Source organism: Microtus oregoni, unplaced genomic scaffold (genome assembly GCF_018167655.1).
Source record: "Microtus oregoni isolate MIOR12 unplaced genomic scaffold, Mior012 000046F_ref0000063, whole genome shotgun sequence".
Lineage (NCBI taxonomy): Eukaryota > Metazoa > Chordata > Mammalia > Rodentia > Cricetidae > Microtus > Microtus oregoni.
Window position 1 is genome coordinate 8,542,612 of NW_024543220.1, and position 72,089 is coordinate 8,614,700.

Below are 72,089 nucleotides of genomic sequence, written 5' to 3' on the forward strand. Positions count from 1 at the left end.
CACATGGCATTTACGGGTTTCCATTGCATCCTGTAGCATCAGCTTTATCCAAATGTACAGGGTTGTGTCCATTGTGAGAACTTTAACAAACAATGAGAGAAAATGCAATACAGGATGACAAATGTTTAAAACAAAACAAAAAGCCCTAAAGCCAGAGGACAGACAATGAGGACATGAATATCTTTTTGAGACTGACCTTACCCAGGCTTTACATTTGTAAATATAGCATTAAAAAGTTTTAACATGCCGGGCGGTGGTGGCGCACGCCTTTAATCCCAGCACTCGGGAGGCAGAGGCAGGCGGATCTTTGTGAGTTCGAGACCAGCCTGGTCTACAGAGCTAGTTCCAGGACAGGCTCCAAAGCCACAGAGAAACCCTGTCTCGAAAAACCAAAAAAAAAAAAAAAAAAAAAAAAGTTTTAACATCCCATTGAAAAACAAAACCTGTCAAGAGGTAAGGAAGCATTTTATCTGCACAAAATGGACTGATCCGGAAAAATCTCAAAATGTACAAAATAATTCCTGTCAATAGGTCCCAGACACACAGTGGAGGAACAGAACAGAATTGCCTTTTGCTTCTGCTGTCTGATATTGTGCTTCAAAAGACACTAAAAAATGAGCAGAGCCCTGTGGGTTTCTGACTCTAGGAAAGAAGAGACTTAAAGGTGATGTAAGCCCACCTTATAGCAGATGTGCCTGCCCGGTGTAAGCCTTGAGCTCAGGATTTCATCATCAGGGTCAGCCACTGTCAGCAGATACATGAGCAGCAGCTAACTAGCCAGGCAACAGAACTAGTGGCAGCGATTGCCGGGGTGTTTTGAACCCAGAACAGGACAGGAGGGAGGGAGGTCTGTCCAGTCATTTTTGCTGGTCTCCAGGGCCAATTACGTCAATTTGTTCTTTTAGAATCTTATTTATCCTATCTATCTGACCTGAGCTTTGGGGTTGGTAAGCTTAATTTCCAATTGATCCCCAATATCTTGGCCACACCCTAACTTACCTGGGCAACAAAGGCAGGTCTATTATGGGACATGATTATCTTGGGCATCCCAAACCTCAGGATGATTTTTATGATCTTCTTAGCCATTACATTGGGTGTCTCAATCTTGGTCAATGTATGATGGCTATCTTCTTTGGCAAATGTGTGGCCCCCTGGAGGCTCAAAATTTCCGCAGATGTCAACAGTCCTTTTTGTCTGTATATTGCTTTGAAGCATACCTGCTATTATTCTAGACGTTCCCTCTGCCATCTGTAGAGCTTGTATCAAAGCCACAAGTTCAGCATTCTCGTCGGGCCGCCATCCCTGAAGGGAGGCTACTGGCCCAGATCATTTGCTTCCTGTCCACCAATGTTGCCCCTGCCTTCCTCTTACCTTCAGTCTTGTGTACCTGCTTAGCTCGGACCGCCAGCCTTGTGCCCCTGGCAAGCTTCGCCCTCATTTTTGGCTCTGCCTGGCACAGCTTAGCCAGCCATTTTGGCATTCGCCTGTCCTTTATGCAGATGCTAGTAGGATCCATAGTCCATCGACGTCAGCCCAGCACAGGAGCAGTAGTCTGGCACAGGAGGGCACCTGTGGTAGCATGGTGACTGCTGTATTGCAGTCTGACATGGGTGAGGGGAGCAAGACTGTAGAGTGAGCAGTCAGGGCTCATGCAGGCTTTAGAGCAAGCACAGCACCAAGGCAGTTGCTAGGAGGTGAGGATTTCTTCAACAGTGAAGGCAGGGAGAGGTGGTCATCCTGGTGAGGAGGGCGTGGTAGAGGCAGAGGCAGACAAGCAGCCTGCGTCTCCTGCAGAACTGAAAACAGCAGCGAAAGCAAAAGTCCCTCTTTTGATCAACAAAAGGCTTTGGTCATACATTCAGAAGTGACCAGGGAGGAACGAGTCATTTATTTGTCTTTTCCCCAAATTTATAGTTCGTAAGGTGTCCAGTTTGTATTCTTTACTCAGTTCCAGTGTCCCTCTTCATTTGTCTTTGATCTTCTGTTGCCCAGGCTCCTAATCTGTCTGAGTCCTATCTTTCTTTCTTTTTTTTTTTTTCTGTGCTTAGGAGTTTATTCATCTTCCCGCCTCTCTCTCTTTAGCTTCCCTTTCTCTGTCCCTCGTTTAGCAATTTTTTTTGGTCTCTCCAAATTTTACTAGGTATAATTTTGTGACCTATCTACTTGCTGTAACTTTTTCTTATATCTGATGTTGCCTGTCCTATGTCGGCCATGGCTACTGCTGTCTGCTGACCTTCAGAGGTTGGGTAAAATGCCTGTAAACTTTTATTAATCATTTAAGGAACACAGATTTTAACTGGCCCCTGGAGAATCTCTCTTACCTTGCCCGAATTAGTGGGGTGCCTTGCAGCCCCCCCCCGAGATTTGCCATGAGCCCAGCATTTTGACTGTCAGTTTCTCCCTTTAAGAATTAATTAGACATTATCATGTAGAAGAATGAAGATAGATCCATATTTATCTCTATGCACAAAACTGAAATCCAAACAAATTAAAGACCTTAACATAAAACCAACATTGAACTTTTTAAAGAAGGAAAAAAAGTTTAAAATTCATTTTCAAACACAGCCTCAGTGGCATAGACATTGAGAGAAACAATCAATAAATAAGATTTTTAGAACTGAGACGCTTTTTGTATAGCAAAGGATATAATCAACGGAACGTAATATCAACCTGTAGAATGGGGAGGTATCATGAAACATATAAGGAACTTAGGAACTTAATCCTCATAAAAACAAATATTTCAGTACAATTACGTCACAGACCAAAACTGTAAATTCTCAACAAGTGAACTTGAAATTGAAAGACCCCAGTGGTGGGCAGTCTTTCAGGCTGAGGAGACCCTCCCAAGGAGCAGCGAGTCACTCTTCGGATGCAAATAGCAAGAGGCTTTATTAAGTACTTAAGTACACAGGTACCTGGGGCGACTTAGTCTTTCGGAAGACAAGCGCGCCTGCAGACTGGGGGAAGGTCTTTTTATAGGAAAGAGGGCAGCAGAAGCAGATTACAGAAGCAAATGCATTGTTAGTGGTCAGTTGGAATGGGGCAAGGGGCACAGGGGGTTTTTCCTTTTCCCAGCACAGATGTATGGGAACAGACATCCTGTTAATTGATGTCCTGTCCGAATCTATGGATATAAATATCCTGTTTTGCCGCCAGGGACCCTGACCTTACTCTGCACTTACAGTCGTTCGTCAAAAGCTTTGTGAAATGACGTTACAGCAGCCAAGCTGGGATCTTTCATAGGGGGAGTTGTCTCTTCTGTGAATTACTGATATTCTAAGTTGGGCACATGTGCTGACTATAGGCATCCTGTTTCCCTAAGCAAACGGGATGTTCTCATGAGAGCCGGCTAGCTGCAGGTCCTGAGAGGGTCCTGAGGGTCTTAAGCGAACAGGATGTTCTCATGGGAGCAGGCCAGCTGCGGGTTCTGGGAGGGGGGGGGTGTCCAGAGGGTCTTTCAGAAATGACTGAAAGATATTTAAAATTTGCTTAAATATAACATCCTTAATCATCAGGGAAATGCAAATTAAACAATTCTGAGACTTTATCTTATTCCTGTAAAACTGACCAAGATTAAAAATATCATTTGACAATTTACACTTACAGCTACTTTGAACATTAGCATGGTGGATTTTCAGAATTAGATAACATATTATCTTAAAACTTAGCGACATACTTTATATTATCATTGACAGAATCTGAAAACAACCCAAAATGCACCTTTTTTATATTAATAATAAATGAGAATCTTCGCCATGTTTTCTTAAAATAGCCATAAACATTATAAAGAGTCAAAATGGCCATTTTAACTCAACCTCATCATTCAACACCCCCTTTGCCATTGTGGTGGAGTGAGAGGCTTTAGCAGATCTTTGCCATGTGGGGCAACTCGGGGTCCCCACCTTATCACAAGCATTGTGAGCAGACAAGTGTTAAATTCAGATCTAAACATGGGCTGGCTTAGAAGCTCAGCTGGGCTGTTCATATGGCTCTGGCCCTGTGCCAGGCCTTTTACAGCAATAGTTCTTGAAGACAGTGTAGTCCTGCATCCATCAAAACAGAGCTGGGAATTTACTTTCCTCTGGACACACTGCATAGTAAGAAATATAGAAACCAATAATCTGTAGCACATTATTTTAAAGTGACTCAATTTAATTTTTCCAATTTTTAAACCAGAGGCTTTTACCCTGGATGCAGCACATGATGACTGGAATAGAGCATCCCCAGAAGACAGATGCTATCAGGGCTGGTAGGCCCTTTTAATGTCAGCTTACTCCACTACCTGTCACTCCTGAATCCACATTCACCATTTACCAACAGCCACATGGATATTTACTTGCAATCTCTTGCCCTACTGCCAAAACGAAAAGGTCCAGGAGGCCTTAGTTCCGTGACCCTGGTGCTAGCACCAGCTACTTCCCCTAGGCAAGGGCTACAGATCTTTGGCACAAGGATGGCATTTGTAGAGGGGAGGCTGCCATTCAGTCCCTAGCACCTTATTTTCCAAGGAAAACAAGCCTTCTCTTTGGAAAGAAGACCCCACAGGGAACCCCACTGGAGATTCTCCCAGGACCTGGCTCCAGCCTCAGCTCCATCCACAGTGAGCTGCTAGCTGTAGAACACAAGCTTCCCACACCCCACCTTGGTACTCACAGCAATCTAGCAGCTTTCTCTGAATGGGGTTCCAGAGTCCCCAGGAGGCATTCCCTCCAGGGAACTTGTGAGATCAGAATTGGTCGGCCATCAGGAAACCTCAACTCAGTTCCTCGAGGATGCCACATCAGCTCCGCTTTAGCCCTCACACTGCCAGTAGCAGCTGGGAAGACCTTTGCACTGGCTGTAGGGGGAGGGAACACCTTGGACTGTCTAAGGCAGTCCTCCTCCCCCAGTCCTCCCGTGCGGTGCTGGTGGACTTCAGGTCAGCAAGGGAGGACGTCACTCTCAGCACAGGGATTTCAGGGGGGCCACGGCTGCCCCCTTCTCTGACTCGGGCCAGGGTTGCTGCCATACCGCGTCCTGCGTCCTGCTGAGAAGTTTGCTCAGAGCTGGAGCTGATTGCCCCGCCTAAGCCTGGCTCTAGGCTGTGCCACAGGAGATCACAGCCCTGCTCCCTTCCCCCTCGCAACAGCAAGCAGGGCAGTTCGGCAGCACAGCCTAGAGAAGTGAAGGAGGGGCAGACTGTCAGCGTTCCTTTTGGATTTTCACAGAGTTAGGGTCAAAGAGATGGTTACTTACTGCCCCATGGTACCAGATTTAGACTCGAGTACAAACAGATATACAAAACAAAGAACATATTAAGCACAAAAATACACAGACAATACAGATGCGCCGGCGCGGTTTTGGCGTAATGCCAAAAGCAAAATTTCAGATGGAGACTGTGGGAGTCTGGACCTCCCTTCTCCAACCAGATCCAAGTATCCTTCCGACAGGGGTTGAGCCCCGAAGGCTCCAGACACCCCTAGAACGTCTTCCAGGGCTGCGAGGGAAAGTCCGGACCTGTCAGCCCCTTTCTTCCTCGCCAGATTCAGAGCACTCAGATCTGAGCGTACAGAGTTTAGCAGAAATGGACACAGACAAACACAAAAACTAACGAATCAGCGCTGGCCAGCTTACCTCCCGGTGGTGGGTCGGTAGTTCCTGGGGGGGGGGGGGTCTTCAATTCCCGGCCCATGCACCAAATGAAAGACCCGCAGAGAGGACCTTTTTCTCCGATGAAGACCCCAAAACCAGGACACTCCGAGACCAGGCCACAGAATGCAATTAGCAAGAGGTTTATTGAGTAAACACAGGTACCTGCGGGTAGCAAGTCTTTCGGAGGACTTGCGCGCCTACAGACTGGGGGGAGGTCTTTTTATAGGGACGAGCAAAAAGCAAGTTTACTGGTTATCGGTCGATCAGAATGAGGCCTACAGACCCCCTCCTCAAAACCCGCAGCTAGCATGCTCCCGGGGGAACGTCCTGTTTGCTTTAAGAAAAACTCTCCAGATCAGCAGCCAGCCTGCTCCTGTAAAAACATCCCATGTGCTTGAGAGAGCAGGATATCTATGAGACAGAGATAGAAAGACTGCAAGGCAAGATGTCAACAAAGCAGGTTAGCTATAAGATAGGAACAGGATGATTGTTGCCAGGCATCCATGCTGAGAGAGGAAACCATTCATGCCCCCCCTCTCCCCCGCATCCCGATAACCACGCTTTTGCTTCTGTAAACTTGCTTTTTGCTCTTCCCTATAAAAAGACCTCCCCCCAGTCTGTAGGTGCGCAAATCTTCCGAGAGATCTTGCTGCCCACAGGTACCTGTGTCTACTCAATAAACCTCTTGCGATTTGCATCCCTGCGGTCTCGGCCTGTTCCTTGGCGTTGGCTAGATCTCCTCCCGAAAAGAGGTCCTCGTCGAGGGTCTTTCAGGGGGAGGTCTTTTTATAGGGAAGAGCAAAAAGCAAGTTTACAGAAGCAAAAGCGTGGTTATTGGTCGATCGGAATGAGGCAGGGGCATGAATGGTTTCCTCTCTCAGCATGGATGTTTGGCAATAGTCATCCTATTCCTATCTTTATAGATATCCTGTTTTGCAGTCAACCTGCTTTGTTGATGTACAATCTTATTGACATCCTGCCTCTCAAGCACAAGGGATGTTCTTACGAGAGCAGGCTGGCTGCTGATCCGGAGAATTTTTTTAAGCTAACAGGACGTTCCCCCTGGAGCATGCTAGCTGCAGGTTTTGAGGAGGGGGTCTGTAGGGTCTTTCATTACACAAAGTTGTTTTTTGGGGAAACAAGTTTGTCATACCAAAGCCCCTAACCTAATATATGTGTTTTTCTTTTCTTTTCTTTTCTTTTTTTTTTTTTTTGGTTTTTCAAGACAGGGTTTCTCTGTGGTTTTGGAGCCTGTCCTGGAACTAGCTCTTGTAGACCAGGCTGGTCTCGAACTCACAGAGATCCGTCTGCCTCTGCCTCCCAAGTGCTGGGATTAAAGGCATGTGCCACCACCGCCTGGCTATATATGTGTTTTTCTATAGCATCATGCCCCTTGTACTTTAGTCCTTAATGTGTATCATTGGCAGTACAAAATAATCCAAGACCTTCAGGTACATCAAAAGCATCAGTGATCACAGGCATGCCGAAACTGTAAAGATGCTTCAGAAAAACAGTCTGTAAACAACAGAAAATAATCACTGATTTCTAACTAGATTTTACTTGAGGTCACAGTTCCTTTTACAAAACAACTGTTCTGTTCTTTTTTTGTTTACCCTGATAAAGTGACTCTGTTTGACCCTACAATGCTCCTTGCCCCACAGTCATGTAAATGTTCTCCAGGCTGTTTCAGTTTCCTTCCCCTGGCTGCCTCAATGCTCCCCACCCCCACTCTTGCCTCAGCACACCCCAGCTGCATCAGTTCCCTCAGGCTTCATGGGTGTCCTGACCTTTGTTGGTGTCCCCCCCAAACTGTCCCTCAATGTTGCTATGGTGCCCCCTACACTGCTTCAATGCCTCCCTCTTGAGTACCTCATTGAACCACCATGTCTTTCCTTATGAGCTTATGGAGGCCAATTATATTCAAATTACCTCACCTCCACGTCCTTAGAAGGTAGAATAAAACAGTTTTATGGTGCGCTAATAGAGGACATTTTTGAAGAGCAGAGAATTTGTATAAAAAGGAGAGTTCTCGAATAAGAGTTATACAAGAAAAGTAGTAAATAGAGGAGGGAAAATACACTTTCCTTCTACCCATCTTCGGTTCCTTGTTATGGACTTTAAAACTAAACTGTGATTAACAAGATAGCAGTATGAAGACTTACTAGTAAAAACTTTCATAGCACCAGAGCCTTTCTAAAGATGGGACCCCCCCCCAACAAGTGCTGAGACCTGAGATTTTACGCTAGAGTTGATGGAAAGTGCAACACTATGGAGTATGTGACTGAATAAAATCAAAATGAGCCAAGCAGGTGAGTGGCAAATAGTGAGGGCTTTTGACTCATGGCCTCTGTGTGTGCCTTCGTCAGTCTTCAGATATATTTGAGGCTGCTCTTTCTTCCATGGAGGAACATGCGCTACAGGAAATGGTCAGGAAGCCCTTTCTATGTTTTATGAGCAGCTTCAGGGGAAGAACAGAGTCATCCTCACATTCAGTTTTCTGCTCAAAATACTCCATATGTCTAGTCACCGTGATTTCAGGTAACATATTCTGAACTCCATCAATTATGAAATAAAGGCAAAGATATGGGTATAATTAATGACTGTGTTCATATTTGATCCTGAAATATGACATTGAGAACAATTACATATTTAAACCATAACTTCAGTATTCCATGTTCTGTGCACATCATTTTGCATCATCTTTTCAGTATTTCTTGCTTGAAAAATATCTAGGGACTGAGATATACAAAGCAATTTAACTAATTAGACTGTTTTTCATGAAGTCTTTGAGAATTTTGTATTCCAAAAAGTGCAGTAATCATGAAGATTATTTAACTTCTGAAGTTCCTTGGAAATTTTGACATGTGTAAGAATGTTATATTTGGGTATGTGTAGACGGCTGTAGCTGGTTAATAAAAAAAAAAAAAAACCTGGACTGTCCACAGGGATGTGCACAGCACTAATGATCAATAGCTTTAGAGCAGATAAGCTCTTGAATCAAAAAGGGCAGCCGCTCAGAGGCACAATGCTAAGAAGGCACATGCCATTTCAATAACTCACCCTGGAAACTTCCCTGGTGCCTGAAAGGACAAAGCATAGCCCCCCTCCATGTGTGGTTCCTGAGATGCAGGAAGCAATTCCCTCCAGGCAATCCAGTGGCAGCTAAATGAGCATGTTACTTGAGGGATAAGGATTTGGCAATGTTACAGATATTGTGGTTATAGTAATTCTACTACTGTACTTGTTCTTTTTTTTTTTTTTTTTTTTTTTTTTTGGTTTTTCGAGACAGGGTTTCTCTGTGGTTTTGGAGCCTGTCCTGGAACTAGCTCTTGTAGACCAGGCTGGTCTCGAACTCACAGAGATCCGCCTGCCTCTGCCTCCCGAGTGCTAGGATTAAGCCCGGCTGTACTTGTTCTTTATGTTCTTTTTCTCCTTCCACACCAGTGGCCTCTGAAAAGATGGATATGCTGGCTGGAAAGCAGGTTAGAGGAAAAAAGCCTGATTAATGAAAAAATTGGATACATTTTGGAAAAATGCAGAAATTGTTCTTTGCCTGATTATAAAACTTGGCAAAAAAAAATTACACTGAAGCAGAAAGGAACTTGGCTATGATAAATAAAGTTTCTGCAGAATCTAGGGCTTAAGGGCTGACTGCCTATGGCCTTATAAATCAAAATTAGAATTGTGAGGAACAACATTAAGAAAGGTACGATAATGAAGTAAAGCCCATTGAACTATGCTTCTGTTATCTGCAATTAGTTAGCCTCTGAGGTGAAAACATCAGAAGTTGTTCTATGATTAAATCAGCCAAGAATTAAGAATATAGTGGTTGACATAGGGCTTGGGAGCTGGGAAAATATGATGATGAATGATGTTCTGATTTCAAAGAATCTTTTTACTTCTTTTTTTTTTTTTTTTTTTTTGGATTTTCGAGACAGTGTTTCTCCATAGCTTTTTTTGGTTCCTGTCCTGGCACTAGCTCTTCTAGACCAGGCTGGCCTTGAACTCACAGAGATCTGCCTGCCTCTGCCTCCTGGGTGCTGAGATTAAAGGCGTGCGCCACCACTGCCCCGCTTCTTTGTACTTCTTATGATTTGTTTTGCCCATGTAATGTTTAACCTGTAACAAGAATAAAGAATCATTTTTTGTGTGTAAAATTTACAATAAAAGACTAAGGTTTGAAGCTCGGGGTAGAAGAAGAACTTGCCTTGCAGCTAATAGCCTGACATCTGGAATCAGAATCCTGAGCTTGTGCACTCATTTTGCCTTCCAGACATCCCACATCTGAGACCCACTTCTCGACTGAGGCTGGTCCCAGGCACCGTGGTACATTTTTATCACTGGTGATTTCTACTGTTCATCACTTACCTACACAGCATTGTTTTCATTCTTCTACATGTTGATATCCAGTTATGCCAGCATCCTTTGTTAAATATGCTTTCTATTTCCCCATTTGATATCTTTTGCTTCTTTGTCAAAAATCAGGTGTTCAAAGGTGTGTGGATTAATATCCGTGTCTTTGATTTGGTTCCATTGTTCCTCCTGTCTATTTTTGTATTAGTACCAGACTGTTTTCAGTACTGTAGCTCTGTAGTAGAGTTTGAAGTCAGGGATTATGATGCCTCCAGAAGCTCTTTTATCATACAAGATTGTTTTGGCTATCCTGGGTTTTTTGCTTTTCCTTGTGAAGATAAGTACTATTCTTTCAAGGTCTGTGAAGAATTTGCTGAGATTTTGATAGGCATTGCATTGAATCTGTAGATTGCTTTTGGTAAGATTGCCATTTTACTATGTTAATTCTACTGACCAAAGAGCAAGGGAGATTGTTGTATCTTCTCATGTCTTATTCAATTTCTTTCTTCAAAGATTTAAAGTTCTTGCCATACAAGTCTTCCACTTGTTTGGTTAGAGTTATTCTGAGCTATTTTATGCTATTTGTGGCTATTGTGAAGGGTAATTTTTCTCTCCTTTTTTTCTAACCCCATTTATCATCTCTGTACAGGAAGGCTGTAGTAAGAGCTGCGGGCCTCTTTTCATAGCCTGACTCCTGGCTGCCTGGCTAGCTTATGCCCCGAAACAACAACACACAAATCATATTCTTTTAAACACTGCCTGGCCCATTATCTCTAGCCCCCACTGGCCAATTCTCACACCTGGACTAGTCCATTTCTAATAATGTGTGTAGCACCCCAAGATGCGCTTACCGGGAAGATTCTACCCTATGTCCATCCTGGGTTGGAGTTTCATCACATCTGCCCAGGAGAGGGGAGCATGGTGTCTGAGGTCACTTCCTCTTCCTCCCAGCATTCTGTTCTGTTTACTCTGCCTATCTAAATTTTAACCTATCAGGGCCAAGGCAGTTTCTTTATTTAACCAATGACCTTTCTCCATCAAAGGGCTACTAATGTTTTTGAGTTTATCTTGTATCCTGCTACATTACTGAAAATGTTTATGATTTGTAGAAGTTCCATGGTAGAATTTTTCAGGTTGCTTATGTAAACTGTCATATCGTCAGCCAATAATGAGAGTTTGACTTCTTTTCTGATTTGTATGGCCTTGATCTCCTTTTGGTGTCTTATTGCTCTAGTTAAGACCTCAAGAACTATATATCATAGATATGGAGAAGGTTATGGACAACCTTGTCTTGTTCTTAGTTTCAGTGGGATAGCTGTGAGTTTCACTTCATTTAGTTTGATTTTGCCTGTTGGCTTGCTGTATATTGCTTTTATTATGGTTAGGTATGCTCCTTGTATCTCTGTTCTCTCCAAGACATTTATCATGAAGGGATGTTGTTTTTTGTTGAAAGCTTTTTTGGCATCTAATGAGATGATAATATGGTTTTGATTTGTCAGCTTGTTTATATGGTGGATTATATCGACAGATCTCTGGGATGAAGCTGTCTTGATCGTGATGGATGATGGTTCTGATGTGTTCTTGGTTTCGATTTGCCAGTATTTTATTGAGTATTTTTACATCAATGTTCATGAGTGAGATTTGTCTGTAATTCTCTTTCTTAGTAATTTCTTTCTGTGGTTTGGATATCAGGGTAATTGTAGCCTCATAAAAAGTATTTGGCAATGTTCGTTCTGTTTCTATTTTGTGGAATAATTTGAGGAGTATTGGTATTAGTTCTTCTTGGAAAATCTTGTAGAATTCTGAGCTAAAACCATCTGGTCCTGGGCTTTTTTTTTTTTGGTTGAGAGACTTTTGATGACTATTTCTATTTCTTCAGCAGTTATATGTCAGTTTAATTTGCTTATCTGGTCTTGATTTAATTTTGTTAAGTAATATTTATCCAGAAAGTTGTCCATTTCCTTTAATTTTTCCAATTTATTGGAGTACAGGTTTTCAAAATATGACCTGATGATTCTCTGTATTTTCTCCATGTCTGTTGTTATGTCCCCCCTTTCATTTCTGATTTTGTTAATTTGGATATTCGCTCTCTGCCTTTTGGTTATTTTGGATAAAAGTTTGTCTATTTTGTTGATTTTCTCAAAGAACCAACTCTTTGTCTCATTGAGTCTTCATATTGTTTTCTTTGTTTCTATTTGGTTGATTTCAGCTCTCAATTAGATTATTTCCTGCCATATAGTTCTCTTGGGTGAATTTGCTTCTTTTTGTTGAAAAGTTTTCAAATGTTCTGTTAATTCACTAGTGTGGGATATTTCCAGCTTCTTTATGTAGGCATTTAGTTTTAGTTAAAACAAGAGAAAGACTTAAAAGGGGTAATTATGAGAAAGGAAAAAAATCAAATTATCCCATTTGTAGATATGATTATGATTTGGTTTTGTTCTTTTGTCTTAATTTTGTTGTTTTGAGACAGGGTCTTACTGTGTAACTCTAACAGGCATTCATTTATACCAACATTCCATTCTCAGAGGAATCATGAAAAATATTCCATTCAAAATAACCTCCCAAAATTAAGTGTCTGAGAATTGATTTAGGCAAAGAAGTGAAAGACCTCTACAAGGAAAACTTTAAGGTAATAAAAAAGGAAAATCCAGAAGATACTAGACAATAGAAACATATGCCATGCTACTAGATTTACAGAATGTGGTGGAAATGGCTATACTACTAAAATTAACTTATAGAATTAATGTAATACCTAACAAATTTTCCATTTTATGTTTCACAGCTTCAGAAAAACACACACACAAGAATTCATATGAAACCAAAAAGAAAAAAAGACCACAAGTAACCAAAGCAATCCTAAGGAGCAAGAACCTTCCTGGCAGTATTACAGCATCGGACCTCAAATTACACTATCTATTTGTAGTAATGAAAATAGCCAGGTACACAACCATATGACACCTCTATTGTGCTCTTGCACATATACCCAAAGAACTCCATACCCTATCATAGAGATTTTTGTAGTCCCAAGTCTATCATTGTTTTATTAATTATAGCAAAAAACTTGAATAAACCTAGTTGTCCATTAGTAGATGATGTTTCTACTTCCGCTCCTTCCCTCGATTCCCTCAGTGATAGACTTTGACCTGGAAGTGAGAGTCAAATAAACCTCTTCCTCCTCTAAGCTGTTTTTGGCGTGGTTTATCATAGACATACTTTCTTGAAGATCATCTTACATCAGAAGCTCCACAAGTTTCCACATACTCCTGCATCGTTGACTGCTTGACTTTTATCATTGGGTCTGTCTGACAGGTATGAGAGGGCCCAGCACGCATCGGCCAGCATGGTCAGTGCCACTGACAAACAGCAGCCACGGAAGGACATTCAGACAGGGAGGAAACCTAGAAAAGAAAAGATGATTAGAAACTAAACAGAAACAAACTGAAATAAGATTAAGACTCTAAAGAAGCCTATCAGGCAGACACTCGGTGAGTTACAGAGTGGTTTACACTTCAAGCATTTGAAGGACATTTTGATCTCTGGCAATGTGGCCAGTACTCAATCAGTTTTCTGAGCTGAGGTAGTCAGAACCCAATGAAAATGATTTCAGGAAGAAAAATGCTATGTATTAATCCTTAAATTAGAATTCTTTGTTACAGTACACACACATAAAGTAAAGGAAGTAAAGGAACTTTCAAAGATACTACAGCGAGAAATTCTGTTACAGAACTCTGTTATCAACAAAAACTGCTATGGTTCTAAGAGTGATATAGAGCTTCCTACTGGCAGTTAGAAATTACCCTATAATAAAACAAAAACTACCAAAAGCATTGTCTCTACAGAAAAATACAATTTCTTTTTTAAAAAAGATTTTATTTATTTATGTGTTATATATACAGTGTTCTGTCTGCATGTATGCCTGCAGACCAGAAGAGGGTGCCACATCTCATTACAGATGGTTATAAACTACCATGTGGTTGCTGGTAATTGAGCTCAGGACCTCTGGAAGAGCAGGCAGTGCTCTTAAACACTAAGCCATCTCTTCAGCCTCCAAACACATTTTCTAACACTCTAAAAATTTTAAACAAAAATCGTCTTTCTATAAACATTAATATTGGTTACTATATTACTTTAAGAGCATTTTGTTTCCTAATGATTTCCAATAAGCAAACAATTGTTTACCTTAGCAAATTTTGGAGGGAGACTCTTCCATTTACAGAGATTAGATAAAGGTCATACTGTGTTCTGAGTCATATTCAAGCAGTTTGCCTTTAAAATAACCTATCAGGGCTGGAGAGATGGCTCAGTGGTTAAGAGCATTGCCTGCTCTTCCAAAGGTCCTGAGTTCAATTCCCAGCAACCACATGGTGGCTCACAACCATCTGTAATGAGGTCTGGCGCCCTCTTCTGGCCTGTAGGCATACAGACAGAACATTGTATACATAATCAATAAATAAATATTTTAAAAAAATAAAATAAGCCGGGCGGTGGTGGCGCACTCCTGTAATCCCAGCACTTGGAGTTCGAGGCCAGCCTGGTCTACCAAGGGAGTTCCAGGACAGGCTCCAAAGCTACAGAGAAACCCTGTCTTGAAAAACAAAAACAAAAACAAATAAATAAATAAATAAATAAATAAAATAAAATAACCTACCAGTATAATGAACCCACAGTAAATTATAAAAGATCCTAATACTCTATAAAGAAAATAATACTCTTGATAAGAGATGTCTTTCTTCTCCAAAATAAATATTCATTCTTTTCTTAAATTATTCATTCTTGAAGAGAAACATTAATTCTAATGCAATATTTCATAATTTCAATAAGAGACATCACCCTAACAAAGTAACAAGAAAATACATGGAATCAAAAGAACACAAGGAAAACACAACATGGCTTCCCAAGGTGTAATACTTCTTATGTATATATTACTCAGAAAGAGATAAGAAACTTACTGCAGAAGATGGGAGAAGATATTGCAGTCTAAGACATAGTCTCTGCACATGGTATTATCTCCAGCAATGCTGCCAAGGGCCCAGACTGCCTGTGAAAGAGCTTTTCATTAATAAAGTTGAATATTTTCATTCCCTCATAATTCTTTCAAAAGAGATGCCAGGCCGGGTGGTGGTGGCGCATGCCTTTAATCCCAGCACTCGGGAGGCAGAGGCAGGCGGATCTCTGTGAGTTCGAGACCAGCCTGGTCTACAAGATCTAGTTCCAGGACAGGCTCCAAAACCACAGAGAAACCCTGTCTCGAAAAAACAAAACAAAACAAAACAAAAAAAAAACAAAAGAGATGCCGGCAGATCACAGTAACACTTTATAAAATCAACATTTTACATAAGGACTATTATTTTCTTAAAATCACTCATAAGGGAATAAAACGAGTTATAGTATCAGTGTTAGAAAATGCAATAACTACACAATAAACAAAGAAAATATTATTTCATCAAAGTAAAAGCTTTACTAGTAAAAGAGAACTTTTTTCCCACTGCTGGGAACTGAACTCAGTACCTCAAAAAGAGTAGACAATTGCTCCACAAATTTCCCTTCAACAGTATGAAGTATGAATCCTTATTAGTCTTAATCAATGAAATCCAGAGTCGTATATTCAGGGTGAAAGCTGAAAGAGCAGAGAAGCAGAGCAGCCAGTTATCAGAGACTTCTTACCTCTATGAAATCTCGGACTGAATAGAGCAGATCCTGTCATCAGATTGAATGGGCAGCTGAGATCCTGTTTCCATCTGCATTATATTCCTGTCTCCATCTTCCTAGTCCTGGAATTAAAGGTTTGGGCTACCACCACCTGGCTCTGTTTTTCTTTTATACTGATTCAATCTCAGGTAGCCCAGTGTAGCCTTGAACTCCTGTTCTTCCTTTTCCTCCTCCCAAGTGATGGGATTATATGTGTGTGCCACCACTGCCTGGCCTCTATGGTTAACTGTTGTAGGAAGGCCACTTGTTTATTTCCTGGCTGCCCAGACTCCCATTATAATCACAGAGAAACATGCTGTGCATGTCCTACTTTATGACTTGGTGGGCCCAGTAACACACAACTCATGATGGGCAGTTCAGGTGGCCCACTGTCAAATGTTCAGATTCTTCCAGCACCTGGGATAAATGTCATGTGCTCATATGATTGACCATATTTGTGCTTGAGTGTGTGTGCGTGTGTGTGTGTGTGCGTGTGTGTGTGTGTGTGTGTGTGTGTGTGTAGACTATGTAGCACGGGCTTTGAAACTCATACTGATCTTCCTACCTCTGGTGTCCAGATTGCTGGCAGTAAAAGAATACACTACCACAGATAGCTTGAAAATAATTTTTATGGTCTACATCTCCTGTTCTTATCATGGCCAAGGAGGCCAGAAGATGGTGTCAGAGCCCCTGGCACTAGAGTTACAGATAGTAGTGAACTTCTATATGTACCAGGAATAGAATCTGGATGCTCTGACAGAATCTTCAGTGCTCTTAACAGGTAAGGTATTTTCTATCCGAAGTTTTCTATTTTTGATTTTACTGTCCAAGGCAGCCTAGTCAGGCTCAGATACCTGATGCTGATTAAAAAGTAAAAATTCTCCTTTACTTGGGAAAATAAGTCTCAGGCAGAGATGAGCTCCCTGTTTATCCAATACAACATAATCGGCCAATTATTCATATATGCACAATCAACAAAAATGGATTCTTCAGTTTGTATTCATGTGTTTCAGCATTCTTATTCACCCAAACTTAACAAGGAAGAAACTGGAAGGGATTGGGAAAGGAGGAAATGAGAGATAAAAGGGGAAAGTGATACAATATCTTTAATTATTATTTTATGGTATTGTATGGAGTCTGCTACTTGGTTCCTGGCCACCCGGTTAGCTTAGACCAAAAATAATTACATAAAACTGTATTAATTAAATCACTGCTTGACTCATTAGCTCTAGCTTTTTATTAGCTAGCTCTTACATGTTAATTTAACCCATTTCTATTAATCTGTGTATCGCCACGTGACTGTGGCTTACCAGCTAGATTCCAACCAGTATCTGTCTCTGGCAGCTCCATGGCTTCTCCTAACTCTGCCTTCCTTCTCCCATGCTATAGACCAAGCCAGTTTTCTTCATTCGTTAACCAATAAAATCAACACATAGACAGAAGGAACCTCCCTCACCATTATGGAAATAAGTTTTAAATAAAAAGAGGGACTAGAGAGACGACTCAGCAATTAAGAGCACTGGGTGTTGTTACAGATCCCAAGGTTTCATTCCCAGAACCTACATGGTAGCTAAGCATTTGCTGTAACTCCAGTCCTAGGCATCTCCTGCCTTCTTCCGGCCTCTGTAGGTACTGTGCACAGAGGTATGCTGGCAAAACACCCATATAACTATTTACTTTTTAAAGTTAGAAAAGGAAAGAATAGAATTCTCTACAGTGATGTCACAGTCCTGAGACAGCAGCCAGGGCTAGTTAAAATGAACTCCTGATCTTGCATGGAAACAGTTGTGGTTTTCTGCTGAGGCAGCCTGCTCAGAGGTGAAAGCAGCTTTATTCTGAGGTTAATAGAGTTCATCATAACCGTCCAACTAAGAGCAGAGTACACAATGCTGTTAAGTGGCCTTTTCTTGAAGTATTTTCTATTTATGTTCTCTATCTTTTGTATCTGTGAGAATTGTGGCATTGGTACAGTTATCTTTTAGATTAAACATCAAGATTGACAGGTCACATAGGCTCCAAAGCAATCTTCTTTCACTGTGTGGTTTACCTGATTTTCAGCTAAGACCTTGTTGTTGTAAGTTTAAAAAGTGTCACAAAAAGAGAGCTCACAAGGAGGGATTTTTTTTATTAGGGTAAAGGGAATGTGAAAAAAATTGGGAGACCAGTCTTTAGGTAAAGGAGCAGCAGAAGAGAAGAGAGAGGCAGAGAGATGGGGGGAAAAGACAGAGACATGCAAAGAAGTAGAAAGAGAAAGAGAAAAGGGGAGAAAGGTAGAAATGGAGGGAGAGGGAGAGGGAAAGAGAGGAAGTGGGCAAGGCCCACCTTTAATGTGCACAGGAGGTGATCTTAGTGACTGAAGCTGAGGACATATCTTGTCACAACACCAAGGGCAGACCAGTACAGATGCCTGAATACTAACACTTGTGATACAAGATAAACATGTCAGAGGCATATCTTTCCATCATTATTATAATTTATATGTTTCTACATGGCTTTGAAGTGAGAATTCCCTAAACATCTCCACTTTTATATTGTCATCATATTCAGAAATGGATTTGTTAACCGAACCTGCTTAGGAATAGACAGAACTCTACATAAATGTGTAGACTCCCTTAGTAAAATCCACATGCTTCCTTTGTTTTGGAAAAGCACTGTTTTGGAAATAACTCCCATGCTTTCCCTGTCTCCTGGAGGTAACAATTTTTCTTATTTCTTCTGTCTTGACTGTTGTGATGCTAATCTTGGAAGTCAAATTGACTACATCTGGAATTAACTAAAACCCAATGGGTATACCAATGAGGGATTTTTCTAGAGGTTTTAAAATTAAAGGCCTGTCTTTAATCTGGATCATTTGAAGTGATATCCATGTTCAGATGCTTGGTTGCTGTGCACACCTCTAACCCCAGAACTCAGGAGGCTAAAGGAGTCAGATTTTTCTAGGTTTTAGACCAGCCTTATCTACAGAATGAATTCCAGGGCTACAGAGAAAAACCCTGTCTCAAAAACACCAAAAAAGAATAAAGAAAAAAAACCCCAATCAAACAAAGAATAAGATCTGCCTTAAATCTGGATCACACTTTCTGGTGTCACCTACATGTATAAGGAATATTTGTTGTGTTTGGTGGTCACACAATAATGGTGGGATAGACCTCCAAAATCTATTAAACCAGAAGTAAGCTTTATTCCAGAAAAAGAAAAAAACCCACCACAGGGCACACAAAGCTTGTCACCTATACCTGTGATCACAGCCAGAGGCCGGCTTCTGAAACTGTGGCCCTGAGGGCTGGTTTGGAGCCTCTTCCTACAGTAAAATCTAGCACCAGGTATGTGTCAAAGGGCTTTTACAACCTTGAGGTCAGGCTTAAAGTCACTTTACATTGTTAGTTTTACAACTTTTGTTTATGGAACATAAGAATGCTAACTTAGAGTGTTTGTGAAAGTCAGTGGCTGGCACAGCCACTTTTCACTGTGCCTGAGAGAATGTAAGCAGAGAGTAGAGTTACATAAGGCATAGTTAAAAATTAGAATATAAGCAGAGTGTCCCATAGAGGCAATAGCTAGAAGCTAACTTTTTTCGCCTGTACCTGCCTAGCGGGAAAGCTGGGAGGCAGGAAATGACTGTTAAAAGTTTACCTCTGTACACAGTGGCTGCCAGGATGTCTGCTCTTAAGGCAGAAAGTGTTTGTTAGAGGTTAACAGTGACTGGCAGCTCTCTCTCTCTTTCTCAGTCTCTCTCTCTCTCTCTCTCTCTCTCTCTCTGTTTTCTCTCTCTCTCTCTCTCTCTCTCTGTTCTCTCTCTCTCTCTCTCTCTCTCTCTCTCTGTTTTCTCTCTCTCTCTCTCTCTCTCTCTCTGTTCTCTCTCTCTCTCTCTCTCTCTCTCTCCAAAATGTGTTTTAGCTTACAACTTTATGTTTCTGCATTTCTGGACTCGACCCTTAATTTCTATAACTTATTCCTTTACTTTTTATTACTGAAGAAGGAAGCTCTTTCTTTGTCTACTTGCCCTAGCTCTGGCTACCAAGCTCATTTCTTTACCAGCATCAGAGCCTACTTCCTTGAAATTCTGGTATATACTGAAGACCAGCTGAGATATCCAGCCTCATGAACTTAACAACTACTAGAATCTTCAAATTTCTATGTTTGGCAGACATTTTTTGGATTACCGAGACCACAGCTTGTAAGACATTCTAATAAATCTACTTTCTATATACATGGAGAGATTCATTCTACCAGTGCTATTCATGTAGACAAATTTGAATAATGCTGCTGTGGGTTTTTTCACCTGCCTATTGAGGAAGATGTGATGGCGTTAGTGCTCATGAACACTTTTTTCCTGACTTATTATGCTCTAAGTATTCAACTTTCCCTGGAGACTAATCCATTTGCCAACAGTTTGTTCTGAATTTCACGAATGAAACTCCAAAGGAATGGAACCATCATGCAGCTGTCTGGTGGGAGAAAGACTTATTTGTTTTTAATCTGTGATCTAGTTCTTACTTTTCTTTTCTGGTTATCTGAAGTCCCTGTGACATCCAGGTAAAAATTATCTTCAGTTCACATAACCTCAGTGTCACATAACAAATATCTCCTTCTGTATCTTTAAATCTCCCTTTAGCTGTTAATATTCTGGGCATCCTTCCACCTGTGGGACAGGAACATAGTATATTACAGTGGCCTGCACAAGCTAGCTAGCCACATTGTGTCAAGGAGAAGAACTGGCAGTGCCTGTGGAGAGCTGGAAGATAGCAGGGTCTGCTATTGGAGCCAAGGGCCAGTGCTATGGAAACACATTTCTGCTGATCTAGAAAAGGTCTTTGGGATGAAAGGCAGGGCCAGGAACCACTGAGCTGTGTCTTTAATTTTTATTTTTTAAATTTTTATCTCGTTAGTTAATTAATTAATTTATTGTTTTTCGAGATAGGATTCCTCTGTAGCTTTGGAGCCTTTCCTGGAACTAGCTTTTGCAGATTTCTTTCTTTCTTTCTTTCTTTCTTTCTTTCTTTCTTTCTTTCTTTCTTTCTAGCTTTTGCAGATTTCTTCCTTCCTTCCCTCTTTCTTTCTTTCTTTCTTTTTTAATTTAGTTTTAGTTTTTCGAGGCAGGGTTTCTCTGCACCTTTGGAGCCTGTCCTGAAAAAGGGCAGGCTGGTTTAGAACTCAAGGAGATTCGCGTACCTCTGCTTCCTAAGGGCTGGGATTAAAGGCATGCTCCGCCACCATGACCACCCAGCTGAGCTGTGTCTTTAAGCACAGAATAACTCTATGGGAGGTGCTCTTGTCACTCAGGACTCACTAGCCAATCAGGCCCTCCAGGTGACCTGCCAGTCAGAAGTTGTACAGGATCCTTCCGGCGGTGGCCACTTTCAAGCTTGACTTTGAAGAGAATTAGGCGTGAGTGGTTTTGTGTGTTCTACTGTGAGTGCAGGGAGCTGAGCAGGGAGCATGGACAAGCTGGAAAATCATGACATGGTGAGCTTGGGGTTATCCTCAGACCGGGAGAAGTGGCTAGTTGAGCCATGGGAGACAGTGTGGTGCATCCTCCTCTAAGCTGGGTGGGAGCCGGTGACTAGATGCAGAGTTCATCATGTTTCTGCCTGGTCCTGCTGGTCCTGCGTGCCCCAGCAGGGTCTGTGTGATTCTGTGTGATTCTGCATGATCTTTGAAATTCCTGAGCTGGCTGTCAGCCTCTGAGTAACTTACTATCCTTACTGCGTCTGCTCAGAGATTTTGGGAGTGGGACTGTGCTTTGAAATACCCTTGTTGTTGACTTTACTGTGAAATGTGGGCTCCCTTAGTGCTTGTATTGTCTCAGTGGAACACAGATTTGCCAAAGACAGATAGCTCTGTTTCCTCTAGTATCTTCCAGAAGTTCTTCACTTGGAACATTTAATATTTAGGTTTAGGATCCATCTGGAGTTAATTGTGTGGAGCTTGTAAACAGTATTTCTTGTATAGAGTAGCACTCCACTGCTAAATTGTAGAAGAGTAGAATTGATGGTAATAGAATTACCAGTTCTTAGGAGACATTAAGTCACAAAATAGAATTTCGGTAAGGGAGAGCTGCATCCCAAATACCCCAAAGGCAATGGTATTCTAACCTGTTAGAGATTAGTATGATAAAATATAAAAGTTTGTTCCCCAGGATTAACCAGCTACATTCCCATCACAAAGGAGACAAGCCTGATTTACAACCAGCACAAATGCCCATCCATCCATTAAAAAACTGGCTTCTAAATGCTGTTCAAGGGGCCATTACAGGGTCACAACTAACATTAAGTCCTGTTGTGCCATAAACGTATATTAATTCTATAATTAATTTCCAGTCTTTTTGAAAAGTGTTTTTGAGTCAAGGTCTCCTAATTTGATTGAGATGTGCTTGAACCCTGTCTGTAGCCCCACAAGGCATTGTCCTTGTTCTCCTCTTGACTAAACACTCTAAACCATGTCTAAACATGTCTGCTGAACCACACAGCTCTAAAATTACCACACAGTTCTAAAATTGTGTTTGAGTCACATAGAGGACTGTCCATTGCAGAATAGGGAAAGGATTTGTGTGTGGAGCATGGCTTCTTTCAGACCAGAAGAGGAGGAACATTGTTCTGTGTTCACTGTAGGGGGAAACAGACTAGATAATGGCTAGGTCACAGGCTGCACTGCAGGAGTCTCCATTATAAAGAAGGACTGATGGGGCATGGTGATTGACTTTCTTCGTAATTTCCCTGCAGGTATGAATTCCTTCCATGTGAATGAAGACAGACAGAATTGGTGGGTGTACAATTTAGGGAGGATAGCTTGAACTACTAAGTATTCAGTTTCTATTTAGAGAGCTCTCCATTGCAGATATGTACAATCTTAGTTGACATTGTTAAGTTAGCTGAAAGGTTTGAGAAACATGCATTTGACTGTAACACCATCACATCACAACACTCAGTGGCTAACATTTTACATGGAACAAAGTCATACAGTCTCTTATTAATGGCACTCTTTCTCTCAGGGAAGGGACTACTCCATTTCAAATTTAGTATAGATAAATGTTCTATTTTTTTATCATTTTAAAGCATCAATTATTGGTATCATTTTTAACATTCATTTTCTTTAGATGAATTACTCCTATATTTTCAATGTTTCCTAGTTTAAGAATTTCATTCCATTCTTTCTTAAGTGCTGTTTATTTATTTATATTAGTTTAGAGCAGGGTTTCTTTTTTTTAATATTTATTTATTTATTTATTTATTTATTTATTTATTTATTATGTATACAGTATTCTTTCTGTGTGTATGCCTGAAGGCCAGAAGAGGGCACCAGACCTCATTTCAGATGGTTGTGAGCCACCATGTGGTTGCTGGGAATTGAACTCAGGACCTTTGGAAGAGCAGGCAATGCTCTTAACCGCTGAGCCATCTCTCCAGCCCATAGAGCAGGGTTTCTTAACCTTGTTGGTCACAGCTTCCTTTGGGGGATTAAATGATCCTATCACAGGACTGGCCTAAGACCATCAGAAAGCACGGATATTTTATATTATAATTCATACCAGTAGCAAAAATATATTTATGAAGTAGCAGTGAAAATAATTTTATAGTTGGGGGTTCAACACATCAGGAGGAACTGTTTTAAATGGTCACAACATTAGGAAGATTGAGAACAACTGGTTTATATCAGTGTCTCCTGTAGCTCAGGCTTACCTCACAATATGTAATTGAGAATTGCTTTGAACACCTAATCCTGCCTCTGCTACCCAGTGCTAGAAAGACAGTCCTGCAACTCCAACCAGGATGGACCTTGACTGGTCTGTGGAAAGGAGAAATAGATCAGTGAATGAGTACCCTCCAACTTCTCTAGATTTTATTGTGAATTTACAAGTGAAGTAGGACCAGTGTAAGAATTTAGTTCACTGACCAACTGTAAAGCAAGCATATTTACAATGGAAAAAGGGATGGGCAAGAAAGAGTGTGAAAGATTTCCTTCTGGGGCAGTAGTTGTCATTAGCAATGAGTAGTGACACACCACAGACCATGCATTCAAGAATCTATATAAAAACATAATTAAACCAAATCACTGTAGTTGCAGTAGTTCAAGCAAACTAGAAGAACTGGGTAAAAGGGTGTGGTCCTGCCTAACATGACTGTATACCCTGAGAGAAATGATGTGAGTTGTACTTGGTGTGCTCTAATACAGATCCCTAGTCTCTGGAGCACATGACCATGAAGCTTGTTTGAACTTTTTAACCGTATTCTTTTGATATTGTAATTACATTATTTTCACTATCTGTCTCTAGCTTCCAACTGTTCTCATGGACCCTTTATTGTGTTCTAATCCATGGCCTCTTTTTGTTTAACAATCACTGCTTGAATGTGACCTGGGTTTGGTTACAAGACCTCCCAGCTATGAAGTAAAGGGTTGACTACACTGGACATTGAGTGTGTAATAGAATATGTACACATAGGACCATGTGCCTTGGAGGAGGAACAGGAATTGCTCTGGGAAAATGGAAGATTTTACTAAACTATAAATTAGGGTCTTGTCTCACCATAATGTGGAAGGAAACCTGGGGGGGGGGGGTTTGCTCTCTGAGACATTTGATCTCTGTTCACCCAGTAGGCTAACTGCTAATGTCTTGAAGCCCAGCTGAGTGGTTCTAGCTAATGAAGGACTCTACTTGACAGTCAGTATCACTTTAGGAGGTAGCTTACAAGTTCTTTCCAGGATTCTCTTTTTCTGCTGAATGGAGCTGTAAGGAGGAACACAAAGCCATGCAATGGTAAATGTAGGGGCCACTTTCCCCATACCAGGAAGAGCAGGTTGGCTGACCTATTAGCTTCTTGGAAAGGAATAGACCATGATCCAGACAGGTTATGTTAGTTTGTGTGGTGATCTGGGTAGTGGCCCTTGGCCTCTGAGCTTTGTTGAGTGTGGATTCCCTGGGGGAGGGGGAGGCTGTGCCATACTGGTGTGGGAGACTATGAGCTTATAATATTGTTGCCTCATGCTGTGTAACTGATAATTTCTTTAAACACCCAATCCTGCTTCTGCTTCCCAGTGCTGGGTAGATAGTCCTGAAACTCCTTCAGGACAGGGTCTTGACTGGTTTGTGAGAAGGAAAAATAGACCAGCTAGTGAGTGACCTCCAGTATCTCAGTCTTTTAGTGCTTGCTTATAAATGAAGAGGGATCTGTGCAAGAACTGAGTACATAGGTCAAGCTTGAAGCTGGTATATTCACAGTGCAGAAAGTGAGAGACAGGACAGTGGTTGAGAACTTTTCCTACTTCAACGGTAGTTGAGATTAGCAATGCTTATCTATTTACTAATTACCTAATTAGGAATTCAGTATTCAATTTTAGATGCTCCATAAATGTCCTGGTGGCCATTTCTTGTTGTCCACAGGCCAGGACAATCAAGAATCTAAATAAAGAACTGACCTTCTCATAAAACCAAATTGCTATAGTTATAGTAGTTCAACCAAAATAGATCTGAGTAAAATGTAGCCTGCCTAACATGACTGTAATTTTACTGGTATTAAATATACATCCTGACATAAAAGGTTTGAGAAATCTTTGATGTGCTCTAATATAAATCTTTAGTTTCTGAAGCACATGGCCATGAATCCTGTTTCAACTTTTCAAAATATTTTTTGAGATTATAACTATATCATATCTGCATTCTCTTTCCTGTCCCCAAGCTTTACCCTGACCCCTTTTTATCTTCTAATTCATGGCCTATTTTTCTTTAACAACAGTTGTAAATGTGACCCATGTTTGGTTGCAGGATTTCCCAGGTATGAGGTGATAGGTTGTCTGCACTGCACATTGAGTGTGTAATAGGTGTATACAAAGGACCCTGTGCTTTGGATGAGGAACAGGATATATGCTAGGAAAGTGGATGAATGTCTACTAAAATACAAACTTTCTGGTCTAGAACCCTGTCTACTGGGCTGGAACGGCAGAATAGGAAGTAATGTGCTGTCTGGTGATCTCTGATCACCCATTAGGGGAGCTGAAAATATTCTGGGGCCCAGCAGGGTGGCCTTAGCCAATGAGGGACTCTGGAAATCTTAGCAAGCAGGAATAATAATGGCAGGTAGGTTGCAGGTTCTTTCCAGGATTCTTTTCTACTTTTGTTGTTATGAGTTGTAAGGGGAACCACAAGCTATGCCATGGTGCATGTAGGGTGTTCAGAGAAGGTCTGTTGAGCTGTAATTTCTGCCGGGATTTGGATGGACCATGAGCCATGCTGTGGTTCTGTTGCTCTATGTAATGACCTGTGCAGTGCCCCTTGTCTTCTGAGCCTCCCCATGTATGGATTTCCCAGGGAGAGGGAGACTCTGCAGCCCTGGCATGGTAGGATATTGTGCTTGTAATATCACTGTCCAGTGTACATACAGAGCCATGCTTTTGGTGTACAGTGGAAAGAAAAATTTGAAAACTGATAATCTGGTTTCTAGAAGTTCTGAATATTGCAGTCTACTTTCAAGTTTGTCTGATAAATGTCTCAAATGGTTTAAAAGCTGGTAGAACTATGGTGATGTTGATTGTCTTTTAGCAATACATGATTAAAATGCTTCTAACTTTCTGCTACCACCAGCTGCAGTGGTGTAATTCAGTGATGTTTAGTTCCATGGGATAAAGGGAGTTTCTGCGCTACAGAGGTTTCTTAGGTTTTTATGGTGTTGGGCAGGTAGATAGAGCAGAATCTATATCTTGTGCTATAATCCATTTGACAGGAAGCAGAAGTTATTCTATATTGTTTTGGGATTGGGCATCAGTGTGTCTGGGTTTACCTGAAAACACAAGGAGGTCTAAGGGGCTGCATAACCTTAGCAGTAGATCATCTCTTTTTGCAGAGGGCTCTAGAGCATGAGGCCTCTCTGGAAGAAATAACAGTAGCTGGAAGGTCAGAAACAACAGTTTAAGGGTCACATTGAAGTAATTTTGTGAAAATTGTGAAGACTTTATTTAATTTTCATACACGTAGAATCGTAGGTAGCTGGGTAACATTGGTCAGGATTACACGTTTCCTGACTGTTTCCTTTGGTCTTTTGATTAATAGCTGACTATATTTTCCTGCCTTTGCTCTTGGCTTTTTCTCTCCATCCTCTTTATTCTTTCCCAAATATCATACACATTCTTGATTGATCAGCTTTGTGGTAATTTTTTCCCTGAGACAGGGATTCTCTGTAACTTTGGAGCCTGTCCTGGAACTCACGCTGTAGACAAGACTGGCTTCAAACTCACAGAGATCCTGCTGTTTCTGCCTACTGAGCGCTGAGATTAAAGGTATGTATCACCTCCTCCCAGAAAGAAGTCATATTATGTCAATCTGTGTACTATTTTTTGATAATCACATTGATTACTCTGTGCTTCCAAATGAATGTAGCTTTGTAATAGCTTTCATGTTATAAATCGTTGGGAATTGTCATTGCACTATATTCATTTATGGTGCAAACTTACCATACACATCATCTTAATATTGATGCATCATGTTTTCAAATATCATTTATTTACTTCTTTATTTATTTAGGTTTTGTTGCTCTTGTTCTTAATCTGTGAGAGACTTTTGGTTTATTGGATAAAAGGTATTATGGATGTTGGCAGGTGGCTCAGCACATATTCATTTTGGAGGTGACCTGAGTTCAGATACCTACACTCAAGTTGTGAGGCTCATAACTCTAGCATTTTAGATCCAGGGCATCTGAACCCCTTTCTTGTATGTTAGTTATATATTTGAAAGATATTCTCACTCATTGCTAAACATATGCAAAAAATAGCAATAAAGTTGTTTTCAAAAGTGCTTGTGACTTATAAAGCAATTAGAGTAAAACAAGTTGCTCTAGGTGTCCACTGATTCTTTAAAAATCTGTTATCTTGCATTTTGTTTTAAAATGTTTTCATTTCCTCACTTTGATTGCAGACCTACAGGCAATCATCAATCAGGGGGAGCAAAATGGTGTCTAAGTGATCCTAACAGACATCCTTTTCTTTTTTTTTTTTTTTTTTTTTTTTTTTTTGGTTTTTCGAGACAGGGTTTCTCTGTGGCTTTGGAGCCTGTCCTGGAACTAGCTCTTGTAGACCAGGCTGGTCTCGAACTCACAGAGATCCACCTGCCTCTGCCTCCCGAGTGCTGGGATTAAAGGCGTGCGCCACCATCGCCCGGCCCGACATCCTTTTCTTTACTATAAGATAATGAGTTTTTTTAAGTAGTCAAAACTATTTTCTATGAAAAACATGAGAAGATGTCAAGTGAATCTCTCCAGTTTTGGTGGAACAGCTCTCCTCACCCAAGCCATTTTCTATTTTTGTAAAGGATAAAGAACAGAAGTATAGGATGAGTGCTAGTCACTGATTTCTTAGAGTTTGATTTTGATTAGAATCTTGTAGTTTTTATTTAAAGGAGCATAATATGTCTTTGTGTCTTTGTTTGTCAGTGTTATGTTGTTGATTTTATTCATTGTTATCTAAGTATATTGTTTATTTTCTGGAAAAAATGGTCTCACCAATTTCTTATTCAGATTTCTCATGTTATGAGTTCCTTGAGTTTTTGTTTGTTTGGAAAGTTTCTGTGGAGAGACAGTTTTAGGTTTATATTCTTTATCGTAAATGTTTTCTTCTTTCTATTTCCTGGCATATCTATCTTTGTTTGAGTTTTTGCTGCTTAAGTTATTGATATAATTAGTACATTGCCTTTGGATCTTAAAATCTTCTTGCATATTAGCCTCAGCTATCAGAATGGTATTGCCTAGAGTGATCTCAGAAAGTACCAATTGAAGAGTATGCCTAGATAAGAATGTCTGATTGAGGTATCTGAGAGAGATTATGTTGATTTTGATTGATATAGGTAGGCTCTTCCACTGAGTTGGCAATATCTCTGAAGACAAAGCTCTGAGCACAAGACAGTGACAAAACAAGAGGGAAAGTCAGAAAACAATGATTCCACATGTTTTGCCTTTAGTTATCAGCTTGGGTATCTATCCTAAGCTCTCATAAGGAGGAACTGTGAAATAGGGTTAACAACCAAATAAACATGTTCATTACCTGAGTTGCTTTTGATTGCATAATTCAATAACAGCAACAGAAGAAATTTGAACAAAAATGGGATTCAAAGGGAATTTTGTTGCTGCAAAGGACCTGGAAATGTTGACTCTCATAAGAATGCTGAAGAGATCAGAAAACTGGACAAAGAGCTTAATCAGCTGTTTCTGTAGGACATAGAAGAAGGGAATGTTGAGAGTAATGGCAGACAGTGGAGGTCAAGGTCATAGGATTTTAGTGGGCAGTAGACTCTTCAGGGAACCATGGAGTTGGCCTGACCTAACTGCCTTGAGAGACATGTGTCATAGGATTTTCAGGTTAAAGCCCATGGTTCCTGGGTCACAATATACCTCCCAGTTCCTGACAGACTGTTGCATTCCCTCAGGCAGTGAAGCATTCAGGCTGATTTGTGCTTCTTTGTACAATTCCTTAGAAGTCAAGGAACAGGACATTTGAACTTAGACATTAATTGTGTGTATGCTGTATAGCGTGCAAACTTCATTATATCCTGGTATAGACAGAGGTTGTTTAGTCATTTCCTCACTATCCAGAGCCATAATAATTATACAGAACTTATATTAATTATAAGACTGCATATCCAATAGCTTAGGCTTCTTATTAAATAACTTTTACATCTTAAATTAACCCAATTCATCTGTGTATCGCCACATAGCTGTGGCCTACCAGTAAGGTTCCATCCAGCATCTGCCTCCTTCATTGGCTACATGGCATCTCCCTGACTCTGCCTTCTTTTCTTCTCTATCTCTGCTTGGAATTCTCACCTCTTTTTATTCTGTGCTACCATAGGCACAAAGTGGTTTCTTTATTAACCAATGGGAATAAAACATATTCACAGCATACAGAGGGGAATTTTGTCTACATAAAAAGGAAGGTTTTAACTTTGATATAGCAAGATTACATATAACAAAACCATATCAAGCAAGAATTATAGTTACAATATTTAGTCCATTTACATTTGGCAAATTAAGAAACATACTCTATCATGTATTCTATCTTTGTGAGTCTAAAGTTTTATATCTAATCTATCATTTATAATAATGAAATGTTCTTTCTTCAACTCCATCAAAGACTCTAGAAGGATATATATTACTTAACTAATTATAAGCACTTCCAAAACTCTAGAATTGACAAAGACATCTTGCTGCCTGGACAGTCACCCAAAGTTCTTCTGTAACATCTTCAGTTTAGAGGCCCATAGTGTCTGGTAGACTTTTCCATGAAGCAGAAAATTTCAAGCACAGTTCCACTTATATTGGCACTTTCTCAGTCACCTTTTTTCTGTGTCTTGCAGAATGTCTAGCAGACTCTTTCATGAAGCAGGAATTGTCTCACCTTTTTTAGGCAACTTTATCAGTCATTTTTTGTAGGTCCTGCATGTTCAGTTTATACAACATACCATCAAGCAATCCAGTCAAGAGCAGTTTCTTGCCCAAATGGCTAGCCTAGTCACATTGAAGGCAAATTCCATAATAAGTTCCTTCAATGCCCATCAACCCCTCTGAAATAATTGGTGCTACCAGAAGGAGACATGTCTCACTGTCATGAAGAGGCATACATTTTAAAAACATTTAAAATGCCATATTCTATATGTCTTTGAAAGATTTGAAGAATGCCTATCCATATGAAATATATCTCTGTACATCTAGAAAACCTAACTAACATGACTACAAGTTTAACTATTATAAATGACTATCTATTAATTTGTATTTCTTAACTATACATTATCATAAATGAACTGAACAAATATAATACGTTAAACAAGAGCAGAGATTCATTTAACAAAATCGACCTTAAATTTATATCAATAGACTTCCACTATTTCTCTGATCTTTCAGGATTTTACCCCTGATATCTGACTCCCAATTTTTATTGATAAAGATTAATTAGTTAATGTTTCATCTGACCCACTAAAATATGCTTAATAAACAGAAAGGGGTAATTAAGACACCTAGATATAGATTGCAGAGTAGTTTTTTAACTTCAATTTTTTTTTTTTTTTTTTTTTTTTTTTGGTTTTTCGAGACAGGGTTTCTCTGTGGCTTTGGAGCCTGTCCTGGAACTAGTTCTGTAGACCAGGCTGGTCTCGAACTCACAGAGATCCGCCTGCCTCTGCCTCCCGAGTGCTGGGATTAAAGGCGTGCGCCACCATTGCCCGGCTTTAACTTCAATTTTTTAATGCTAATGAAAAGGAAATGGCAGCTGTGGAGAAAGTTAAAAGTTGTAACCTTTCATTTTTTATTTAGACAAAAGGGGAAATGTTGTACAACATTAATTGAAGGTGTGTTACATTTATTTATGCTGTGGAATATTTGTTTAATGATGCAAGAGTGTGTTGCATTCTTTTATGTTGCATTTTTTAACTCTGAAGCTGTGTTACTTTGCCTGCCTAAAACAACTGATTGGTCTAACAAAGATCTGAATGGCCAATAGCTAGGCAGGAGAGGTGTAGGTTGGGATGGCAGAGAATAAATAAAAGGAGAAAGAGAGAAGGATTGAGGACCAAGAAGAGAAGGAAGAGAATGTCAGGGACCAGCCACCCAGCTTCACAGTTAACCACAGAGTAGGAAGTAAAGAAAGGTATATAGAATAAAGGTAAAATCCCAAAGGCAAAGGTAGATAGAATAATTTACAATAAGAAAAGCTGGCTAGAACCAAGCTAAGGCTGGGCATTCACAGGTAAGAATAATCCTCCATGTAATTTATTTGGAGCTGTATGGTGGGCTCCCAAAAGAGCCAAACAGTAAAAAACTAACTACAGGATTAATCATCTGTGGGTATATGCCCAAGACTGGTACAACAGAATCCTGAGGTAGATCTATTCCAAATTTTTTGAGGAACTGCCATTGTGATTTCCATAGTAGCTATATAAGTTTGTAAAGGTTTTTTCCCCATAGATAACCAGAATGTTATAGCTAAAGTGCTACTCAGCTCATACCAGTTTATATTTTAAGAGTTTTTGGTGACTTGAAATTATTAGGCCTGTTCATATCCCAATATCTGAGTTGGGAGTCTCAGAACCACCTGCTACTCTAGATTCAGAAGATCTGACACCCTCTTTTCTTATATGTCACTTGTATATACATTCTTTCTCACAAGTAAACATATATAAAATGTGGGGATACACTTCTTTTTCAAAAATCCTTGTGACTCATAAAACAATTAGAGCAAAACAAGTTGCTTTAGGTATATAGTACAAATTATACACTGTTTCTTTAAAAAATTGTTATCTTGCATTTGGTTTGAAAAAGTTTTTATTTCCCCACTCTGATGCAGACTTACAGGAAATCTTCAGTCATAGGAAACAAAATGGTGCCTAAGTGATGTTAATCAATATAATTTTCTTTTTATAAGAGAATGGGATCCTTTTAGTAATCAAAACTCTTTATAAAGTTAAAACATCAGAAAGCTTTATGCAAATTTCTCCAATTATGGTAGACCAGCTTTCCTCACCCAATCCATTATCTATTATCAGCAAAGGAGAGAATAAAAAAAGACTAAAAGGTTAGTAGAATAATGGAGAAATCTCCCAAACTATATCCAAACACTTACAGTCAAGTGTAATTTATCATTCTATCAAAAGTTCAATAGGGAAAATATGTTCTCTTCCAGAAATACTATTGTGAAAGAGGTTATCCATTTGTAAATAATGAATTGGGGCTCTTCCTTTAAAGTATGCATGAAAGTTGGGTCAAAATGGATGAAAAACTTTAATGTAAAACCTGAAATTACAAAACTATATTTTTAGAAGAAAATGTAGGGCAAATCTCAAATGATCTTGGTTTGAGAATATGTCCTTTTTATTGTTGATAGCTACAATCTCAGAAGTAGAATGAATAGAATGAAAAAATAGACAAATAAGACCACATATAATTAAAAGCACTCCGCATAACAAAGTAACTTGTTAAACATGAAAAGAAAACTGAGAGAATAGCTGACTATGTCACCAAACACCTATCTAACAAGGGAATAAATCTAAAGTTTCATAAGAAATTATTCAAAGCAAAGCAAAATCTAAATAAAAGCAAAAGCAAACAGTATGCTCAAAAGATAGGTAAAATACTTGAAAATGAAAATGTGTTTATCATTAATATTAGTATTTGAATTTCATAAATTTTTAATTGTTGTATTAGCTGTTTTTTTTACAGAAAGTATATTTTTCTTTTGATATAGCAACTACTTTTTGTTTATTTTATTTTTTTTAGTTGTTGCAAAAAAAAAATTTCCGCCTCCTCCACGTTTCCCATTTCCCTCCCCCTCCTCGCACACATCGCCCCCTCCCCCTACTTCCCTCCCCCTCTCCCCCTGCCCCCCACTCCATTCCCCCTCCCTCTCGAGAATGAAGAGCAGTCCAGATTCCCTGCCCTGCAGGAAGTCCAAGGTCCTCCCACTTCTATCCAGGACCAGGAAGGTGAGCATCCAAACAGACTAGGCTCCCACAAAGCCAGTTCATGTATTAGGATCGAAACCTAGTGCCATTGTCCTTGGCTTCTCATCAGCCTTCATTGTCCGCCACGTTCAGAAAGTCCGGTTTCATCTCATGTTTATTCAGTCCCAGTCCCGCTGGCCTTGGTGAGCTCCCAATAGATCAGTTCCACTGTCACAGTGGGTGGGTGCACCCCTCATGGTCCTGACTTCCTTGCTCATGTTCTCCCTCCTTCTGCTCCTCATTTGGATCTTAAGAGCTCAGTCCAGTACTCCAATTTGGTCTCTGTCTCTGTCTCGATCCATTGCCAGATGAAGGTTCTAAGGTGATATGCAAGATATTCATCAGTATGGCTATAGGATAGGGTCATTTCAGGTTCCCTCTCCTCAGTTGCTCAAGGTACTAGCTGGGGACATCTCCGTGGACACCTGCAAGCCCCTCTAGAGTCAAGTCTCTTGCCAACCCTAAGATGGCTCCCTTAATTAGGATATATATTTCTCTGCTCCCATGTCCACTTTTCCTTTATCCCAACCATCCCATTCCCCCAAGCTTCCCCCATTCTCCCCTTCTCACGTTTCTCACTCCATTTCCCCTTAGCCCCATTCTACCTCACTCCCAAGTTCCCAGGTTTTTCCCTGCAATCTTGTCTACTTCCCATATCCAGGCGGATGACTATATGTTTTCTTTGGGTTCACCTTATTATTTAACTTCTCTAGGATCAGAAATTATATGCTCAATGTCCTTTATTTATGGCTAGAAACCAATTAGGAGTGAGTACATCCCATGTTCATCTTTTTGGGTCTCGGATACCTCACTCAGGATAATGTTTTCTATTTCCATCCATTTCCATGCAAAATTTGCGAAGTCATTGTTTTTTACCGCTGAGTAGTACTCTAATATGTATATATTCCACACTTTCTTCATCCATTCTTCCATTGAAAGGCATCTAGGTTGTTTGCAGGTTTTGGCTATTACAAATAATGCTGCTGTGAACATAGTTGAACAAATGCTCTTGTCATATGATAGGGCATCTCTTGGGTACATTCCCAAGAGTGGTATTGCTGGATCTTAGGGTAGGTTGATCCCGAATTTCCTGAGAAATTGCCACGCTGATTTCCAAAGTGGTTGCACAAAATTGCATTCTCACCAGCAATGGATGAGTGTGCCCCTTACTCCACAACCTCTCCAGCAAAGGCTATCATTGGTGTTTTTGATTTTAGCCATTTTTGACAGGTGTAAGATGGTATCTCAAAGTTGTTTTGATTTGCATTTCCCTGATCACCAAGGAGGATAAGCATGACCTTAAGTGTCTTTTGGCCATTTGAACTTCTTCTGTTGAGAATTCTCTGTTCAGTTCAGTGCCCCATTTTTTAATTGGGTTAATTAGCATTTTAAAGTCTAGTTTCTTGAGTTCTTTATATATTTTGGAGATCAGACTTTTGTCTGTTGCAGGGTTGGTGAAGATCTTCTCCCAGTCAGTGAGTTGACAGTGTCCTTTGCTTTACAGAAGCTTCTCAGTTTCGGGAGGTCCCATTTATTCAATGTTGTCCTTAATGTCTGTGCTGCTGGGGATATGTGTAGGAAGTGATCTCCTGTGCCCATATGTTGTAGAGTACTTCCCACTTTCTCTTCTATCAGGTTCAGTGTGTTCAGCCTGATATTGAGGTCTTTAATCCATTTGGACTTGATTTTTGTGCATCGCGATAGATATGGATCTATTTTCATTCTTCTACAGGTTGACAACCAGTTATGCCAGCACCATTTGTTGAAGATGTTATCTTTCTTCCATTGAATACTTTTTGCTCCTTTATCAAAAATCAGGTGTTCATAGGTTTGTGGGATAAAATCTGGGTCTTCTTCTCTATTCCATTGATCGACTTCTCTGTTTTTATGCCAATACCAAGCTGTTTTCAATACTGAAGCTCTGTAATAGAGTTTGAAGTCAGGGATGGTGATGCCTCCAGAAGTTCCTTTATTGTATAAGATTGTTTTGGCTATTCTGGGTTTTTTGTTTTTCCATATAAAGTTGATTAATGTCCTCTCAAGATCTGTGAAGAATTTCGATGGGATTTTAATGGAGATTGCATTGAATCTATAAATTGCCCTTGGTAGAATTGCCATTTTTACTATGTTGATCCTCCCAATCCAAGAGCAAGGGAGATCTTTCCACTTTCTGGTATCCTCTTCAATTTCTTTCTTCAAGGATTTAAAGTTCTTGTCAAATAGATCCTTCACATCCTTGGTTAGAGTTTCCCCAAGATATTTTATGCTATTTGTGGCTATCTTGGAAGGTGATGCTACTCTGATTTCCCTTTCTGCTTCCTTATCCTTTGTGTATAGGAGGGAAACTGATTTTTTTGGAATTGATCTTGTATCCTGCCATGCTACTAAAGGTGTTTATCAGCTGTAGGAGTTCTTTGCTGGAGTTTTTAGGGTCGCTCATGTACACTATCATATCATCTGTAAATAATGAAAGTTTTACTTCTTCCTTTCTAATTCGAATCCCTTTGATCCCCTTATGTTGTCTTATTGCTATTGCTAGAACTTCAAGCACTATATTGAAAAGGTATGGAGAGAGTGGACAGCCTTGTCATGTTCCTGATTTTAGTGGGATGGCTTTGAGTTTCTCTCCATTTAATTTGATGTTAGCTGTCGGCTTGCTATAAATAGCTTTTATTATAGTTAGGTATGACCCTGTATTCCCAATCTCTCTAAGACCTTTATAATAAAGGGATGTTGAATTTTGTCAAATGCTTTTTCAGCATCTAATGAAATGATCATATGGTTTTTTTCTTTCATTTTATTTATATGATGGATTCAATTGATAGATTTTCATATGTTGAACCAGCCCTGCATCCTTGGGATGAAGCCTACTTGATCATAATGGATAATTTTTCTAATGTGTTCTTGGATTCGGTTTGCCAGTATTTTATTGAGAATTTTCGCATCGATGTTCATGCGTAAGATTGGCCTGTAATTCTATTTCTTGGTTGAGTCTTTGTGTCGTTTTGGTATCAGGGTAACTGTAGCTTCATAAAAGGAATTTAGTAGGCCGGGCGATGGTGGCATCTCTTGGGTATATTCCCAGGAGTGGTATTGCTGGGTCCAGGGATAGGTTGATCCCAAATTTCCTGAGAAACCGAAACACTGACTTCCACAGTGGTTGCACAAGATTGCATTCCCACCAGCAATGGATGAGGGTACCCGTTCCTCCCAGCCTCTCCAGCAAAGGTTATCCTTGGTGTTTTTGATTTTAGCCATTCTGACAGGTGTAAGATGATATCTCAAAGTTGTTTTGATTTGCATTTCCCTGATTGCTAAGGTAGTTGAGCACTACCTTAGGTGTCTTTTGGCCATTTGAACTTCTTCTGTTGAGAATTCTCTGTTCAGTTCAGTGCCCCATTTTTTAATTGGGTTAAGTAGCATTTTAAAGTCTAGTTTCTTGAGTTCTTTATATATTTTGGAGATCAGACCTTTGTCTGTTGCAGGGTTGGTGAAGATCTTCTCCCAGTCAGTGGGTTGACAGTGTCCTTTGCTTTACAGAAGCTTCTCAGTTTCGGGAGGTCCCATTTATTCAATGTTGCCCTTAATGTCTGTGAGGCTGGGGTTGTATGTAGGAAGTGGTCTCCTATGCCCATATATTGTAGAGTACTTCCCACTTTCTCTTCTATCAGGTTCAGTGTGTTCAGCCTGATATTGAGGTCTTTGATCCTTTTGCACTTGAGTTTTGTGCATAGTGATAGATATGGATCTATTTTCATTCTTCTACAGGTTGACATCCAGTTATGCCAGCACCATTTGTTGAAGATGCTTTCTTTCTTCCATTGTATACATTTAACTCCTTTATTGAAAATCAGGTCTTCATTGGTCCCTCAGCATTTCTTGGTTTAGTAAGTTTCTGTGGAGAAACAGTTTTAGTTTTCTCCTCTTGATCTTAGAGGCTTACTTTTTCTCATTTCTTGACCTGTCTGTGTTTTTCAGTTCTTCATGTTTGATATGGTTAATATATTGATTTTGTGTTTAAAAAATCTTCTTCTCCTATATTATCATCTCTACCTTAATTAGCTTCAGCTGTCAACATGATGTAGATTACAGTCATCTTGAGAGAACATCAGTTGAGGTTTTTCCCAGATCAAAATTGCTACTAACTATGGGAAAATTGTGTTGATTGATGATTCATGTGGGAAGGCTCTTCTCTTCCACTCATGGTTTCAATACCCTAAGAAAGTGGGACTGAGAGGGATAAGAAGGCTAGCTGAACAAGAGAGAGTGACTAAGCAAGAGTGAAAACTAGTAAACATTTTTCCTTAGTGTCTCTTGCCTTCATTTTGTAACTTGAATTTCTATCCTAAGCTTCCACAGTTGTGGGTTGTGATCTGGAAACATCAGTCAAAGAAACCTGTTTATTACCTCACATGCTTTTATATAGAGAATTTAATCACAGCAAGAAATGAATAAATTAGGTCAAAATGTGGTACACCAAAAGTGATTTTGTTGCTGGGTAGAATGTGGGAACGTTGTCTTTTGGAGGAATGTGGAGGATATTAGGACTTTAGGTGGCAAAAGGCATAGAAAACTATACAGAGTTTAATTAACTATTCCTGTACGACTAGGAACATGGGGGTGATGAAAGTAATGCACACAGTGGAGCTTGAGTTCATTGGATTTCAGTGGGAAATAGACTTCATGAAAAATTTACCTATGGGTCATTTGTATAATATTTTCTTTCAAAATCATTACAATTTTCTCCATTCCCTGAGAAGTTGAGTAAGGCAAACTTAAAAAGTAATTGGGTGATTTCTTAGACAAAGCATTGATTCTGTTGGGTATTTATTACTGATGATTTATTTAGGTCTACAGTGGAAAAAAATGAATGATGTGGATAGAAACAAAAAATCAGTTTTGTGGAGAAAAACAACACTAGGAAGATTCAAATGGCAGTCCTGTCGTGAAAAAGAGGACAGAATTTCAAGAAGTTTAGAACCATTAAAGAGAAGGCCCTTCTTATTATTTGAAGCCTAGGAAGGTAACTTAGGGAAAGATTTCATCTATCTAAGTCTTCAATTTCTCAAAGGAATAGGCAACCTGATTCCTAATCTGATAAAGCAACTTCATGCAGAAGCTGCTGGAACCCTGAACCAAGCATAGTAGCATCCATAACAACTTAGAAGCCAAATTGTGTGTGTTGTGGAGGGACCCATGTTGTATTGTTTCTGGAAAAAAGAAAGAAGCAAAATTTACAGGTCATAAATTCTTCCTCTTTAGTTTCAATTGAACATGGTTTTGTCCATCTGTGTTTGGCAGAGTCAGAAACCCACTGAGGAGACTGTGAAACTTTATCGCATGAAGTTGTGAAGATGAAGACAGAGTTGTATTTTTAGATGATAAGATGTTGTGATACCCAAGCTATGAGATATCTGCCATGGAGAACTACATATAGGAGGTAGATATATATATATATATATTAAATATATGAGGATATATATATATATATAATTTTCTATAAATAGTGCTATCTAAGCTCTTTGAAAATGAATCCTTACCTCTCTGAGGCACAGCTAAAGGATTTGTTGTTTGCCCTACTGAGTTTTAGTGTTACCATGAACCAATCTTCCCTCACTGTGTCCACATTTCTTTCTCTCTCTTTTCAAAATTTATTCTTCTTGTAAACACAGGTTGCTTATTCATTTCCCAGGCACCCAGACCTGAATAATCACACAGAAACTATATTAATTACAGCACTTTTTGTCCTACTAGCTCAGGCTTCTTATTAACTTGCTCTTTCATCTTAACCCATGTCTATTAATCTCTGTGTCACCACGAGGCTGTGGCCTACTGATAAGGTTCTGGGGCATCTTTCTGCTTTGGCAGCTACATGGCCTCTCTTACATTCTGCCTACTCTCTCTATATATCTCTTCCAACCTGGCTATATTCTGCCTTCCCAAAGCAGCTTTATTCATTAACTAATAAAAGCAACACTTATATAGAAGGACATCACACATAACTTTTCTTATAATATATCCCAACTGCAGTTTTTCTGTTCTCCATTTCTCTCAGTCCTCTCCACTACTCTGTTCTCCACCAGATCCACTCAATCTTCATTTCCCTTCAGAATAGAGCAGACACACAACAGATATCAATAAAGCCATATATAGCAAATTGAAATAAGACTAGGCACATATCAAAGACTGCATGAGTCAATCTAGTAGGAGAAAAAGGGTTCCAAGAGCAGGCAAAAGAGTCAGAGACATTCCCCACTCCCACTGTTAGGATTTGCACAAAAATAGCAAGCTACAAATGATAACATACATATAGAGGAATTGGGGCAAACTCCTACAGGCTCCATGATTGCTATTTCAGCCTCTGTGAGCTCCTAAGAGCCCTACTTAGTTGATTCTGTGGCCTGCGTTCTCCTGATCATTTTAGTTAGAAAAGATTTTTACTATGAATTTTTTTGAAATTTTTTTCTGTGCCTTTGGGGTGAGATACTTCTCCATTTCCTGTTATTATTAGGGTTGGTATTTTTCTAGTGTTTCAGATTTCCTGGATGTTATGTTTCAGGAAATTTTTGGTTTAACATTTTCTTTGATCAATATGTCCATTTGTTTGATCATGCCTTTAAAGTCTGAAATTCTCTGTTTAATGTCTTGTATTCTTTTAGTGAAGCATGCCTCTGTATGTCTTATTTGATTACTTAGATTTTCATTTTCATAATAATTTCAGTTCATATTTTTTTAGTTGCTCCTATTTCTATTTTAAGGTCTTGAACAGCTTCATTTCTGTCAACTGTTTCTTCGTTTGCTTTTTGGTTTTTTTTTTTTAAGGGATATATTAATTTTCTCCAATACTTCATTTATCCTTTCTCTACTTTTTTTAAAAAGGGATTCATTTACTTCTTTAAGGACTTCTGTCATCTTCATAAAGTTGGTCTTAACTTAATTGTGCTTCAACTCTATTGGAATATTCAGAGTTTGCAGCAGTAGGATACCTGGAATCTGGTAGTGACTTATTGCTCTGGCTGTTGTTGATTGTGTTTTTATGTTGGTGTCCAAGTATCTGGGTTTTAGGAATTTGTGGATCTAGGTACTCATCTCTCAGTTTGTCTTTGCTGCATGGGTGTTTTTTTGCTTGGTTTCCATTTGCTTTCTAATTTTCTGCTTTTTGTGGCCTATGGTTGAGCAGGTGCTCTCATCCCAAGTTAGAGCTGGAAATCTTACAAATGGTGTTCACCCAATGTTTGGGCATGAAAGAGGAGGAGAGGGTAGAGAATTTGGAGATAGTGTTTATGGGGACTGAGAGACTGAGGAAGGTCAGTTGGAAGGTGGCCTACATAGACTTCCTGCAGATAGTTGAAGTTGAAGGCTACAACACAGAGAAGAGGAGGGAAGTGGGATTGGGGATAGTGTTGTGGGATTATTAAAAGAATGGAGGAGGTGCACAGATAAACCCATGTGAATTTCTGGTGACTTCCATAGGTTCTGGTCCAGCAGAGAGTCTTTACCTCTGTTTTCCTACCTGTTTTTTTGGCTGATGTGGCCTGCACTTCAGCAGAGGCTATGCATCTGATATAGGGGTGGGTACATGGTTTTGGGGGTAGCAGCTGTAGGGTTGCTGAAAGATCATGTCTGTGGGAATGTAGGGAGTGTGGAAATTTCATGGGTTTGTGGTCTGCCTATCTGTTCTCACTGGTGTGACATACACATGAGTCTGCCTAAGATGGGAGGTGTAACACAGTCATATTCCTGTTTTTATGAATGGGAATATGCCCTGTGCCATTATATGTTGTAAATCTTTATTTTTTTTTTATTTTACAACATGTGACAGTCAAGAGATTGTCTAAAATGTCAGAAGAGACTTGGACATTTGTGAAGTTTGGGCTGCTACAGATTATAGGGATCATTGAACTTACACTAAATGCATTTTATTTTTATTTGTATTTATTCTTCTCTCATTCTATATATCCTGATTCAGTTCTCACCCTCCTCTACTCATTCCAGTTCCTCCCCCACCAAATCCCATTGTCCCAGCTCCACTGCTTCCTTTTCCCTTCAAAAAAAAAGAGCAGACCTCCCAGGGAAATCAACAAAATAAATCATACCAAGGTGCAATAAGACTAGGCACAGACTCTTATTTCAAGGCTAGACAAGGCCAATTCAATAGACGGAAAAGGGTCCTAAGAACAGACAAAAGAGTCAGAGATGCCATGACTCCTACAGTTAGGAGTTTCACAAACACCCCAAGCTAAACTATAGCATGTATGCAGAGGACCTGGCACAGAGCCATGAAGACTCTGTGATTGCAACATCAGTTTTCTTTGAGTCACTATATGCCCTACGTAGTTGATTGTGTGGGCCATGTTCTCCTGATTTCCTCAACCACTGAATGCTACAATCCTCACTCCCTCCTTCTACAAGATCAATACAGCTCAAGCTTATGTTTGGGCAAGGATCTCTGATGGGCTTCCATCAGCCCCTGGAAGAAGCCTCTTTAATAGCAAGTAGGCCAGGTATCAACCTATGATTATAGCAAGAAATAGTTAAGAATCATTTTATTGATATCTTTTCTTGGTCTGCTGTTATTTGGTTCTACTCCTGTTCTCTGAGCCATTCAAGTTCTGGTTCCTGGCCATCTAGGCAATGTCAGTTATGGGTTTCCTCTCACAGTATGAGCTTCAAGTTAGACCAGTCATTTATTGGCCATTAAGAAATCTCAGAGTCACCAGTGCCCCAGCATATCTTGCAGGTGGTACAAGTGGGTTGAATATTTTGTGGCTGACTTGGTGTCCCAGTCCCACTGGGAGCTTTATGTGGTTACAGAAGATGGCTAGTTCAACCTCCATATTCTTGATTACTAGGAACAGTCACTAGGGTCACCTTTATAGTTTCCAGAATGTTTTCACTACAGTTTCCACATCCCCTGTTAAAAGCTCCTCTATTCCCATCATCTTTCCCTGTCTTCTCCCCATTTGTCCCTTCCTTGCTCACCTGATCCTTCCTCTTCCCCCCTGCCTCCAGTATACCTACAAGATCTATTCTATTTCTGCCTACCAGGGAGATCCATGCATCTCCCCTAGAGCTGTTGTTACTTAGCCTGTCTGTGTCTGTGGATTGTTCTGTGATTAACTGTGATTACTGTGATTATACTTTACTTAACTGCTAATATCCACCTATAAGTGAGTAAATATCATATTTTTCCATGTGATTATCGGCTTCCTCACCTAGGACATTAAAGAATTCAAGAAACTAGACAAGAACAAAGCAAATAATCCAACTATAATGGGGAACACCTCTAAACAGAATTCTCAGTAAAAGAATCTAAAGTGACTGAGATACACTTGAAGACATGTTTAACATCTTTAGCCATCAGGAAAATGAACATCACAACTACTTAGAGATTTTATCTTACACCTGTTAGATTTGTTAAGCTCCATAAATCAAGGGGCAGCTAATGCTGGCAAGGACATGTAGCAAGGGGATTCATTGTACAAGTGCAAACCTGTACAGCCAATGTGGAAATCAACATGCAGTTCTCAGGAAGTTGTAAGTCAATTCACCTCAAGACCCAGCTATACCACTCTTGGACATATATCCAAAAGATCCTACCACAAGGACATTTGCTCAACTGTGTTCAGAGTGGCGTGGTTCATAAAAGACAGACTGCTGTATCTGGGAGAGATTGTGTTGATGATTGATGTGGGAAGGCTCCTCCAATGAGGATGGCAATATCCCTAAGAAAGTGGGCTTGGGCTACAAAAGGGAGCTATCTTAGCATGAATGAAAGAGTGACTAGGCAAGAGAGAAAGTCAGGAAAAAAAAATCTTTGTCCATGGATTTTTGCATTCAACTATTAACTTGATTTTCTATCCTAAGCTCTGAAAATGATGAAGTCAGATTACCCCACTCATTGTCTGAACTGGTTTTGGTTAGAGGATTTACTCAGGGCAACATAAATGCAAGTTAGGACAAAAAAATGGAAAACCAAAAGTAATATTGTTGCTAGGTAGTACCTGGGAATGATGTTTCTTGAAAAAGTGTAGAAGATATCTAGATTTTAGGTGGTGAAAAAATATAGAAAGTAGTACACAGAACTAAATTGGCTGTTTTTATAGGACCAGGAATATGGAAATGTTAAGAGGAATGTCAGAAAGTAGAGATTGAGATCATAGCATTTCAGATGGAAATGATAGACTCCATAACAGATTAAGTTAGAGGTTATTTGTGTGATATTTTGGCTCCGAAGTCTTTCTGTCTATTACCTGGAAATTTAGTAAAGCACAATTAAAGAAATGTGCTGATTCCTTAAATGAAATATTGGATCTATTGGATGGTTATTACTGATGATTCATTCAGGTCTACAGTAAAAAGAAAACAAGTGGGGCTGAAATAAATGAAAATGAAAAGGTAGTTTCAGGTGGCCACCAATTACTGAAAGAAGCAGGGATGTTCAAGGAGTTTATTACTATTATAGACAAGGCGCTTGCCATGGAATGGAAGTCTAGCAAGGTGCTCCAGGAGTAATACTCCATCCACATAAACCTTCAATTTATGTAAGGAGTAAGCAAAGTGATTCCTAATCCTAGGAAGCAATTTCATACAAAATCTGCTACACCTGTGGTCCAAGCGTGTTAGGGTCTGTCAATTAAGAAGTTAAGCTTTTCAGGACCACTCATCATGTGCTGGTCCTGGAAACAAGAATCAAAATTTAAGGTACTGGGTTTTTAGTTTGTGGTTACAATTCAGCATTGTTACTGGCATCCATGTTTGGCAGAGACAGAAACCCAGTGAAGAGATTGTGAGAGTTCATGCCATGAAGCTGTGAGGATAAAACCTGTTGTTGTTGTTGTTGTTGTTTTTACTCTTTTGGAGGTCTGCCACCCAGCTCTCAAAAAGTGACATACACTGAGGCTTATTATTATTATTATTATTATTATTATTATTATTATTAATTTCTGGTCTTAGGTTGTCTTATTTCTAGCCAGCATTTCTAAACTAATTGTCCCATCTACCTTTTGCCTCTGGGCTTTTATCTTTCTCTATTCTGTATGATTTTTTTTTTACTTCTTACTTTGTGGCTTGCTGTGTAGCTGAGTCACTGGCCCATGCTTTTCTCTCCTTTTCTTGGTCATCCTTCCTTTTTTTCCTCCAAGATTTCTCCTCCTGTTTATTCTTTCTGCCTGCCAGCCCTTCTTATACTTTCCTACCAAGCTACTGACTGTTCATTAGCCCAAATAGGTATTTTAGACCAGCCCAGTATCATAGCTTCACAGAATTATACACATGCAACATAAAAGAATGCAACACATATTTGTATCATTGAAACAATTGTTTCACAACATAAAAAAATATAACACATCTTACAATAATATTCCACAACAGCCAGGGTTGTATTTTGATACAGCCTAGGTTGCATTTTGATACCACAAGATATTGAGATGCCTAAACTATAAAACATCTTCTGTGGAGAACTAGCTGAATATAAGGAGTGAAATTAACCACAGAGATATATGAAAAGATGCAGGGCTGGGTGGTAGTGGTTCATGCCTTTAATCCCAGCACTCGGGAGGCAGAGGCAGGCGGATCTCTATGAGTTCGAGGCCAGCCTGGTCTACAAGAGCTAGTTCCAGGACAGGCTCTAAAGCTACAGGAAAACCCTGCCCCCCCCCAAAAAAAAGATGCAGGGATAGGGCCATCTAAGCCCTTTGAAACTGAAGCCTTGTGTATCTGAGACAGAGCTACAGGATTTGATATTTGTCCTGCTATGCTTCAGTCTTGCGTTGGTTCAATCTTCTCTCACTATGTCTCCATTTCTCTATTTTGGAGTGTAAATGGTATTCTATATTCTATACCATTGTATGTTGGAAAGATGTAACTTATTTTCTGATTTTTACAAGATGTTCTTTGCTGTGGGACACTGGTCTTGTACCTTGCAAAGATTTGTCACTTGTATTAGTTTAATAAAATGCTGATTACCAGTAACCAGGCAGGAAGGATATGTGGGGTGACCAGAACAGGAGAATTCTCTGGAGCAGAGATGCCATGCTCCTCTCTCCGGGGCAGACACACGTAATGAATCTCCGACCCAGGATGGACGTAGGCTAGAATCTCCCTGGTAAGCCACCTCGTGGGCTACACAGATAATTAGAAATGAACTAGTCCAGGTGCGAGAATTAGCCTAGAAGAGGCTAGATAGAAATGGGCCAAGCAGTGTTTAAAAGAATACAGTTTGTGTGTTGTTATTTCAGAGCATAAGCTAGCCAGGCAGCCAGGGTGCTGGGGACGCAGCCCCACCACTCTTATTACAACAACTCTGGGAAGAGGAAAGGCTAAGTCTCCAGTCATCACCCAGACATAGAGGAAACAAGATGAGAATGCCTCACTGATAAAAGGTACCAAACTATGTGGCTAACACAGACAAAAATTATGTACTAATGTAAGATGTGAGAATTAGTTAATAAAAAGCCTGAGCTAATAGGCCAACCAGTTTATAATTAATGTAGACCTCTCTGTGTTTCTTTGGGATTGAATGACTGAGACCAGGTGGGACAGAAACCTCTGTCCACAAGTCACTGTCAAGTGATTGTTTTGAGCCTCAGAAGAGACTTTTAACATTTGAAAATTGTAGGGGCTATTGCAGACTATGAGTATCATTGAAATGACCAAATTAATTTTCTTCTTGGATGACCATAACCTCTAGTGACCCAGGTCAGAATTTAATTGATTGAATGAAAACCTCACAGATAAGAAGATGTATTTTAACATGTGCCTCTTCTTGGTAACTTTCATTTGATTGCTTGTGAAATCATTAGTAGGAGGAGCCTCTCTGGATGAAATCTCTCATTGGGGCTGTGATATGATGTAGTAAAGAGGGCTACTTGTTTGTTCCCAGCTGCTCAGCCCTGAAATAATCACACAGAAACTGTATTAATAAATCACTGCTTGACCTTTTAGCTCTAGCTTCTTATTTAATGCTAACTCTTACATTTTAATTTAACCCATTTCTATTAATCTGTATAGCACTATGTGGCTGTGGCTTACCAGCTAAAATTCCCAGCATCTGTCTCTGACTCCACATTCTTCCTCCCAGCATTCAGTTTAGTTACCCCCCCCACCTAAGTTCTGCCCTATAGCTCTGCTATAGGTCCAAAACAGTTCCCTTGTTAAACAATGATAATCACAGCATAGAGAGAGGAATTCCGTATCACCTCCCAATTCTTCAACTCCATCAGAGACTCCAGAAGGATATAATATTACCTAGGTAAATAGGAAGTATATTTTAAGCAACTTCCAAAACTCTAGAAATGACAAAGACATCTTGTTGCCTGGACAGTCACCCAAAGTTCTGTGTTGTTAGGGCATCCAATCTTCAGCCCACAGGTCCATACTATCAAGTAGACTTTTCCATAAAGTAGGAAATTTGAAGACCTGTTCTGCCTTGCAATGGAAAAGTCCATCAGTTGCCTTTTTCTGTGTCCTGCAGAATATCTGGCAGACTCTTTCATGAATCAGGAACCCTGTGAGTCCTGCATGTCTAGTTCATCAAGCAGTCCTGCCTAGAGCAGTTTCTTGCCCAAATGGCTAACAAACTCCATAAGGAGCCTCTTCGATGCTGATTATCCTCTTGAAGTAGATTGGTGCTGCCAGGAGCAGATGTGTCTCATTGTCATGAAAAGTCTTAAGCTCTTAAAACATTTTAAAGGTCATATTCTGAAAGTCTCTGAAATATTCGAAGAATCTTTATCTATCTGAAATACATTTCTGTACATCTAGAAAATCTAACTAACATGCTACTAACTTGACTATTACTATTATAGATGACTCTCTATTTACCTATATTTTAATTATACATTACATTTTTAAATGAGCTAGACAAATACAATGCCTTAATCAAGAGCAGAAATACATATAATAAAATTGACCTTAAATTAGTATCAATAACCCAAGATCCATACCAATGCAAATCTCTATAGCATATTCCCTTTTAAATGTAAACAAACATTTATGAACAGTATTTGGGAATATGGGCATAGTTCTCTCCAAACTGCTTCCTGCTCTTTATTTGGTGAAGTAATATTTGGGTGTGTTCATAGTGACCTTTTGGGTGGTCTTGATTCATCAAACCACATTAGTCTGGAGGGATTCCACAGGTTCTCATCCTCTGTGGAAAAAAAAGGAGAACCTCTTTTGCAAAGCAACAAATCCTTAGACCATGTTCCTGAAGACATGATACCTTTAAAATATATATGTTGGTTACTTAGCTCCTTTACAGCCAAAAAAAATTAAAGAAAACACAATAATATACATAATACAGAGACTCTGTAAATAGTCCATGTTTATGTGGCTTATTTTTTTATTCTATTACTTTTTAATATTTTATTATCTTTACTCCTTTAATTTATGATTGTCTACACTCTGTCTCCTTAAAGATTTTGTTTCATTTTTATAAACCATTTACTTCTTTTTATAACTTTCTATATTTTTCTTCTCTCTCCCAAGCCGATGTACATTTTTTAAACACACTATGTCTCATTTAGAGGTCTTTTATGTATGAATCTGTCCTATTGTGTGTCTGTAATTCTTTACTGTTTAGGAGCGCTTCTTAAAGTGCTAAGCACTTTGGAACTTAAGCTGTGCCATTGGTAGAGCAAATACGGCCTGCCTGCTCGCTCCACCCAGTCCAACATGGCAGAGGCATGCTTGCTGCCTCTGAGAGCCATGTACATTGCCCCATTTTCAGGCGTATAGGGGATCAAAGTTGACAGTAGCAATCTGCTCACAGATCCCATAGCCAGTCCTCCAGAAAGTCAGAGTTCACAGTGGCAGCATGGCCCAGAAAGCCGACATTTCAAAATGGTGCAGCTTTTTTTCCTGCTATCTCTAAATCAGAAAAACTCTCTTAGAGGAGCTGCAGCATGTCACCAGTAAGCAAACCCCATTTGGGAAAATAAATGTGGCTAAACGTCATTTTTTTAGTGTCTAGAATTCTTTTCCAAGCTCTCTAGATTTTAAGTGGATTTTAGTTGGCCACACAAGCACCAGTTTTTTGTGGGAAAGCCACTTGTTAGTTCCCAGCTGCTCAGCCCTGAAATAATCACACGGAAACTGTATTAATAAATCACTGCTTTGCCCATTAGCTCTAGCTTCTTACTGGTAACACTTACATATTAATTTAACCAATTTCTATTAATCTGTGTGTTGCTATGTGGCTGTGGCTTACCAGGTAAAGTTCTCAGCATCTGTCTCTGGCGGGGCTCCATGACTTCTCTATGACTCCGCCTTCTTTCTCCCAGCATTCAGTTTAGTTTTCCCCACCTACCTAAGTTCTTTCCCATAGCTCTGCTTTAAGCCCAAAGCAGTTCCTGTATTAACCAATGATAATCACAGCATACAGAAGGGAATCCCACAATATGAGTTTCTGTAGCCTCAACCCATTTCCTGTTCTTTATGCCTACCATGTTGTGGTTGAAGCTAATCAGTCAGCTTTCTTCTTTTGCTGTCATAACTTCCCCACCATCATAAATTCTAACATTAAATCACACAAGATTCAGTAGAATTAGTTGCTATTTGGTGCCTAGGTGGTTTAATAGCCCACTGTTTTCATTTTTGTTAGTTTATTTTTGGAGACAAGGTTTGTCTTTGTAGCCCTAGCTGTCCTGAAAGTAGCTCTCTATACCAGGCTGGCTTCAAACTCAGAGATCTTTTGACTCTGACTCCCAAGTGCTGGGATTAAAAGTGGGCCAGCATTCCTGGCTTTTGTTTTAATATTGTTGTATGATGGTTTTTTTTCCTATTAAGCATCTGCTATTGTACTGAGCTTCACCCATATCTTGAATTTTAAAATTTGTGAGAGGGTTTCATTATGTTTCCCAGAATGGCATGTATTCATGACATTAATACTGCCTGTACTTTTGAGTCATTGGATTGCAGGTGCATAAGCTTCTTCCTTCCTGTTTTGTTTGTTTTGAATTTTTATTTTCAAAAGAATATTTTTGTAGTAGGAGGAGGGTGGCCCTTTGTTCCCTTCTTGGTGACAAACATGGAATTGCTTGTCGTCCTGGCTAGCTTACACCCAAAATAATCACACAGAAGCTGTATTAATTTAAACACTACCTGGTTCATTATCTGTAGCCTCTTATTGGCTAACTCTCACATATTGATTTAACCCATTTCTAGTAATCTGGATATAACCATGAGGTTGTGGCTTACCGGGAAATATGCAGCATGTCTGATATTGGCACCTCCATGGTGGTTCTCTATGACTCTGCCTTCTTCCTTCCAGAATTCAATTCTGTCTACTCTGCCTACCTCTAAGTATCTTACCTCTAATTATTTAAGTATGCATGGATATGCACCCTTTGAGTACCTGGTCTTTACATTGATCAAAAGATGGTATTAGAAACCCTAAGCTGGGAACAATGGATAGTTATGATCCCCCATGTAAGTCCTTGAGCCCACCTGTATGCAAGACCAGGAGGACTCTTTACTGTTGATCTATCTTTCCTGCTCTGTGTTGATTATTTATAATCAGCATATTAATTCCTATTGTTTTCATTTGTCAATTTTCAATTTGTAACTTTAAACACACAGTGCTTTTAGTAAAATGTTATTTATGTTGCAGTTAAAATTGGGACACTTCAGGTTTCTAGTAGATGAATAAAGAGTTCAAGTGAATGCATAACTCTTTGTAGAAACTTCAGCAAAAACCTATGAGTTATTTCTTTTATATTTCTTTGATTTTTTTCATGTGAAACAGATATTTGATCTGTATTTCTTGTTGTCCTAGAAGTGATTGCATAGACTAGGCTGGTATTCAACTCAGAGGAAGATAGATATAACATGCCTCTGCCTTCTGAGTACAAGGATTAGAGGTATGATTCAATACATCTGGCTTTTTCATCTTATTTTTCTTTTTGTAGGTAGGAATTAATCTTTCATACAGTTTCTCTTATCTGTACTCTGTACTCTTGATCTGTTTACGTATCTTTCATTGTTGGTTAGTAGGCGTTTCTCTTGTATGGTGATATTCCATTCAAAGGGTTCAGAAATGACAGAGGTGAGCCTCCTATTCATTTTGCTTCTAAAGTGACTTGGTGATTAAATTATGATGTCTGTGTCATGGAATAAATATGGGGAGCACCAGAATTATATGACTGTACTGTCAAAGAAGTATACATTTACAGTGTTGTCAAAATCATGCTTTTGGTTGTACACATGTATGGGATATTTTAGAATACAGTGACCTATGATGATGTGCATGTCGACTTCATTTGGGAAGAATGGACTTTGCTGGATCCTTCCCAGAAGAATCTCTACAAAGATGTGATGGTGGAGACCTACAGAAACCTCACTACTATAGGTAGGGCTGAATTATCTTTCATGTTTCAAATAAGGGGACAACTGTTCATTGGTTAATGGTGCTCTTTTGTAATATGATTGAGAAAGAAGAATGGGGTAAATAAATCAGTCATGGTTGTAAGGTTTGCTACAAATGGTAGCTAAATTTTGTTTTTACAATTTTTAATATAAAATGTCTGGCACTATATTTTAGGATACAGTTGGGAAGACCATGATGTTGAAGAACATTGTCAAAGTTCTAGAAGACATGAAAGGTAATTTTCATTTATAAATATACAAATATACCTCTGAAGAATTGTAATACATCCTATATGTTTAAAAAAAAAGCAGCAGTGTATATAAGAACATGCATTGATAATTGTTAAATTCTCACAAAATCATTTACCTTAATTTCAGATAGGTGAACTGCATTTGCAAGTCATTCTTTTAAGAAAGAAGTCAATGAAACAATGTCTTAATTTATATTACCATTTGAATCATAATACAATGAGAACTATACTGTAAAATTGTCTGTTTATTTCATATTATTCACATTATAAAAGATATACATGTTGAAAAGATGATAAGTATATCTCTAAAACTCTCTATTACACTAATAGTCCATAGAAAAGGTAGTTTAACCCATATACTTGTGACTGTGTTAAGTTTAGTGAGGGGGCCGTTAGAGTCATGAATCAAGGGGCAGCTGTTGTGGAGAGGCCTTAATCCAGATGCCACAAGTCTATGAGGACATAAAGTGTGAACTCAGTGTGGAAATCTTGTATTTGTTATTCTTCCTTTACTAGGTATATCATATGTTACTCTGGATAGAAGCCACATGAGCATAGGGATGTGAAAAGATATAGCATATCTCTCTCTCAGAACAAACAGAAGATATGTAGCAGTCTCCATGTTGAGTATACTTGTTGAATTTGATGTAAAAGTATACAAATAATTAGTTTTATAGCCTCATTGTTAATATATCAACAATCTCACATTTCAAAAAAGCACCATGAGTACTAGAACTGTATAAATATTTCTCTTTGTCCTAGTTTACTTAGCAAATGTAGTATCACTCACAGTAGAGGAAACATTATGAATGCAATAAGAGTGGTAAAGCTCTGAGTTTTTTCAGTTCTCTTCAAATACACGAAAATTCTCATGTAGAAAATAGATTCTGTAAATGTGAATCATGTATCTTTAAAGATGAAAAGCAAGCCTTAATTATGGGGAAAAACAAAATTGTAAACATGGTAATAAAACGTTAACATATAATTCCTTTTTAAAATAGGACTAAATTGTAAAATTAATTCATACAGATAAAAAATTCAACAATGTACTAAATGTAGTAATACTTTCATATGTATCATTATCATTGTAGGCATGAAAAAAGTCAAACTAGAGAGAAAACTTCTGCATATACTCAATGTATTAAAGCCATTACATGTGACAGTCATCTTCACATGCCTGAAAAAACACATACTAGATTAAAACCCTATGAAGGAAATGAGTGTGGTCAAGCCTTTTCACATCACAGTCATCTTCAAAAGCATAAAAAGACATACACTGGAAAGAAACTCTATGGATGTAATCAGTGTGGTAAAGCCTTTGCACGTCATAGTGATCTTCAAAGGCATGAAAGAAGCCATACTGGAGAGAGGCCCTATGAATGTAATCAGTGTGGTAAAGCCTTTGCACGTCATAGTGATCTTCAAAGGCATGAAAGAAGCCATACTGGAGAGAGGCCCTATGAATGTAATCAGTGTGGTAAAGCCTTCGCACGTCACAGTGATCTTCAAAGGCATGAAAGAACCCATACTGGAGAGAAACCCTATGAATGTAATCAGTGTAGTAAAGCCTTTGCATGTCACAGTTACCTCAGAAAGCATAAAAGAACCCATACTGGAGGGAAACCCTATGAATGTAACCAGTGTGGTAAAGCTTTTGCACATCACAGTAATCTACAAAATCATGAAAGAAGCCATACTGGAGAGAGGCCCTATGAATGTAATCAGTGTGGTAAAGCCTTCGCACATCACAGTGATCTTCAAAGCCATGAAAGAACCCATACTGGAGAGAAACCCTATGAATGTAATCAGTGTGGTAAAGCTTTTACATGTCACAGTGATCTTCAAAGGCATGAAAGAACCCATACTGGAGAGAAACCCCATGAATATAATCAGTGTGATAAAGCCTTTTCATGTCACAGTTACCTCCGAAAGCATAAAAGAACTCATACTGGAGAGAAACCCTATGAATGTAATCAATGTTTTAAAACCTTTGCACATCACAGTACTCTTCAAAGACATGAAAGAAGCCATATTGGAGAGAAACCCTATGAATGTAACCAGTGTGGTAAAGCCTTTGCATGTCACAGTGATCTTCAAAGGCATGAAAGAACCCATACTGGAGAGAAACCCTATGAATGTAATCAGTGTAGTAAAGCCTTTGCATGTCACAGTTACCTCAGAAAGCATAAAAGAACCCATACTGGAGGGAAACTCTATGAATGTAACCAGTGTGGTAAAGCTTTTGCACTTCACAGTAATCTTCAAAGGCATGAAAGAAGCCATACTGGAGAGAGGCCCTATGAATGTAATCAGTGTGGTAAAGCCTTTGCACGTCATAGTGATCTTCAAAGGCATGAACGAAGCCATACTGGAGAGAGGCCCTATGAATGTAATCAGTGTGGTAAAGCCTTTGCACGTCACAGTGATCTTCAAAGGCATGAAAGAACCCATACTGGAGAGAAACCCCATGAATGTAATCAGTGTGATAAAGCCTTTTCATGTCACAGTTACCTCCGAAAGCATAAAAGAACTCATACTGGAGAGAAACCCTATGAATGTAATCAATGTTTTAAAACCTTTGCACATCACAGTACTCTTCAAAGACATGAAAGAAGCCATATTGGAGAGAAACCCTATGAATGTAACCAGTGTGGTAAAGCCTTTGCATGTCACAGTGATCTTCAAAGGCATGAAAGAACCCATACTGGAGAGAAACCCTATGAATGTAATCAGTGTAGTAAAGCCTTTGCATGTCACAGTTACCTCAGAAAGCATAAAAGAACCCATACTGGAGGGAAACTCTATGAATGTAACCAGTGTGGTAAAGCTTTTGCACATCACAGTAATCTTCAAAGGCATGAAAGAAGCCATACTGGAGAGATGCCCTATGAATGTAATCAGTGTGGTAAAGCCTTCGCACATCACAGTGATCTTCAAAGGCATGAAAGAACCCATACTGGAGAGAAACCCCATGAATGTAATCAGTGTGGTAAAGCCTTTTCATGTCACAGTTACCTCCGAAAGCATAAAAGAACTCATACTGGAGAGAAACCCTATGAATGTAATCAATGTTTTAAAACCTTTGCACATCACAGTACTCTTCAAAGACATGAAAGAAGCCATATTGGAGAGAAACCCTATGAATGTAACCAGTGTGGTAAAGCCTTTGCATGTCACAGTAACCTTCGAAAGCATAAAAGAACACATATTGGAGAGAAACCCTATGAATGTAACCAGTGTGGTAAAGCCTTTGCATGTCACAGTAATCTACAAAGGTAAGAAAGAACCCATATTGGAGAGAAACATTGTGTATGTAATTAGTGTGGTAAAGGCTTTGTTTATCATAGTCATCTTCAAAGACATGAACTAACACATACTGGAGACAAACCCTATGAATGTAATGAGTGTGGTAAAGCCTTTGTACGTCACAGTACTCTTCAAATGCATAAAAGATCACACACTGGGGATAAACTCTATGAATGTAATCAGTGTGATAAAGCATTTGCATGTATGAATAATGTAAATCATGAGAAAAAATCATACTGCAGAGAAACCCTATAAATGTATTCAGTGTGGTAAAATTTGTGCTTTATATAGGAGTAAAATTTTTGTTTGCAGCAATATTTTAAAATCTTTGCATATTACAGTAGACATTGACTACCTGAAATAAAAAAGAGGACTTCTTTTTTTTTTTAAAGAGGACTTCTTATTATACAGTATTTGGTCAGATCTTTAGCCAAAACATTTATAATCAGCTACACAGTGATTTGTTATTCCCCTCTGTATACTGTGAATATATTTTGTTGTCTTTGTTTAATAAAAAAAAAAAGCTGCTTTGGGTCTATGGCAGGACAGAATAGAGCAAGGCAGGAATTCCAAGCAGAGATAAAGGAGAAAAGAAAGTGGAGTCAGACTCCATGTATCTGCTGAAGGAGACAGATGCCCTGGAATCTTACTGGTAAATCACAAGTCTTGTGGTAAAATACAAAATAATAGGAATGAGTTAATTTAAGATGTCTGAGGTAGTTAATAAGAATTCTAAGGTAGCTGGGCGGTGGTGGTGCATGCCTTTAATCCCAGCACTAGGGAGACAGAGACAGGCGGATCTCTGTGAGTTTAAGGTCAGCCTGGTCTACAAGAGCTAGTTCCAGGATAGGCTCCAAAGCCACAGAGAAACCCTATCTCAACAACAACAACAACAAAAAAAGAATTCTAAGCTAATAGGCCAAGCAGTGTTTTAATTAATATAGTTTCTGTGTGATTATTTTGGGTCTTGGCAGCCAGGAATGAACAAGGATCTTCTGCCTACAACACAGAGCTATTTCTTCTGTAGAAATAAATTTGACAGTGTTAACAATCTTTTCAAGCATTATGATGTCATTTTTATACTGTTTGTACTTACAAACTCATGGTAAAATGAATTTATGAAGTCCTATGTGTAGGGTAAATGAGCCAGCCAAAAAAACACATCCTGACTCTGAAATCAGAGCCAGTGAAATACATAATTTTGACTCTGAAACTGGAGACAAAGAAATATATGCTGACTCTAAAAGCAAGATAAGGAAATACACTTTGTTTCTGAATCCAGAGCCAATGAAAGAAACACCTGACCCTGAAACCAGACTTAAAAGACTATAAAAGGCAAGTGACAGAACATACTTTGACCCTAAAACAAAAGCCAAAGAAACACACTTTACCCTTGACCAACTGAGCACAAAACCAGCTAATCCTTAAGCTCAAGATCTACCAACCCCTGAACATGAAATCCAGCCAATTTCTGCATTGTTCAAGATCAGGGATTGACATCTAACCAATTCCCACCCTGAGAACCTTCTCCCTGGGAATACTCTGTGACTAAGAAGTCCTATATAAGTTCTGTACTTGTTCAGTTGGCTTCTGCCCTGGCAGAGACAGCCCCTCTCCTGGATTCTTCCCTTCCAAATAAATTTCTTGAATGAGTTTTGGGTGAAGACCTTCACTGTAGTGGTAAGAAACTTTGTAGTGGATTGGAACAGAGAAGCTTTGGTCACCTCTGCTGGCAAACTCCCTTAAAGGAGCAGGGCAGAAGTAGCAACTCTTCACCAGAGACTGCAACATTTCTGCAAGTTTCCCATTAACTTCAGTGAAGCAGAGAAGTAACAATTTGGGCTGAAGCTGAGAAAAAAAATTGGCATCTCTGTTAGGAAACTCCCTAGTGTGGTGGAACAGAGAAGCATTGGGCACCTCTGCTGGGAAACTCCCTTAGGGAATTGGAACAGAACAGCCATGGACATGTCTGCTTTGAAGCTCTCTTAGCAGAATGAAGCAGGGCCCAGCTGTGATGGCTCTTTTGGAGAGGAGCAGTTTTGCTACATCCTGCATGGAGAACATCTCCCACTGGAACACAGCCTCACATATAGCCGGACTTCCCAATAGCCAGTATTTGTCAGGGACCATCTTTGACAAGTATACCAGTTACCAGGGTAGGGGTATGGGGATTAGAAAAATAAGTAAGGAGAATGAAGACACAAGTGAAAATAATAAAGCAGAAGCATAGGATAGTACTGGCAGGGAGTTCCAGTGAATACTGTAAATCTGCCTGCATTTAATTTCCCATTATGTTTATACCCCAATACAACGGGGGGAAGAAGACAAAAGACTGCTTTAACACAATGCCAAGGACAACTAGAACAGTTACTTGCTTCAATACTTTGATCCATCAAGTCCTTGATTATTGAGAAAAACATTCTGTTATTCAGGCAGTGAACCGACCCTAGACCAAGGATCCTAAAGGCAGTCATTCCTTAGGCCAAACATCTTAATTCAAAAGAAGGAGCAGAAGTATGTTTGAATTCTCTCACCTTTGTTCAAGAGGGAGTGGATTTATCTGCCTGGGCCCTCTTAAAGTCCAAAACACAAAACAACCACACCTTAGGTCAGGGTGTGTAACCACACCTGTTAACAACTTTGCCACCCTGAAACTCTGACCTTCAGACAAGGTGGAAATAGGCTCATGGTTTGGGGCCTCTACAAAGATACCTTTTCTTCTCATAGCTGTAGGTATCCAGTACTGTAGTAATAAGAGCGGCGGGGCTGCGTCCCCAGCACCCCGGCTGCCTGCTCGGCTAGCTTATGCCCTGAAATAACAACACACAAACTGTATTCATTTAAACACTGCTTGGCCCATTCTCTTCTAGGCTAATTCTCACATATTAATTTAGCCCATTTCTAATCATCTCTGTGTAGCACCCCAAGGTGCGCTTACCGGGGAGATTCTAGCCTAGTCCATCCTGGGTTGGAGCTTCATCCTGGGAGCGGGGCATGGCGTCTCTCTCAGGCTGCTCCCGAGAGGAGAGCTGTCGAGAGTCTGACCTCACTTCCTCTTCCTCCCAGCGTTCTGTTCTGTTTACTCCTCCCACCTAACTTCTAACCAATAAAATGGGCCAGGGCAGTTCCTTTATTAGCCAATGACCTTCCTCCATCACAGTACACTTTCCTTTCACAACTGTAGGTATGGCCTGACTTCTAACAATCAGGCTACCATTTTCTTCAGAGCCCTAGGTATCAGGCTACCTTCCCTCCACAGCTTCAGTTATAGCCAGACTTCTCAACAGTCAGGATTCCTTTCTCCTTATAGCTGTAGGTATCCAGTATACTTTCCCTTCACAGCTTTAGGTATGTCCTGACAGGACAGTGAGGGTACCTTTCTCTTTAGAGCTATAACTATTCAGACTACCTTTTCTCCAGAGTTTCAGGCATAGCCTGACTTAATAACAGTCAGGGTAGCTTTCCTATCAGCTGTAGATATCCAGGATTGTAATTTGAGACTGTTCAGGAAGTTCCTGGTGCCATCTAGACCCAAATAGTCACACAGAAAATATAGTAATTACAACACTGTTTGGTCTGTTAGCTCAAGATTCTTATTGACTAATTCTTACATCTTAAATTAACCCATTTCGATTAATCTCACCACAGGCTGTGGCTTATCAGTAATGTTCTGTTCTGGCATCTTTCTGCTTGAACAACTACATCTCTTTTACTCCACCTATTCTCTCTCTCTCTCTCTCTCTCTCTCTCTCTCTCTCTCTCTCTTCCAGCCTGACTATATTCTTCCCTGCTGTAGGCCAAAGCAACTTTTTTTATTTACCAATGGTAATAAATCATGTTCACAGCATACAGAGGGGAATCCCACATCCCAAGATACCTTCTCTTCACAACTGTAGGTATAGCCTGACTTCTGACTGTCAGTGTTGTTGGGAGGTTGCTTGTTTGATTCCCAGCCACCTGGCTAGCTTTGACCTGAAATAATCACACAAACACTGTATAAATTAAACAACTGCTTGGCCCATTAGCTCTGGCTTCTTATTGGCTAAGTCTTACATCTAAATTTAACCCATTTCTATTAATCTGTGTATGGTCTTGTGTCTGTGACTTACTGGGTAAAATTCCCAGCATCTGTCTTCAGCATCTCCATGGCATCTCACTTACTCTGCCCTTCTTTCTCCCAGCATTCAGTTCAGTTATCCCTGTCGACATAAGTTCTGCCCTATCAACAAGCCAAGGCAGTTTCGTTATTCATTAATGGTAATCACATCACACAGAGGGGAATCCCACATCAGATCATCGTATCTTTCTCCACACAGCTGTAAATATCCAGACTACCTTTCTTTCATAGCTGTAGGTATAGTCTGACTTCTGACAGTCAGGATAACCCCCCCCACCCAGAGCTGTAACACTTGCACTATGAATTTAAACAGTAATGTAACCCTTTTAGATTTTATATTTCTCCTCAATTGAATGGAATCACTGATTCAGGTATAAAACTTTATTGATTTATATTTGTTCTTTTCTGTTGTTGTGATATAATGTCTAGGTCAACTTGTAAAAATTAATTTGGCCTTTGGCTCCAGTGGGATACAGGATCACCATGAAAGTGACATGACAGCTGGACAGTGGTGGTGCATACTTTTGATCCCACACTCAGGAGACAGAGGCAGGTGGGTCTCTGTGAGTTTGAGGCCAGCATGGTCTACAAAGCTAGTTCTAGGACAGACTTCAAAGCTACAGAGAAACACTTTCTCAAAAAAGAAAGAAAGTGTTATGGCTACAACTGTCTAACATGACAGCTAAAACAGGAAGCTGAGAACTCAAATCCTTGACCTACAGCATGAAGCAGAGAGTATAAACTAAAAAAGCCTACCGCCAGTGACTTATTTCCTCCAGCAGGACAGCATTTCATAAGTCTTCCCAAATGATTCCATCAACTTAGAAGGATTGATTTCTCAGACTTCAAGCCTGCCTGATTGCTTCATGGTGAAGAAAAACTCTGTAAGCCATTAGGTGCCTTAGCACCTATATTATAGGAATTAATTTTTACATGAGAAAAATTTTCATGAGTGAAAATATGTTTAAAGAGTTGTTTTGATTGTGATTATGTCATATCAGTGTGCTTTGTGTGGGTATGTGAATGTGCATGCTGGTTTCTGATATATTAGACCCTAGGATTTTATTGCAAAAATTACAGGAGGTTGTCAAAAAAATCAGACCTTGGTCCAGGTAGCAAACATTTCTTAACTGCCCAGCCATGTTTCTAGTGCTCTAACTATTTTAAAGCCTATTTGTATCTATTAAAAGACAGAAATAGGAATAAACTCACATTAAAGAAAACGCTTTCTGAAAATGATTTTGTAAAGGCTTTAGACATTACAGTTGTCTTCAGCTTCAAGAAAAAAATAATGATCCATTTATTTTTCATCATAGCCTTGAAGGAAGTAAATTATTTACCATGCTCACTGAAGACTGATGGTAGAGATCACTGCATTGTGGTTTCTACTTTGAAACATTTGAGGTAGATACTAAAGTGTGCTCCATGTGTGACAGATCCATTTAGTGAAGTTTATTTTGTGGTCCTTATATTTCTTCTGTGACTTTTGTTAGTCTGTTGTGTTTTTACTTAGTGATAGGTATTTTTCTACTATAATGTGTAGAATGGTAACCCCATCATCTAATTGATTCATTTTTTTTATCTAAATATCAGGCAGTGTGTGATCATACTTTTTAAGTAAGAGTATCTATGAAATGGTGATGGGTTGTTGCTCCTGGTTTTGTTTTTCATATTTCCACAAATTCTCAGATTCCCTTGAGATTTTCTCGTTTGTTAATCAGTTTTGCCTAGATGTTAGTAATGATTCAGGGATACATTTGAACTCATGATCCTCATGTGTCTACCTCCTTAGTACAAGTCTAAGGGTAGATGATGTACTCACAACATTTGCTCTTTGGTCAACACAATTTAACAATGTTAATGTTAAAAATGCTTAATAGAAGAGAATATTAGAAACATTAATGATCTCGTGCGTGTATTCAAAACAGTATTTTCATTTATCTGGTAGAGATGTAATAAAGTAGGATAATGAACATTCAACTGTGTATCTAATAACATAGCTTGATGTTTTATATGTGTGTTATAAATATATATTAGAATATATATACATAATACTGATGTTCCATGCTTCCCTGGTCCCGATTAGTTAACCATTTTATCTTGAAGAATTGCCTTCTAAGGAAATTATCCAGAGATGTCAGGTAATGTAAGGGCACTAAGATTTATTTTGTAACAAAGATTTATGGTGTGTGTGCAATGTGATTATGGGTTTTTAGGACCAATGCAGATATGTGGAGACCAGAAGACCACTTTGCAGTTTCTACTTTTGGTCCTCTTAATATGATGATCAAGGTCAGTTTTCCATCCTTGCACACCACAGACCTTTCCCTTGAAGCCATTTCCCTGGTCCTCAAATAAGATTATGAGGAATATTATAATAGTAAACTATTGTCCTCTTTTCAGATTGTAAACAAGGACAGATGAACACTGTATAATTTGAATAAAAAATCATCTTTGCATAGGAAAATATTTATATGATCAAACTGCCACACCAACTCCTGTGTCGTCTGTGTGACATGACATATGTCATTATACCGGACAGGAGCTACGTATCCTATGGAACTAGGCTTCCTGGAGGTCAATGGAAGACAGCCTGGTATTAGCCACCGCTGAGGCATAGATGGGTTTCTCGATTAGCTGGCTGTGCGGGATATGAACTTTGCACGAATCCTTTCATAATAATGATAGTCTTTATATATACAAGACAAGGATAATTCTGTTCAGAAACAGCTCTGGGATAAGGAAGCACAGTATGGGAATGTATAAGACTACAGCAGAACCTTTGTCATACACAGGGTGTATGGTGAGCAAGGGAATAAATGGGTTAATGTTGATGGACAAAGACTGTTATATTATACTTTGAACTTTATGGATAGGCTTGCTAGACCCCAACCCCCATGATGTCTGCTGCATAAGAAGGTACTAAAAAGTATAGTTCAACAGGTGCAGAGAACTGATTAGGTATATTTGGTCACTAGATGAAATAAAGGGTTAGGAAGAGGAAGGGCCATGATAGCGATAATGAGACAGAAACTTTCTATTCATAGATGAAGCCACTTGTCTGAGGTCTACAGTCCCAAGGACAAGATTTCCTCTTCTAAGGATGCTTTATGTCACACCTGTTCCTGATAATGTACTTTTCTTAAATATTGCTGTGACTAAAAGAAGCTTTCATACTGTGCCAACCAATGACACATGACCTTCTGATTTGTTCTTTGTTTGAATACTATATAATGAAAACATGAAATCAGTAAAATCACAACAGATTCCAACCACTCTCTTGTGTGTTGTGTCTGTCTGTCATTTGCTGAACTTGTGCCTTCCTGTTACCAGGACCCTGCTTCTCCCACGGTCTGATGGCTCCTCTGAGCCAGTCCGTGGCACAAACATCTTTTTAACTTGTTTATTCTGGGGACTAAACATTTGTTTATAACACTTTCTCAAAACCACAATTGAATTCCAATTAATTGTCTCATTCATTAAAATTGGTTCCTGATAAGCCTGATGACCTGTGTTGTGGTAATAGGGGCGGCGGGGCTGCGTTCCCAGCACCCCGGCCGCCTGCTCGGCTAGCTTATGCCCCGAAATAACAACACACAAACTGTATTCATTTAATCACTGCTTGGCCCTTTAGCCCTAGCCCTTACTGGCTAATTCTCACATCCCGATCAACCCATCTCTAATAATCTGTGAGAACCGGTCTTACCGGGAAGATTCTAGCCTAGTCCATCCTGGGTCGGAGCTTCATGCCGGGAGCGGGGCATGGCGTCTCTTGCAGGCTTCTGCTCCTGAGAGGAAAGCTGTCGAGACTCTGAGCTCACTTCCTCTTCCGCCCAGCATTTTGATCTGTTTACTCCTCCCACCTATCCTCTAACCAATAAAATGGGCCAGGGCAGTGCCTTTATTAGCCAATGACCTTCCTCCATCATTTCCCCTTTTTCGGTTTAAACAAAAAAAAAGGCTTTAACATAGCAAAATTACATATAACAAAACAGTTATCAAGTAAAAGTTACAATAATCTTTGTCATAACTAAGGAAAACTATAACTATAACTAACTATTCTTAATTCCATCAAAGACTCCAGAAAGATACAATACTACCTAAGCAAACAGGAAAAAATCAACTTTTAAAACTCTAGAAATGACAGAGACATCTCGCTGCCTGGACAGTCACCCAAAGTTCCTCTGTACCATTGGGGCATCCATCTTCAGCCTTCAGGCCCATGGTATCCAGCAGACATTTCCATAAAGCAGGAAAATTCAAAGTCAGTTCAGTCACTATCTGTTGTGTACTGCAGAATGTCTCGCAGACTCTTTCATGAATCAGGAACCCCGAAAGATCATCTCACCTTAGGCAAGTTCAGTAGTCCTCTCTCTGAGGGTTCTCTGTGTCCAGTTTATGCAATAGTCCAGGCAAGAGCAGTCTCTTGCTCAAATGGCTATCAAACTCCATAACGAGCCTCTTTGATGCCCATCTTCCTCTTGAAGTACATTGGTGCTGCCAGGAGCAGAGTGTCTCATTGTCATGAAAAGTCCTAAGTTATTAAAACATTAAATGTCCTATTCTGTAATCTTTGAAAGACATGAAGAATGTCTATCTAAAATATATCTCTATATATCTAGAAAATCTAATTAACATGACTACAAGCTTTACTATTATCGATGATTATCCATTAACAACCTATATTTCTTAATTATACAGTACATATTTAAATGAACTACACAATCACAATACCTTAATCAAAATCAGAAACACTTATACATATAACAAAATTGACCGAAAATCTCTATCAATAAAGCAAAATCTATATTAATGCAAATTATTCATACCTATATCATATCCCCCTTTAAATGTAAAAGAACGTTTATAAACCATATTTGGGAACATGGGCGCAGTTATTTCTCTCCAAACTGCTTCCTGCTGAATGGGGGCGTCGTTAATTAGGTCTTTCATAGTATAACCTGTGTGCTAGTTTTATCTCAGTTGGCAGTTGAGCGAAGCAATTTTCTGACGATGTTCACTGCAACCCTTCAGGAGGGCGTGGTCCATCATACCAAATCGGAATAGAGGAAATGAACAGCGTCTCATCCTCTGTGAAAACAAAATAAGAAACTCCTTTCCAAAGCATCATGTCCTTAGATCCAAATTTCAAAGTCAAGGCATTTTCAAAATATCTATGTTGGATTAGTTCAGCAGCATTTATAAATAAATATCTTTTAGCATCTGTTGCTCCTTCCTCAGCATATAAATAATTTAAAGAGAGCATAATAGCATACAGTATCAAAATTCTCTGTGTATTTTCCATCTTTGTGCAGCTTTTTTTTAACCTCTATTTCGTTTATTTTTACTTTTAACTTTTTGCTTTTTGAGATAGGTTCTCTGTATCTTTGACCTGAAGTAACTGTGTAGACCAGGCTGTCTTTGAACTCTCAGAGATCCGCCTGTCTCTGCCTCCCAGGCATTGGGATTAAAGGCGTGTGCTACCACACCTTGAAGTCACTGAGGTCTATCTCCCTCTGCCTACCAAGTGTTGGGATTAAAGGTGTGTACCACACACAACAACTCTCTTCCTTTTTTTTTGTTACTTTAAGAACTTTAAATTTTAGTCTGCATATATTTTTAACACACTTCAAACCATTTAGAAATTTTCTTTGTCTTTGAATCTCTCTTTACTGTATATCTCTCTTTTTCTGACCACATGAGTCTTTAATTTACCAAGCAATCCCAGTAGGACTAAAGGCGTGGCTTTGCCAGCTGGATTCAGTCCATTCCTTAGCTTTCCAGCCTCAGGGCGGATATACAGGCTGTAGCCATGTTTACTGCCACAACCGTATGGCATTTCAAGGTCCCTGCCAGCAAGTGAGCTACAACAGACAACACTCAAGTCCTCTCTCTCGGTAGCCAGCCCTCCTGCCTCAAACAGTCAGAGTTTGCCCTGGCAGGACAGCCCAGAAAGCTGGCATTTTTAAACGGCGCAGCTTTTTTCCTGCTACGGCTGAAAACCGAAAAGCATGCGTTCAGCTTTTCGTCAACACCGTTTAAGTGTTTCGTGGCAGGACCTCTTAATGAGCTTCAGGCTTTGCAGCTAAAGCTGAGTCAGGAAGCTTCTCTTAGATGAGGCACTTGCTTGCCTCTAGCAAGCAGAGTAGAACCGAGAAATTGCTGCTACCAAGAAACCAGGCACAATGCTTTCATTTTGTTCTAGAATTACTTCCCAAGCTGTCTCAGGCTTTATGTGGAAGCAGTTGTCCACGTGGGCGCCATATGAAGTAATAAGAGTGGCGGGGCTGCGTTCCCAGCACCCCGGCCGCCTGCCCGGCTAGCTTATGCTTTGAAATAACAACACACAAACTGTATTCATTTAATCACTGCTTGGCCCTTTAGCCCTAGCCCCTACTGGCTAATTCTCACATCCCGATCAACCCATCTCTAATAATCTGTGAGAACCGGTCTTACCGGGAAGATTCTAGCCTAGTCCATCCTGGGTCGGAGCTTCATGCCGGGAGCAGGGCATGGCGTCTCTCTCAGGCTTCTGCTCCTGAGAGGAAAGCTGTCGAGACTCTGAGCTCACTTCCTCTTCCGCCCAGCATTTTGATCTGTTTACTCCTCCCACCTATCCTCTAACCAATAAAATGGGCCAGGGCAGTGCCTTTATTAGCCAATGACCTTCCTCCATCACTGTGTTCTATCTCTGGGTGATCCATATTGCTCCTACTAGTTTTTTCTTTTATTTCTAAACTTGGGAGGTGGCATATGCCATAAATAATTTTTAATCCTGAATAAGTGCAATTGAGACCAATTGCAGTCAAAGAAATCCCTAGGTTTCATCACTAAAACTCACATAGGGGAAGAAAATAATAGACACCTGTGAGTTGCCCAGGTGTATACACACAAACACTGTTCAAACATTTTTACATGGATAAAGTTAATAAAGCAAAGACAATGACCCAATTATTGAGCACATATTAAATGATTGCGCATTTCAATTACAGAATTTCAAGAAATTTACTCTTCATCAGAACAATGATGGTCCCTTTAAAATCATACTTTATTTTTCATTCTCTGATTCAATGATAGGTCATTTAAAAACATATACCTCAACTGGATTTAGAGGTGCGTGGCTATAATCCTAGCACTTGAAGGATTGTGTTTGGCAAGTCTCTGAGTCTGTGGCCATTTTGGCGCCCATAGTGAATTCCTTTGCAGCTGTGGCTCTGTGGACATACCCTGTGTCAAAAATTCCAAAAATACAATCTTATCTCAAATTTTGCAATGTTTCCTAATATAATCTGGCTGGACTCTGAATGGTTTTAACAGAAACTTTTATAATCTTACATCAAGAGAACTGTGTTAACAATGAAACTCAGAAACAATATGGAGAGGTAAAGAAATCCATTAAATTCTTTGACAACCATCAAGAGGGGACTTTTCTTACCTTCAAGTGATAGGAGACAGAAGGAATAGTAGCTCATCTTCATCTTTAGCATTATTATGACCTGAAGAGTTGGCTCAGTAGTGCTGCTCCTCTTGGATACTGAAGTTTAATTCCTGGCACCTATATCTGATTCTTCAGAATGACGTGTATTTCCCAGTCTTGGAGATCTGGTGCATTCATCTGGCCTCCTAGGGAACCAGATATGCAAATGGTGGAAAGACATCTATGTATATGATTACATATTGTATTTTTTTTTTTTTTTGGTTTTTCGAGACAGGGTTTCTCTGTGGTTTTGGAGCCTGTCCTGGAACTAGGTCTTGTAGACCAGGCTGGTCTTGAACTCACAGAGATCCGCCTGCCTCTGCCTCCCGAGTGCTGGGATTAAAGGCGTGCGCCACCACCGCCCAGCCTGATTACATATTGTTAAAAGAGTTTTCTTCATGTGTCTATTACCTTAGAAAAGTATAAAATTTAATTTAAGTGTATAAGTTTTGCCAGTGAGTGTACCAATGGCATGCCAGGAACCAGTAGTGACTAGAAGATTTTGTCTGATCCCCTGTGACTGGAGTTACTGACAATTGTAAGCTGTCTTTTGGGTGCTGGAAATCAAAAGTCAGGCCCTGCGCGTGAGCAGCCAGTGTTTTAAGTGCTGAGCTTTCTATTTAGTCCCATGAACATGCCATTAATAGCAATAAGGTGTGACTCGTTGATCTAAGTAACAGATGACTCCCATCAAATTAAGCCTTCCTGTCTTAAGGTCCGCTGTCTTCCAACTATGAGCAATATTGTTTTTCTTTATCTTTGTATTATAATTCATCAAGAGACTAGACCACAGTACTGTCTTTATTCTACAGATTGTTGAAACCCAGGCTCATGGAGATTGGTGGAGTTTTAATATAATTAAGTGTAACTGATCATCTTACTCATCCCATCATTCTAACGAATAATTAAATGGAGTTAAAGCCAACTAAGTCAAGCATGGTTACAGATGTATAACCATAGTACTTAGAAAGTGGAGGCAGGAATTTCAGGATTTCAAAGTCATCTAAAATGAGAATGGTCAGTAGGGTATGGTGGAAGGCCCATTGAACCCAGGGAGCCTGTGGTTTGCTCAGTACAGTGTCCATAGTCTTTCCTGCAGCCCTAGAACTTCAGGGCTATGGCACCAGCAAATGTTAGCTGAGGTATTTGCCAATCTAAGTTTTTTATTCTTGATAATGTTTTCTGTCCATGTCAGCCTAGGTCACTTAAGGGTCAGAATCATGTTGCTCAATAAAGATTGCAATTCTCCTACAATTGGGTGAATTAGCCTCAGGCAGGGATGAGATCCCTATTTGTGTATCTGAAACAACATGTTCAGTTCTGAAACAAGAACACAAAACCAACAGAAATGGACCCAGCAGGTTTTATTAATATAGTTGCACATCATTATTCATATAGACTTAAGGAAGGAATTAGAAGGGAAAATTTTGGGAATAAATTTTAAATAAAAATGCAGCTTGCATGATAGCTTAGCAATTAAGAACACTGGGTGTTGTTGCAGTTGGCACAGATTACATTGCCAAAAACCATGGTTGCTAACCATCTCCTGTGTTGTAATAGCAGCAGCGGGCTGCGTCCCCGGCACCCGGCCACCTGCACGGCTAGCTTTACCTGAAATAATTACATGGAAACTGTATTCTTTTAAACACCGCTTGGCCCATTTCTATCTAGCCTCTTCTAGGCTAGCTCTCGCACCTGGACTAGCCCATTTCTAATAATCTGCTGTAGCCCGCGAGCTGGCTTACCAGGAATGATCTTAACCTGCGTCTGCCTGGAGTGGGAGAATCATGGCAACTCCTTGACTCAGCTTCTTTCTCCCAGCCTTCTGTTCTGTTTACTCCTCCCACCTATGTTTTAACCTATGAGGGCCAAGCAGTTTCTTTATTGCTTAACCAATGAAATCAACAGATTGATATATGACACTCCCACATTAACTCTAGTTCCAAGGGATCTGATTCACTTATCTGGCTTCTGTGGGTACTGCACAGAGACACCTGTGGGTAAACACCCATATACATAAAATAAAACTTAAAAAAATGAGATTCTGTACAGTAATGTCACAGACTTGAAATAAATACCAATCAGGGCTGTTCATCAAAAAAGCATCTGTGGCCTTTCTCTGAGACAGCTTGATTGGAGGCAAAAGAAGGATTATTTTGAGGTTAGAATGGCTCAGAATAGCTGTTGACTTAAGAACAATCACAGTGTGGATAGGTGACTTTCCCATAACATTGTTTTAATTTGTGTTCTATGTCCTTTGTATGTGTGAGGATTGTAGCATCAATACATCTTAAATGTATCTTTTAGATCATATATTAAGATCTATTTCTCTTTTAAGTCATACATTGTGATATATTTTATTTTTATCATAATGCATAATCTAAAAGATAGTTTTGTTCTGTAAATCTCCATCTGCCTACGTGGCTAGACTTGCATTCTCCTGTCCCTATTTACACTGTTCAGTGTATAACCTCAGGCCTGAACCTAAAAAAAGACATGACAGCATATGTGGAATGCAAAATCTGGACCAGGTTGTCTCCTCTTTTAGCATTAACCACCATGAATGCATACTGTTATTAATGGAATTTATGTCTATTAAACTTTAAGTGTGTGAATGATTTATCACTTGGAAGACATATTAATTCTAGAATAGCAGTACCTCCAGCATTGTAGAAAAATGTTTCTGAGAAAAACATTTCTTTGTTGGATTAGTTAGCCTTGATCCCACGACATTGCTCCCCAGACCAATGACCTTGTTGTCCTTGTAATTAAACTAAATTCTTAGATTGAAGAATACAATAACCACTGAGCTCTAAAATTAAAAATTTAAGACATGTAGTCAACTGTCCATTACAGTAACAGGAAAAGGATTTGTATGTGGAGCATTGCTTCCACTTTGAGACCAGAATAGGAGGAATAGTTTTTTGCATACACTGTAGTTAGGCAAACAGCTGCTGGAGTCACCATTATGAAATAGGACCTGATTGTGACAGGATCAGTGATTTTGTAATTTTCCAGCATATGTTAATCTGTCATGAGAATGAAGGCAGGCTAGATTTGGGCTGTATAATTTGGGAAGGTTAGCTTGAGTCAATAAATATTGACTTTCTAACAAGGGAACTCTCCTATGCTTATATGTCCAATCCCGCCTGTCATGATTATATCCATTAGCTGTAGCTGTGTGTTTCAGGTCACAGGTCTCAGCAGCTGACATTGCACATAGGGGCATGGTGAAGTAATGCCTTGTTAATGTCAGTCTCTCTACCAGGGAATGTTTTTCTCTTGTTCAAGTCAGTATTACTGTGTTTTTAAAAAAAATTATATTTATGTTTTTTAAAAAGATAATTGCTATTTTCACTTTTTAAATTTTATTTACTTTAAATGCTCTAATCTCTGCTCTAATCTATTTGTTTCTATTCCCTATTATTTCCAGGTCATTAAGGATTTTTTTCCAATTTTTCTCAAATGCTGTTGATTATTTATTTCTGTCTTCTGTAGCTTAGGCTTATCTCACATTACATATTTGAGAATTGCTTTGAACACCTAATCCTGCTTCTGCTGCACAGAAAGCAAGTCCTGCAATTGCTTTAAGACTGGGCCTTAACTGCTCGGTGAGAAGGATAATAGATGAGTAAATGAATGTCCTCCAGCTTCTCTGGATTTTATTGTGAACTTGCAAATAAAGAGGGACCCATGTAAGAATTGAGTTCACTGACAAACTGTAAAGCAGGTGTAGTCCCAGCACAGAAAGGGATGGGCAAGAAGGAAGATGAAAGTTTTCCCCCTTTCGACAGTAGCTTACATTAGAAATAAGCAGTGAGGTAATCAATTTTAGATGATTATTAAATCTCCTGACTAGCAATTTCTTGTGTCCACAGAGCAAGGAATCAAGAATCTCGATAAAGAACAGAACTTATCATGAAACCAAATTAAAATAGCTATACTAGTTTGACCAAAATAGAACTGAATAAAATGGCATGACCCTGCCTAAAAGAACTGTTATTTTACATATTTAAGATGTACAGCCTGAGATGAAATGTGTGACTAATATTTTGTGCTCTCTAATATAAATCCCTAGTCTCTGGAGCACATGGTCATAAAACCTTTTTATGAATAATTTTTAGAGTAATTTTGTGGATTATAGTTACATCATTTCCATCATCTCTTTCTTGCCTCTAAGCCCTCCCATAGATACTTCATTGTTTTTTAATTCATGGCCTCATTTTAATTTAACAAGACTTACTGTTTGAATGTGACCTATTTTTGGCTTCAGGACTTCTGAGCTCTGAGGAATAGGATTGGTTACACTGGTCAGTGACCCTGTATCTTGGAAGAGGAACAGGAGACTGGAAGACTTTCTTATAAAATACAAATTTACCAGATTTTGGCCCTGTCTTCCCCTAGGGTGGAATGGCAAAGTTGGGAAGGGCTGTGCTGACTTAGTCCTTAGGGGAGCTGCTACTGTCTTGCAGCCCATCTGGGTAATACTAGCTATTAAGGGACTCTGGGCAAGCCTAGCAATCAGGAATACCAGTGAGAAGTAGATTATGAGCCATGATGGAGCCAATAGGGAGCCATACAAGTTTTTTTTTTTTTTTACACTAAATTGTCTAATTTCTACCTCCAGTTCTTATCCCACCTCCCTCTGAAGAGATAACACTAACTACCATTGTGGGATTGGGGTAATGACTGATCTGGTTTCTTCTAGCTGATTTTAGGGTATCAGGTGACAGTATTGTGATACCCTTCCAGAGAGACTCTTGTAAAGACCAAACTCTCAGATGTAGACAGAAAAGGAATTCCTTTACTGTTGTCTGGGAAGAGCTAAAATATCCAAAGTCTATAAGACATTCTCGATGAGGTCACAATAGTCCCCGTCTATTAGATGTTTCCCTTTAACTTCTACAGTTGGTCTCCAGAGTTATGAACACATAACCAACTTTCACACCCTTTTATATCTGTTTTATCAGCCAAAAGTCTGCATGATGCTCTTCCCATGTATCTTCTGAATAGAGAGAGAAAGGGTATTTAGCATCATTTAATTTGAATGTTAAAACAATAAATGTCCTTTCCTTCTTTGCTGTGGGAAGGTGTTCTAGGAGCCAAGGTCTGATGTCTCACATCTGGACAACAGCTTTTTAGTCAAGAAGAAAATGTTAGTGAGATTTGTTATCTAAATAACATCTCATATAGACTTATATCTAATGTCTGTGGAGTTCTATCCCTTGTGTTGTTACCAATTCTCTTAGTCTTTGATTAAATTTTCTCCTTGCGTACTGAAGAACAATGCAGGTTGCCAAAATTAATCTTTCTTTCTCTGTTGTCAAGGCCAGTTGAGCAACTAGTCCTCAGAAGTCACTTGGGCTTGGAAGGGATCTCAGACTCTTCAAGTCTCTCTTTTATCGTGTGTCCATCATTGTGAGAATAATGCAAAGGCTTTGCTTTATTACTGTGGCTTCCTTTGAAGCCTTGATGAAATATTTCCCACCTTGATCCTCCATTTTAGACTTGATAATGTTTCAGATTCATTGAGTGGGTTCTCCATGGCCTCCATGAACTGAACAATAAGTGATCAATGGCCCTTGTTCCTAGGGACCTCATTGACCTTGTATGGAAAGGGGAGGAATATTCCCCCTTTTGATCCCTCTGACCACATTAGAATGGCCTCTAAGCATGATTATTAAACACCTAGAAGATCAGTTTTACACCAGTTTTGTACTTTAACTACTTTATAATATTTCAATATTCAGATACAACTTAATAAACTTTCTTTGACATACATTTTAGCCAGTCCTTGAAATAATTGATATCTGATCTTTCCAACTTCAATAAATATATGATCTCTAAACCTCATCCTTTATATACCTTAAACAACTTACTCAGACCCTCATTTATTCTAGAGCCACTCAGTCATCATTATCTTCATATAGCTAAGTCCTTGTTTTTATTAAGGGCATTTACACTTTTATGTTCTTCTAACATGTTCTTTTATGTAATGCTTCTATTTTCTAGTATCATGAGAAATAGAAACATTGACAAATATGTTTATGATCTGTTGTGAGATATTTCTCCCCTGTGGAGGGGAGGAAGCAATGTCTTTCCCAACTTAAGTTCCAGTGAAGATGCAAAGTACAATTTCACCAATGTTCATCCTGGGTAACCAAGAATTTTGTTGAGTTTACTTACTGAACATGGGTGAAAAGATACAAGGATTTTGATACTGCAGTGATTTTAGTCAAAATTACCTTAATGTCCCATACAGAGTGGTACTATTAGGAGGTGGCCTTGTTGGAGGAAGTATGCCATAGTCACTTTCTGCTGTATGTTGATCTGGATGTAGAACTCTCAGTTCTTTCTCCAGTACTGTGTCTGCCTGTATCCACCATGTTTTCTGTCATGATGATAATGGACTAAACTCTCTGAAACTGTTTG

General features: G+C 39.4%; 2 pseudogenes; both read left to right on the forward strand.

Annotated features, from left to right (window-relative positions):
* The first annotated feature begins 5,347 nt into the window (after positions 1–5,347).
* Positions 5,348–52,890, forward strand: LOC121435683 (annotated as a pseudogene).
* An 82-nt stretch (positions 52,891–52,972) lies between these two features.
* On the forward strand, positions 52,973–54,271 carry LOC121435684 (annotated as a pseudogene).
* The last annotated feature ends 17,818 nt before the right edge of the window (positions 54,272–72,089 follow it).